Source organism: Myotis nattereri (assembly GCF_964212035.1).
Source record: "Myotis nattereri genome assembly, chromosome: 11".
In the NCBI taxonomy this organism is placed as follows: domain Eukaryota; kingdom Metazoa; phylum Chordata; class Mammalia; order Chiroptera; family Vespertilionidae; genus Myotis; species Myotis nattereri.
Genome location: NC_138086.1, coordinates 7549194 through 7621282, shown reverse-complemented (window position 1 = coordinate 7621282; position 72089 = coordinate 7549194). Strand labels below are relative to the sequence as shown.

General features: G+C 42.6%; 1 protein-coding gene across 6 annotated transcripts; it reads right to left on the bottom strand.

Moving 5' to 3' along the window:
* Positions 1-13586: 13586 nt before the first annotated feature.
* Positions 13587-71136, bottom strand: BLVRA (biliverdin reductase A). Of its 6 annotated transcripts, XM_081101717.1 has the most exons (9): positions 70701-70798; positions 65669-65734; positions 59523-59554; positions 49607-49728; positions 46819-46938; positions 40731-40828; positions 31819-31926; positions 17244-17415; positions 13587-13945 (listed from the first exon to the last, which is right to left on the bottom strand). In XM_081101717.1, exons 2-9 carry the CDS (start codon positions 65670-65672, stop codon positions 13696-13698), a joined length of 906 nt encoding a protein of 301 aa, XP_080957843.1. In that variant the 5' UTR covers positions 65673-65734; positions 70701-70798; the 3' UTR covers positions 13587-13695. The 6 variants fall into 6 exon arrangements, with proteins under 6 accessions (XP_080957843.1, XP_080957844.1, XP_080957846.1 ...); XM_081101718.1 differs by lacking the exon at positions 65669-65734 and having other exon boundaries at positions 70701-71136; XM_081101720.1 differs by lacking the exon at positions 31819-31926 and having other exon boundaries at positions 70701-70758.
* Between the last annotated feature and the right edge of the window lie 953 nt (positions 71137-72089).

Here is a 72089-nt window from a genome sequence, read left to right as displayed (position 1 = left end):
AGTGGGAGAGCTGCTGTGTAGGAGACACTCCTCTGGAGCACGACTTACTTCAGTGGGCCTTTGATGTTACTGAGTCTGCCTCTTGAGTGTGTGGCTTGTGGATGTGTAGAGTTGTAATCTGGTATGTTCTGAAGCTATCCACTGGTGCACTGGCTTTAGGGCCTCTAGCCACTGCCTGGGGCTACCCTGCAGGAGCTATTTGTATTGGGTTTGGAAGTGCCCAGATTAAGCAAGGCAGGCTGGTGCTATTGTTGGGTCTTGGACCTTATATTGATAGGATTGGGGCATGCTGTTACAAGCTGCAGGTTGTATGAGAGATTTTAGCAAAATCTGAAGCCTAAGCCAGGACAGGCCATTCATATGGAAAAACTGCTGCAAACAGCTTGGGTGGGGCTGCAAATTGGATGGGGCAGGGTCTCATGGAATCACCAGGACAGAGAAAACAGTGTGGGCCAGGCTGATAGACACTCAGATATGGCTGCCAGTCAGCCCTGCAGCAGAGGAGGTCCCAGCACAGGAATAATGACCCCTGCGAGCACCCCTGTCTAGGAGAAAGCTGCCCCCGATTTCCTGCTTCAATGCTAGACAATCCAATTCCTCTCCATACATCCCTGGGTTTCCCAGAGTCACAGCCAGGCACCCAGCACTGGAGCTCAGAGGAAGTGGGACCATGTAAGTTTGTGCGCTGGCCCTTTAAAAGGAATACCTGAATCTCTGGCAGCCTCTGTATCACTCAGCCACAGTCAGCTCTGGTTTTTACAGACAGTAGCTATGGGGACTTCTCTTCCCAGCTCTAGGACCCTGGGCTGGGGGTTTGGTGTGGGGCTAGGACCCCTTGTTCCTCATGAGTGGACTCTGCAGTGACAATTTCCTTTCAGATTAAGAAAAATGTCACACATGGGTGTCAGACCAGCCCATCCCACGCCTCAGCCCCTCCTACCAGTTTTGATGTGCTTTCTTTACTTCTCTAGTTTTAGGAGTTCCATTCAGCCAGCCTTCAGGCAGTTTTGAATGATGGTTGTTCTGTATTTAGTTGTAATTTTGATGTGGTTGTGGGAGACAGCAAGTCCCAGCATTTACCTACCCTGCCATCTTGGTTCTCTCATCTTCCAGTCCTATTTTGAATAAGAGTGGTGAAAGTGGACATCCTTGTCTTGTTCCTGATGTTAGAGGAAAATCTTTCAGTTTTTTCACCAGTGAGTATGATTTTAGTCAAGGGTTTGTCATATACAGCCTTTATTATGTTGAGGTGCTTCTATATCTATTATTATTTAGTGTTTTAATCATAAATATATGATTTTATTTTTTGTTTTGTTGATGTGGTATATTGCATTGATCGATTTGTGTATTTTGAACCTACCATTGTGCCCCTAGGACGAATTCTCTTGTTTGGGATGTGTTGGGTTTTTTTAAAGTATTTGATTTGCTAGTTGGTTTGTTTTTGTTGTTGTTGTTAATCCTTACTGGAGGATATTTTTTCCATTGCTTTCCAGAGAGCATGAAAGGGAGTGAGGGAGGGGAGGATAGAGAGAGAGAAAGAGAGAGATACATCAATTGGTTGCCTCCCTCATGTGCCCCAACCAGGGCTGGGAATTGAACCTGCAACCCTTCAGTGCACATGCTGACGCTCTAATCCAGTGGTTCTCAACCTGTGGGTCGCGACCCCTTTGGCAGTCGAACGACCCTTTCACAGGGGTTGCCTAAGACCATCTTGCATATCAGATATTTACATTATGATTCATAACAGTAGCAAAATTACAGTTATGAAGTAGCAACGAAAATAATTTTATGGTTGGGTCACAACATGAGGAACTGTTTTAAATGGCCAGAAGGTTGAGAACCACTGCTCTAATCACTTAGCTACATTGGGCAGGGCTATTTGCTAGTATTTTGTTTAAGATTTTACATCTGTATTCATCCAACATATATTTGTAGTTTTCTGTTTTTGTTAACTTTGCCAGGTTTTAGTGTCAGGGTTATGTTGGCCTCATAAAATGTGTTAGGAAGTATTGCCTCTTCTCAGTTTTTTGGAAGAGTTTGATAAGAATAGGTATCTTTGAATGTTTGTTAGAATTCACTAATGAAGCCATCTGGTCTTGGGCTTTTACTTTTTGAGAGGTTTCTGATGGTTTAAATTTTCTCACTGGCAATTGATCTATTAGATTTTCCAGTTCTTTGTATTCAGTCTAGGAAGATTATATATTTCTGGGGAATTATCCATTTCTTCTAGGTTATTGAATTTGGTGGCAGTTCATCTTTCATAGTATTCTATTATGATCTTTGTATTTTTTTGATATTTATGGTAACATCTTTTTCATTTATGATTTTGTCCATTTGCATCTTTGGTCTTTTTTCCTTAGTGAGTCTAACCAAGGTTTTGTCAATTTTGTTAATCTTTTTATAGGACCAGCTCTTTGTTGTATTCATTTTTTTGAATAGTCTTTTTATTTTCAATTCATTCAAGTCAGCTCTAATTTTTATTATTTCCTTTTTTCCCCCTGACTTTTGGCTGCTTTTTCCCCCTTCTCTTTCTAGTCTTTTAAGACGTAATGTTAAGTTGTTTACCCGAGATTTTTCTTTTTTCTTGAGGTAGGCTTGTAAGGCTGTAAACTTCCCTCTTATTACTGCTTTCACCTCCCCTGTGATCTGTTTGCCCTGGTTTCAGGGGATCAACCCTGAAATCCCAGTGCTGTCTTCTGCAGTCAGGGGCCACCAGCAATGCACTCCCAGATATATGGGAGTGGGGTGAGCTATGAGGACCTAGCCAGCTCCTTGGTTGCTTTGCCCTCCCAGGATGGGGGAGCAGTGGTCCTCTACATCATATCCCTTGTGCCTCCACCTGACCTTGGGATTAGTTGCAGAGTGCTCTCTTCACTCAGGAAAACTGTGTTTCTGTAGTACCAGTTCTCAGCTCTACAGATAATGTGCTGTGCAACCCGACATGGTGGGTGAAGGGACAATATCTAGGAGGTTAAGGGAAGGGAGCCAGGCTCCGTGGCTTTGTTTCTCTGAAATGTCGATTGCCAGACAACTGTGGTCGTACCTTTGTGCTTCATCCCTGCACAGGTCAGTGCGCTCAGCTACAGCTAGTAAAGCCCCCTCTCGCAGGAATGCTCACTGACTCTCTGCTCCTCCTGGCTGGAGGGAGGTGCCAACCACAACCTGATTTCTCCCCTCTGCCTCGGGGCTGAACCCTGCAGTGAGCTTCAGGCTGGGCCCCCGCAGTGAGCATTAGGGTGTAGGCTGTGTCTATGGCTCTTCTCCCCTCTCACCTCCTGGCTTTCTCCGCTTGCCCACCTCTAGGTGTTTCAGTATGTGGATCTCTTAGACATGTTTGTGCACTGAAGTGGGAGGTCCTTTGTTGAATTATAGCTGTTCAAATTGTTGAAACTTCAAGGGGAGAGACCAAGGGGATGGGGGGGGGGGGGAGGAAGAAGCAGGCCAAGGCCGCTAGTGATTAGAAGTTCTTTTTTGTTTAAGATTTGTTTTCCAATTAAGAGTTTTCTGTGCCTACTTTTCTCCTGGAAAGTTTTCATCTAAAGAAGGAGGTATCTTGGGAGAGGAGTTTTTAGGAGTAAAATATGCAGGTTTAGGGAGTTTTAGAAATAAAGAGGGCCCATGGGGGAGGACTGCAAAGCTGGGGGGCTGGGAGCTGCCAAAAGGCAAACATTCACACAGAGAGAAAAAAGATGCCACAGGATAAAGGGGAGAGGAAGATACCCATTTACAGAAGACAGGAGAAAGTCACAGGGAGTAGAAAAACAAAAGGGGGAAAAGAGGAAAACAGGTTTTCACAGGGAATAGAGAATTCTACCACAGGAGGGGGAGAAGAAGAGGGGGACCCCATGTGGGGTTTGAGCTTTGAAGCTGCTTTAGTGGCCAATCAGAGGGGATATTAGGACACAAAGAACTGAAGCTTTTATAAACATTAGGAAAGAGACACTTAGTGGGCTACCCCTTTGGAGCCCCCTTCCCAAGTGGGAGTCTGTGCTTGCTTCCCAATTTCCACCTTTGTCTATGGCTTTATTCTTCGAATCCACCTGGACAGGAACCTGGGAAATAACCTTTGCATCCTGCCCAGAGGAAAACCACATGTTTCAGTTTGATTTCTGCGTTTCATTATATTTTAAGAAACAGGGATTGTTTTGCTTTGCTTGCTCTATTTGAAATCCTAAAACCTAATATGATTATTTGAAAAACTAGAAGCCTGGTGCACGAAATTCGTGCACTGGGGGGGGGGGGGGGAGTGTCCCTCAGCCCAGCCTGCACCCTCTCCAATCTGTGACCCCTCACAATTCAGGACTGCTGGCACCCAACCACTCGCCTGCCTGCCTGTCTGATTGCCCCTAACCACTCCCCTGCCAGCCTGATCGATGCCTAACTGTTCCCCTGCTGGCCCAATCACCCCCCAACTGCCCTCCCCTGCTGGCCTGGTTGCCTCTAACTGCCCTCCCCTGTCGGACCAATCACCCCAACTGTCCTCCTATGCTGGCCTGAATCGCCCACAATTGCCCTCCCCTGCAGGCCATCTTGTGGCCATATGTGGGTGGCCATCTTGTGTGTTGGAGTGATGGTCAATTTGCATACTGGCCGTGACTAATTAGCATATCCCGTTGTGACTGTGAGGGAGTCATGACCAATTTGCATATTACCCTTTTATTAGTATAGATACTGAATTAGGAAGTGTTAAATCAGCCAAGGGTTCATTTAATTTTAATGACTTTTAGTCCTTGTACTAAATAGAATATATAAATGCTGTGAATCATCTTTAAAAACAAAAACAAAACAAAAAGACGTTCCTCTTTCTCTCCAATACCTAACTTTGGATTCCTTTCTTCCTTTCCATATAAAACAACTATTTCATCAATAACAATAGAAATGCTCTTTGCTCCTCCTGGCTGAAGGGAAGTGCCAGCCACACCTGATTTCTCCCCTATGCAGCCTGGGGTGTTGTCTATTGAATGTTTATTGTATTCTAGGCACCATGCTAAACACTTTTCATACATGATTTCCTTCAACCTCACAAACACCTTTTATTGTATGAACTAAAGGCCCGTTGCACGAAGAGATTCATGCAATAGTCCTTCCCTTCCCCTGGCTGCCAGCACCAGTTTTCCTTCGGCACCCAGGACCCAGGCCGGAGCCTTCAGTCTTCGCTCCGCCACTTCGCACCTACATATGCAAATTAACCACCATATTTGTTGGGTTAATTTGCATACTCTCCTGGTTGGCTGGTGAGTGTAGCGGAGGGACTGTCAATTTACATGTTTGTCTATTATTAGGTAAGACTAGAGCCCCAGTGCAGAAAAATTTGTGCACTCGGGAGGGAGGGGGTCCCTCAGCCCAGCCTGTGCCCTCTTGCAGTCTGGGACCATCGGTGGATGACCACCTGCTGGCTTAGGCCTGCTCCCTGGGGGATTGAGCCTAATCTGGCAGTCAGACATCCCTCTGGCAGCCTGGGAGCCCTCGGGGGATGTCCACTTGCCAGTGGGGAGCAGGCCTAAGCTGCAGTCAGACATCCTTAGTGCTGCTGAGGAAGCAGGAGAGGCTCCCACCACCACTGTGCTGGCAGCCATCAGCCTGGCTTGTGGCTGAGCAGAGCTCCCCCTGTGGGAGCGCACTGACCACCAGGGGGCAGCTCCTGTATTGAGCATCTGCCCCCTGGTGGTCAGCGTGTGTCATAGTGACCAGTCATTCCCAGTCGTTCTGCTGTTAGGGTCAATTTGCATATTACCCTTTTACTATATAGAATAGAGATCTGGTGCACGGGTGGGGGCTGGCTGGTTTGCCCTGAAGGGTGTCCCGGATCAGGGTGGGGATCCCACTGGGGTGCCTGGCCAGCCTGGGTGAGGGGCTGATGGTTGTTTTCAGGCTGCCCAAACCCCCTTCTGGGTGGGGGTCCCCACTGGGGTGCCTGGCCAGTCTTGGTGAGGGGCTGATGGCTGTTTTCAGACTGACCAAACCCCCTGGCGACTGAAGCTCCCAGCCTTTCCTTTTTTTGTTTTTTTGTTTTCATTCGCTCCAGCTCTGTGGCCATGGTGACTGGAAGCAGGTACCTGGGGTTTATTTACCTTCTATAATTGAAACTTTGTTACTTTTTTTTTAAAATGTATTTTATTGATTTTTTTACAGAGAGGAAGGGAGAGGGATAGAGAGTTAGAAACATCGATGAGAGAGAAACATCGATCAGCTGCCTCCCGCACACCCCCCACTGGGGATCGAGCCCGCAACCAAGGTACATGCCCCCGACCGGAATCGAACCTGGGACCCCTCAGTCCACAGGCCAACGCTCTATCCACTGAGCCAAACCAGTTAGGGCGAAACTTTGTTACTTTTGAGTGGAGCTCAGAACCGGTGGCAGGCTGGCTTCCTCCATCACTGGAGCAAGCAAGCTTCCTGCTCGCTCTAGCTCTGTGGCCACAGCCGGCTGAAAGCAGGTATCTGGGATTTATTTACCTTCTATTGAAACTTTGTTGCTTTGAGTGTAGCTCAGAGCAGGCCGCGGCAGGCTGGCTTCCTCCATCACTGGAGCAAGCAAGCCTCCTTCTTGCTCCAGCTCCGTGGCTGCCGGCCACCATCTTGGTTGAGGTAATTTGCATATACTAGCTCTGATTGACTGGTGGGTGTGGCTTAAGGCATAGCGAAAGTAAGGTCAATTTGCATGTTTGTCTATTATTAGGTAAGATAGAGGCCTGGTGCATGGGTGGGTGCGGCTGGTTTGCCCTGAAGGGTGTCCTGGATCAAGGTGGGGTCCCGCTGGGATGCCTGGCCAGCCTAGGTGAGGGGCTGAGACCGTTCTCAGACTGGCCACACCCCCTTCAGGGAGGGGAGTCCTGCTGGGGTGCTTGGCCAGTCTGGGTGAGGGGCTGATGGCTGTTTGCAGGCTGGCCAAGACCCTCAGTGGGGACCCTCACCCCATGAGGGGGTGGCCATCCTGGGTGAGGGGCTGATGGCTGTTTGCAGGCTGGCCAGGGACGGCCCCCAGACACTCAAGCTCCCTGTGGAGGCTGGCTGGAAGCACATATCTGGGATTTATTTATCTTCTATAATTGAAACTTTGTTGCCTTGAGCGGAGGCCACAGCCAGCCAGGGCAGGCAGGAAGCTTGGCTTTCTCCATTGCTGGGGCAACCAAGCCTCCTTCTTGCTCAAGCTCCATGGCTGCTGGCCGCCATCTTGGTTGGGTTAATTTGCATATAGTTGCTCTGATTGGCTGGTGGGCGTGGCTTGGGTGTAGCAGAGGTGCAAGCAATTTGCATGTTTCTCTTTTATTAGATTAGATGAGGAGACTGGGGCAATCAACTTCAGTAACTTGACAATAAAACACAGCTATGGCTAAAAGGTTCTCAAACTCAGCTTTGAGCCAGATTTTATGTTGTGGGAACCCCAACATGCCAGAAAGGGGAAGGTTTTACTCTTGGGTATAAAAACCTACATGCCCTTTAGAGAGCTGCTTTGAGTATTTTGTCAAGGGGGTAAATACCTCTCTAGAAGCTCATAAGCATAGGGGAGGGGGCAATTATTCAATATAAAGACCTTCAATTATTAACTGCACTAATATCAGCCCCACTTTTGAACCCCTCCCTTAATTTCCCAGCAGTGTCTGGAGTTGTGCAGAACTAGTCACACGCTTCCCCAGAAGCATTTTCTGTGACACTGTGAGGGTGCAGCTTGCTCCCCTCCACCTCCTTAGTTTATACTTTTCTATTTTGTCTCCTGGATGTAAACTGAAAGGGATGAGTTCTTCACAAGTAAGCAGAGACTGCAGCTGCTATACCTGGGGCAGATGCCTGCCTGAGTGTTGGATTAGAAGTGGACTTGCCATAGACCCGGACATTTTGCAAGAAAGGAAAAATCAATTAAGCTTTTGAAAATATTGTGAGATGAGTCTACAAGGGCATTAAGTGCCTGGCCCAACAGTTCTTTTGCCCCTTTCCTTGAAATTTGACAAAGAAAGTAGCGATCAATGTAAGAGGGCCTAGTAAGCAAGGATAATTTATACAGCTTAGGACATCACGCTTAATTGCCAGTTGGAACTAAATTAAGATTCAAACTAAAAATGAAACCGAGCTCTTATTCCAGTTAAAACATTTAAAAAATAAAAACAAAAGTGAACTTGCCCAGAAAGATGAGGCATGGGAGGTTAGGGTTTGGGCTAAATGAAGGTGAACTCCATCTAATTAAGGCTGCAGACCAGCAACAGTTCACTTCCACTTGGGGGGGATTCTGAAAGGTAAGTCCCTCCCCTAACCACCACAGAATGAAAGGCATGCACTCTGAACAGACACAAAATTATGCTTTACTCTCCACTGTTCTTTTATGTACAATACAGAATACATTTTTTTAAAATCATAAGACACGAAGAGGGAAGGAATTGGCTCCATTACCAAAGTTGGTAGTCAATAGAGACTTCTAAATGACAAAGAACATTTAAAAAGAACATTGTGTTGAGATATTTATAGGAAAGGATGGATAATGGGCAAAGGAAAAGAAATTTCAGAACCAAATAGATATTCAAGGACTAAAACATCAGAAATAGAAAGTCAGGGTCATCACCATAGCCACTGCTACGGCCAAGGAGGCCGAATGGAGATGTTAGCGCTGACCTGCTGCCCTTAGCCAGCCTCCCAGTAGCCCAGGGCCCTCCCACCCACATCCAGATATACCACAGTTTTTTTTTTATCCACTCATCTGCTGATGGGCACTTAGGCTGTTTCCAAATCTAAGCTATTCTACATTGCACTGCTGTGAACATAGGGGTGCATATAGTCTTTCTGACAGGTGTTTTTAATTTCTTAGGATATATTCCTAACAGTTGGATCAGTGGGTCAAATGGGAGTTCCAAATTTAATTTTTTGAGGAAACTCCATACAGTTTGCCACAGAGGCTGTAGCAGTCTGCATTCCCACCAGCAGTGCACTAGGGTTTCCTTTTCTCCACATCCTCGCCAGCACTTGTTGATTTATTGATGATAGCCATTCTGACAGGTGTGAGGTGATACCTTATTGTTGCTTCTATTGGCATCTTTCAGGTGATTAGTGTCTTTGAGAATTTTTTCATATACCTTTTAGCCTTCTATATGTCCACTTTGGAGAAGTGCTTATTTAGATCCTTTGCCCATTTTTAAATTGGATTGTTTGTCTTCCTTTTGTTAATTTGCATAAGTTCCCTGTAAATTGTGGAGCTTAACCCCTTATCAGATGTATCATAGGCAAATATGTTCTCCCATGCCGTGAGTTCTCTTATTTTGTTGATGGTTTCTTTTGCTGTGCAGAAACTTTTTATTTTGACGTAGTCCAATTTGTTTATTTTCTCCTTAGTTTCCTTTGCCCTACGAGATGTATCATCAGTAAACATATTGCTATGACAGATGTCTGAGATTTTTCTGCCTTTTTTTTTCTAAGATTTTTATGGTGTCATGTCTTATATTTAAGTCTTTTATCCATTTTGAGTTTATTTTTGTATATGGTGTAAGTTTGTAGTCTAGTTTCTGTTTTTTCTTTTTCTTTTTGCGTGTATCTGTTCAGTTTTCCCAATACCACTTATTGAAGAGACTGTCTTGACTCCATTGTATCCTCTTGCCTCCTTTTTCAAATATTGAGAATAATGGCTTGGGTTGATTACTGGGTACTTTGTTTTGTCCCATTAGTCTATATGCCCATTCTTGTGCCAGTACCAGCCTGTCTTGAGTATAGCAGCTTTGTAGTAAAACTTGATATCTGGTTTTATAATCCCTTCAACTTTGTTCTTCTTTCTCAAGATTGCTGTTGCTATTCGGGGTCTTTTTTTATTCCATATAAATGTTTGGAATATTTGTCCTAGGTCTGTGAAATATGCCATAGGTATTTTAATAGGGATTGCATTAAAACTGTAGATTGCTTTGGATAATATGGACATTTTAATGATTTTGATTCTACCAATCCATGAATATGGTATATTCTCCCACTTGTTTATGTCTTCCTCTATCTCTTTTTTCGATGTCCTGTAGTTTTTGGAATACAGGTCTTTACCTCCTTGGTTAAATTTATTCCTAAGTATCTTAATTTTTTGTTGCGATGGTAAATAGGGTGGTTTGTTTAGTTTCTCTTTCTGAGAGTTCACTACTGGCGTATAAGAATGGTATGGGTTTGGGGTATTACACTGGTGATACCTATTGATTTGATCGTCTCCCATGGGACTGGGGTCTGCGCTGTGCAGGGCAGCTCCATGAGCACCCATGCACTGTGGCGCTTTGCCGGCTTCCTCTGAGTCCAGGTGGAGCTGGGCTTGTGTGTATGCATGAGGCACGCACTGCTGATTTGTTGACTGCTGCTGGAGCCTGGTCTGGGCTGGGGAGCCTTGTGAGTGCCTGTGCTGTAGTGCATGCTCGTTCTGCTTTTTCACCAGCCGGGGCAGCACCGTGGGTGTGTGCAGCAGCGGCCTGGTGCACCCATGCCTCTGTACCCTGTTGGACACTGTGGATTAAGCCCTGTGTGGGGTGGACATATGCATCTGCTATGACATTCTTGTTACTGATGGAGCTCTTCTCAGGAGGGGTGGCTGGGGATGCACTGTGGTGCCCTTGCAGGTTGGCCAGAGCCCCTGAATAGAGAGATCCAACTCATGTTATCCAAATGCGGGGAGGATGCAAAGAATGGTGCTCACCAGGTTTCTGCACTTAGTGGTTTCCCGCAGATTCTGGAGAGCTCCAGTGGTTACTCAACCTTCTCTATGCTCTTTTGTGTGTGTGCACAAACTCTTCACTTATCTCTCAGTAATAATTGCTCAAATATAGATGTCCATTTGGTGTGCTCATGGGAGGGGACAAACTCTGCCTCCTCTTATGCCACCATCCTGATCCTGCCTGTGAGATGAGGTTTTTTCTTTTTAAAGCTGATTGGGAAATGTAGCTGGCGTCTACAAGTGAATGGGTTTGCTAATCTTCCCTGTCTTAGAGTAACTTAATTTTTCCTCAAAGCTTTAGGCCACCTCACCACGGAGGAAGAGCCTACCACATGGACAAGCAGAGAGTTCAAGTGTGTAAAAATGGTCGCTGAACTTGTGCATTTAGTCTCTTTGTCAGCTTTACCAGTTAGTTACTTCTGCCAGGGAGAAGTGGGCGAGGGGAAGAGAGGAGTTCAAGGCACTACTTTAAGTCACTTTCCTCCTAGAGGACACTCCAGCATTTATAATCATTGGTACAGCTGGATAAAGGTGTTCTGTTTGTTTTTCAAGTTGGATAGAAAGGCTACTTGGTTCTGAAATATCAGACCTCAAACCCCCACTTACTCACCAGTCTTCCAAGGAAGTCAGGAGAGTCTCATGGCAGGAGAAAGTGAAGGCCACAATCTCGTGGCACTTTGGGCCAATGATTGAGAGACACTTGTGGTGTCTTCTGTGACACCCTGGGGGAGGCGCTGTAAGTAGGGGGTGGGAGTGGCCTGTGGAGGAAGAAGCATTTGGGAAACGCTGCAGTGGGTATAGCCAGCATGGCTCCCGCAGGCCCCAAAGCAGTTGCACACAGAGGAGTGAGCAAGGCTGCCGGCCCACCGTCTCTCTAGGTTGTTCTTTCACCTCCCCTTCTTTGTCCCTCTGCAGTTCTTTAAAATTAGTAAAATTAATGGATGATTTTATTGTGTATCTTTTGACCAAACACAAACTAAGCCTGAGATAAGTAATTATCAGTATCAATTAGTAATCACATAGCCCAGTGGGTCGGCAAACTGCGGCTCGTGAGCCACATGCGGCTCTTTGGCCCCTTGAGTGTGGCTCTTCCTAAGCCTTAGGAGTCCCCTAATTAAGTTAGTAACAGTGTACCTACCTATATAGTTTAAGTTTAAAAAATTGGCTCTCAAAAGAAATTTCAATCGTTGTACTGTTGATATTTGGCTCTGTTGACTAATGAGTTTGCCGACCACTGACAGAGCCCATGACAAAAAAAAAAAAAAATCTCTCCTTGACCCGGGCTCCTCTAAACATTCTTCTCAGTTAAGCCTTTACCTTGGAACTTCCATGTCTGTTTCCATCACCTAATTTTAGTCAGTTTAGTAAAAATCCCCACCCTTAATATATGATTAAATTCTTCACCCCCACACCAGGTATCTGATCTGGTTGACATCATATCAAGATGGTTTAGCCAGAATTCTCCCCTTACCCCTGATGTTTCCTCTTATTAATTTCACTTCTACTGACCCCTGCCCTGCTCCTTGGGTATCAATCCCCACTAGTCTGTTATATTTGGAACTGAGTCCAGCTGTATACTGAGGTCTCTTTTCCTCTATTGCAATAGTCCGGAATAAAATCTGGTTATACATCTCTACTGTCCAGTTCTAGTTTTCTTTGAATACCCCCACTTCCAATATCAAGTAGGGTTAATAATATTAAAACAGCAATTATCAAACCCAAATGGGAGAATCTTTTGCACTACATTTTAATCATAAAATATTTAATATTTACCTCAGACTAGATGCTGCACAGCATACAAAAATAAATACAATATAATATTCCCTGACCTTAAGGGACATTTGATGTATATAAGAAACTAAGAAAATAAATTGACTAATATTTATTACAAATTATTTTCCATAAGGCTTGAAAAATATTTAAATTATTTGCTTTATTTACCTTGATGTACTATGGTGATGGAATAATATAAACAGGTAAAAAAAAAAAATAGAGTTTGCCTCCATCAATGACCTCAAGGACTTTGAACTGATTAATGGCAAGTGAGGAGGAGGCAAAAAACAAGGTGGAGGATTTACAGAAGCAAGAAAGCTAACCCAGCTTTGAAGGAAATGCAATAGGACCTCCAATGAAACAAAAAAGCAGCTTCCTGGGACTTGATTGGTCCTAAAGTTCAGCAGAGTCTGACTCAATATCAGGGACAAGTCCAGACAGGGCAAAGGCTGAAAGCACAAGCATATCTGTTGGCTCTCAACTGACCATGCCACTCCCCTATGAAATGGCACCTTTCAGAGCACCTGCACTGCCTGGTAAGTAACATGCCAGCGCCTTCCCCTGGCTGAAGGGGCCTCCCTCCTCCAGTAAGTGTTCCCATGGCACTCACCAGGCTGCTTCCATTCCCTTACGTGAGCTCCCTGCAGGAAGGCCCTGCTCTCAGCTTTACACAGCTGACTTATTCATGGTCAGTGCCTCCCTGAGCTCCTTTCCAGATGGCCAGGGATATATCTTTTTTTATTGAACCTACTACATTACAATGACCGGTTTATGTAACTGGTTCCTTTATGACACTGTGAGTTATTGGGGGCAGTGGCCACCTCTCATTCATTTTAAGAAACCCCATACTTAGCATAGCCGACTAGTGAACGTTTGTGAGAGAAAATAAAATGCCCGAAAGCAGGGACTAAGGCTCATGGGACTATTTTGTAGTGGTGGAGTGCCTGAGGGGGGTTGAAAGCAAGACTTTCCAATAGACTAACGGAAACAAGCCCGGTAATCCCCTTCTAATAGGGTGGTTGGAGAAAGTAAATGAAATCAGGCATACAAAGCACTGGATCAGCGTAAGCAAGCCGAGTTCTTCCCTCACCCCACCACATGTGCCTCTACTCTCAATACCACGCCCAATTCAACCAGTGACAATAAGCGAAACCTGTTTCCCCAAGACATGTTTAATTGCAAGAACAGAGGTAAAATCAACTCTCGATAAACATCAAACTATGGTTGCACGTCGCAAAAGCCCACTGCTTTCTTTCTCTCTTTTAGCCACAGCATTTCTTGATTTCTTCCGCGAGCCACAAGCAGTGCAGGATGCGTTTCTTTTCAGCAGCCAGTTCCACTTCAGAAATCTGGCCCAAGAGTTTCTGGACAAATATAGTCTGATCTTTCAGAAAAATATTCCTATTATCTCCTACATTTGGCACATTCTCCAGGGACCCAGATTTGAAATGGAAGCTTAAATGCCGGTTTCGTTTTAGACCAGGCCCTTTCTCCTCGATCCATGTCAGCGGGCTGCAAAAACAAAAGAACCGTGATGTTAGAGAGTACACATGGGCACCAGGGATTGCCTGCTGCCTCCCGGGAACAGGTCCTCGTTTTGTAGCCACCTTCCTGCAGCTGCTGCTCCCCGAGGTGGCTAACGTGGCAACCCAACCTCCACCAGCCCCCCAAAGGTCATGGGTGATCATTTCCAACTTTAGTGCCAGACAGTCCTTTAATTTTGCCACAGACAGGGGAATTCATGCAATGCTTTTTGTGAACACCACTTCGTTATTCAGGAGTTTTTACTCTGAGTTTTTACTCTGAGTCTTATGGGTCCCTCTAGGGGAGACAGATAGGAACTACAGGCAATCCACGAACCACCTGAGATTTTGTGAAAATTCTTCCCATGCGTATGTTCATTTTTATGGGAAAGGATTCCTTCATTACATTCTCAAAGAAGACTATGACACCAGCACATGCCAGACAAAAACATGAGTGAATTCTAGCAATTGTACAACAGGGTTTCAAGTAACGATCCCTGTCTTGCTAGTCCTTCTGTTGTGGCCTTTGAAGATCATGCCTCCCCTTCTCCCCATCTCCTGCTGTGGCTCAGCTCCAAGCCACTCTGCTGTTTGGAGATAGCTGCAACTTAACAATTTGTACCTGGAAACAACCGACAGAGGCTTCTCATGTGCAGTGACAAGGCCTGGAAAAATAGCTACTTACAAAATCTGGCCTGCAGACTAAGAAAAGATCTGGGGGGGAAAGAGAAAAGTGGCTCGCAGATCCCAACGCATTCTTCCCAGGCAGAGTCAGAAGCAAGAGCTGCGCGCACAGGATAAAAGGCTTTCCTCACACAGCACACTACCCACAGGTCTGTAAACCAAGCAGGGACCCATCTGCTTAAAGAACTGTAGTTCAGCAAGTTGCCTGTTCTGGAAGCCATTAACATGATCCATGTGTGAATCAACACCAACCCATAAATGTGATGTTCACATTCACGTCAGGCAAAGACTCTTAGTAAACAGTAATTAAATTAAATTAGTAAACTTGTAAGGTGTTCAAATCTATCAACTAAATTTTTTTTGGTTATGACTCAAATGAAAAAAAATACATGATTATTATAATCTCTATTATAATTGGTATAAATTCTTCTAAAAAGTTAACTTTAGCCTTAGCCGGTTTGGCTCAGTGGATAGAGCATCAGCCTGTGTCCCAGGTTCGATTCTGTTCAAGGGCACATGCCTGGGTTGCGGGCTCGATACCCAGTAGGGGGCGTGCAGGAGGCAGCCGATCAATGATTCTCTCTCATCAATGATGTTTCTCTCTCTTCTTCTCTGAAATCAATAAAAATATATTTTAAAAAGTTTATTTCATAGCTAGATTTTTAGGATTTTGTTTTGTGTTTGCTTTATTGAGGCAGAGATGACAAGTGACATGATATTAGTGTCAGACTGTGGCTAGCTTTAAAACTCATGATACAGCCTTTACAAACATTCCAGAATGTGATGATAAAGATGAATATCAAGGCTCCTTATCAATTGCTTTAACACCAAAAACCACTTGAGATACTCCAAATATTCTAATCTACCTAAGACAATTTCTCAGACCCCTCCATGTAACACACAGCCTTAGAATTTGAGGGGATACAAAATGTCAGGATGTTTCCTCCACATCAACTTCCTAACGGTAAAAATAAATAACGAGTACACATCTTTACCTACGTTGTGGTGGTGATGGTGGTGAAATTAAAAATGCCATTTGTGAGGTGGAGAATATTATATGAATGAGAAAATTATGGTATTTGCCATCTGCCCAACCTTCACCCAATGCTTTGCAATGAGAGTCAGCTCTGGTTTCCTGTCTGATTCCCACTCCACGACTGAGCACAGCACCTCCTCCTCTAAGAAGCACGATCTGACCTCTCCAGGTGCCCGTTCCCTGCACTCCTGCAGCACCCTGAGCCACCTTTAGCTCTGCACACAGGGGACAGCACCTGCCAGTGGACACGGCTGCAATTCCACGTGACCAGCATCAGAGCCCGGGACACCTCTGCATGTTTCACCGTCATCTGTTACCTCTGCCTTTTCCTAGCAAAGAGGAGACTCCTCAAAATGGACATCAGGTTTCACTCAGGAAATAAAATAATTTTCTTTTTTTAAATAACCCAATGGTCTGTTTATTTTACTACCAAGAGATCCATCTACCTGGAAATACACATAGGAACTCTAAAACCTGAGCTGTTTTAAATATTTTACAGAGCTGAAATACTTTTAAAGGAAATTTATAAATGTGTTTTTGTTGAAAAAGACTTGGTATGAGAAATAATCAGAATATTTGGGGAACAGTATGATAGTATGATGTGATGATAAACAGAACCTTAAATTTTGATCACACTGAGAGACGAATTTTGGACATGTGATAAGCAAGCAAGGTAACATATTAATGGCAGGATCTAGGTGGTATTTTGTAAGGGTGTTCACTGCAAAATTCTTTCAACCTCACCATATGTCTTAAACTTTTATAATAAAAGTAGAGGCCCAGTGCACGAAAATTCATGCACTGGGGTGGAGGGTCCCTCAGCCCGGCCTTCTCCCTCTCATAGTCTGGGAGTCCTTAGGGGATGTCCTACTGCAGAGGCGACCGGGCTGGCCGATCAGGGAATGGCACTGCCCCCATCACTCCGCTGCTGCCATCCAGCCTCCCTCTGTAGGAGGTGAACGGATGGGCGATTAGGGGACGGCGCCACCCCCATCACCCTGCCACTGCTGCCACCTGGCCTCCCTCTGTGGGAGGCAACTGGACAGGCTGATTAGGGGACAGTGCCAGCCCCCCCATCACCCCTCCACCATTGCTGGTCCCCCAACCCCATCGCCGTTCCCTCCCTCTGCCCACTGGCATGAACCTTGGCTGGCCTGGCACCACCTGCTTGCCGGCCCCACCCCCCACCAACTGGCTGTTCCGCAGTTCAGTCAATTTGCATATTGCACTTTTATTATATAGAATTTTGGGAAATATTCAGGCCACAGAAGCTACTAGGTCTGATATTGCTCACTTGTATGGCTCAGGCAACCTGCTCAAATTCTGTAAGTCTGTTTACTTACTAGCCAAGGGTATCATGTTTGTCTTATTTACCTTTCAAGGCTTCCGTGAGGATGAAATAGAGCAATATACGTGAAATCTCAGTAACTGTCCTGTTAGCAAAAGCAGGCAGCCCTTCTGGAGTTGGGGCTGAGGGTGTAGGCCCACCAGCTTCCCTAGATTCACCCTGAGGAACACGGGTGAATGTCCTTAAGTTTCCTTCTCTTCACGGTTTCCCACAACCTACCGTTTGTTCTCCGTCTCCAAGCACACAGTCATTTTCAGATACTGATCTTCCTTTCGCTCTTCCAAAGTGGCAGACACGAGAGAAAGTTCCCCGAAGAGAGAGACGAGCCAGGTCAGGCGAGAAATGCCGCTGAATGCAGGGAAACCAAACCGCTCTTCTTCCAATGGGCCAGCTGTGGGAATTACAAACACGGTGGTTAGCGGGAAGCAAAGGACTGACAGCTGGAGCGCAGGGGTGGGGCATACATGGGTATGGTAGGGAGTAACCCATGTGGCTGGTGATCAGGACAGCACAGCCTCGTCTCACCACATGGGGTGCAAGATGACGAATCACACTGATGAAAACTCAAGTGCTTGAATGTAAACCCTTTCATAAAAGTGTCTCAATTTTTTCTTGTTTATTAGATTTGGTTTTGTTAGTATAATAAAACATTTTGTTGGAAACAGCAGTCCATCTAGTCCATGGGCTAATAAAAATGTTTCAGATTTCTAATATGTATGTGCACATATATACAGACATATATACCAATACATAAGTATCCTCATCAGTTAGTGAGTTGAAGAGGTAAGTAAGAAATCAACATATTCAGCTCAAGTCTTATGTTCCTATATATACAATCTAACTATCTGTGTACATGGCAAGAAGGTAAAAGTTTCATGATAACTGTGAAGAATACTATAATATCCAGAAACTATGTCAACATCAAGAAAATTGACATAGTGGTAAGTGTTTTCTTAATCTACTTTCCTGAACAAAATTATATTCAAGAGTATCTGTGTGATAAATCTATTCAAGATACAGCTCCACTTTTCCTCAGCCTAAATTTTAAACATAACCTAGATTTAAAAGACTTCATATCCATTACATTGCTCTATAAACCAAATTCTTATAATTTTGATACCAAAGATAAATTAAAAATGAAAGCAAACAGACTTCCCTTCACTATGGTGGAGTAGGTCATTGCTATACTCGTCTGCTCCCATTGCTGCATCAAAATTACAACAAAATTATAGAAGACCCATCATGGAGAACCACCTGAGGAGTAGCTGAACAGGACTCCTAGAACTAAGGGTATAAAGAAGAAGCCACCAGAGACTTGTGGGAGAGGCAGAGACCTGGTCTGGACAGGCCCCACATCCACGTTGTGGACTTAAGAAATGGGAGGGCTCTCTCAGCTGTGGAGAAGCCCTGAGGAGCAAGCAGTCCCAGCCCCACACCAGGCTCCCCAGCCTAAGGCTTCAGCGCCCGGAAACAAAGCCCCCACAACTTCTAACGGTGGGGATGGCAGTGAGTGAGATGAAGGGCTGTTGGAGACCTATGCACAGACTCACTTACTTAAACGCAATTTGTTCTGATCTCCAGCACTGGGGCAGCAGCATGAAAAGTGCCAGGGACAGACGGGGGCGGGGGGCTGGATTTACTAACTTTAGGGAGAGGGCTGGAGGAGCAGGAGTTAGGACGGCTCAATACAAGGACAGAAGTGCTGGTGGACACCATTGTTCCTTTGTTGAGTCCTCCCCACACCCAGCCTGAAGCTCAATGGGCACAATATCTAAGCTATCCACGAAACTACTTAACACCAATCACCCTTCCCTGTGATTCCCTGAATCCTGACCGACCAAAATCATGCTCCTGCCCCAACCTCTTTCCCAAACAGACTGGCCACCTCAGGTCGCAGTGTGCATGTTCCTGAAATATCTCTAAAGTTCAAAAATACCAAACAAGTCGCATCTGGCCCCAGCAGGCCCATTACCACTTGCTAAGCTGCCTTAAGCAAGAAACTAGTGGAAGCTGGATCAGTTCTCTACTTAGCATCTCCCAGGTGCCTCCAAGCCAAGCACAGGTGGCAACCTTCTGCAGATCACTTTGTACCTCTGACCAGGTAGCCCTGGGCAGGACACAGGCAGTGGCTGACCTTGGTCCGAACCAGAGCCTCCCCCCGCCCCCCCCGCAAAGGCCCCATAAGCACTACACCTGGTGGCCAGGTTCAGAACAAAAGAGAGGCCTCAAACAGATTGTCAAACTGCAGCGGGAAGGCCGGGGAGGGTTGGGGGGCAGGAGGTAGGGGGGTAAGAGATCAACTAAAGGACTTGTATGCATGCATATAAGCATAACCAGTGGACTTAAGACATTGGGGGATAGGGGAGGCTAGGGGGCTGTCTAGGGCGGGGGGATAAAATGGACACATATGTAATACCCTTTGTAATACTTTAAGCAATAAATTAAAAAAAAAAAAGTCTCATTCCGAAAGGGATCAGTCTCGAATGAAAAAAAAAAAGAAAAAAAAAAAGAAATACATTTTTATCAGTCAAAAATCTACAGAGGTTAGTTTCAGCCTTACTTCCTCATGGAACATGCTAAGAAATTACCTCAATTAAAAGCTTCCAAGCATTTCTTAGAAAGTGAGCTAATGTAGCTTAAAATATGATCAAAAGGCACCACTAGTAGCCATCCCTTATTTGTGACTTTTTCATTCCAAACTGGAAAAAAATACAACTTTCAACTGTATTTTTGTTCCTTAACTATTTCTGTAATACTGACGAGGAAATAAACTCCTCCCCCTTTATTTGAACACGAGTGGAGTCCTAGGCAGCAGTTTCTTCACCAAACAATCTGCACCTATGGGGCGGGGGTAAATGACATGCCCTGTCTGTCCCTGTTTACCTGTCTTTGCTAAATCTGATTTTGCTTTAATTAAAAATAAAGTTTCGCCCTAGCCAGTTTGGCTCAGTGGAAAGAGCGTCGGCCTGCAGACTCAAGGGTCCCGGGTTCAATTCCGGCCAAGGGCATGTACCTTGGTTGTGGGCACATCCTCAGTAGGGGGTGTGCAGGAGGCAGCTGATCGATGTATCTCTCTCATCCATGTTTCTAACTCTCTATCCCTCTCCCTTCCTCTCTGTAAAAAATCAATAAAAATATATTTAAAAATAAAAAAATAAAATAAAATAAAAAAGAGAGGACCACCCAACCAGCCCCACAAATGCCAAACCCTAAAGGCAGGTTCAGCAGGAGCAGAGCCCCGCTAAAGCAAATTCCACTCCACGGGCCAGCCCCTGCACAACAGCTCATCTGCTGTAACCACAGACATTCCTCAACACCTGTCAGCGTCAGGGTCAACCCTTCCCACTGACATCACAACAGCAATAAAGACTCAACTACTACCAAGGGCACACAACCCACACAAAGGAAAGACCTAGAGAACCCAACCAGGTGACAGGGAGACTGTACCACTGGGCCCCGCAGGACACGTACCACATAAGGCCATTCTTCTAAGAGCAGGAAATGTAACAGATCAACCTAATACAGAGAGGCAGCATAAGTAAGGAGAGAAAGAACTCTGATCCAAATGGAAAAAAACTCCAGAAAAAGAACTTAATGAAATGGAGACAAGCAATCTAACATGTGCCGAGTTCAAAACACCGGTTATAAGGATGCTCAGTAAACTTAGGGGAAAAGAGATGACCCCACTGAGAACTTCAACAGAGAATAAACATAAAAATGAAAATAGAAAATACAAAAACGAGCCAATGGGTAATGAAGAACACAATAACTGAAATGAAGAACACGAATCAACAGTAGACCAAATGAAGCAGAAGTTCAAATCAGCTTAGAAAGACAAAGAAAAAACATCCAATCTGAATAGCAAAAAGAAAAAAGAATCAAATAAATAAGGATAGATTAAGAAACTTCCAGGACAACATCAAGCATACCAACATTTGTATGACAGAGGTACTAGAAAGAGAAGAAAGACATCAAAACCTATTTGAAAAAATAACAATGGGAAATTTTTCTAATCTGGTGAAGGAAATACACATACAATTTCAGGGAGCACAGAGTGCCCCAAACATAAAATCCTAAACAACTCAGACCAACACAAATCATAATTAAAATGCCAAAAGTTAAAGATAAAAAAGAATCTTAAAAGCAGCAGAGCAAAGCAGTTATGTACAAGGAAGCTCCAATAAAATGTCAGCTTATTTCTCAACAAAAAATTTATAGACCAGAAAGGATTGGCACAAAATAACCAAAGTAAAAACAACAACAACAAAAACCTACAATTAAGGCTATTCTACCAAGCAAGACTATAATTTAGATTTGAAGGTGAGATAAAGAGCTACCCAGACAAGAAAATTATTTTTAAAAGTTCACTGCCACATAACTAGTATTACAAAATATGTTAAAGAGACATATTTAAAAAGGAATAAAATGTCAAAAGAATTTCAAGAGGAAGGAACACTTCCAAGCTCTTTTTAGAAGGCCAGCATTACCCTAATTCCAACACCAGATAAAGATACTACAAAGGAAGAAAATTATAGGCCAATATCCCTAATGAACAAAGATGCTAAAATCCTCAAGAAAATAATAGTAAATCAAACCTAGCAATACATTTAAAAGATCATACATCATGACCTAGTGGTATTTATTCCATAGATGCAAAGATGATGCAATATTACCAAATCAATAAATGTGATATGTCACATAAACAAAATGAAGGATAAATATCACATGATCTTATCAATAGATGCAGAGAAATCATTCAACAAAATCCAACAACTATTTATGAATAAAAAAAAATCTCAGCAAAGTGGGGATGGAGGGATCATACATCAACATAATGAAGGCCATATATGACAAACCTACAGCCAACATCATACTCAACTGGAAAAAACTAAAAGCTTCTGTTAAGATTGTGAACAAGACAGGAATGTCTACTATCACCACTTTTATTCAGAATAGTATTGGAAGACCTAGTCACAGCATTCCAACAAGAAGAAAAAAACAAAGGCATTTAAATTGGAAAAGAGAAAGTAAAAGGGTAATTATTTGCAGATGATATGATATTGTACATAGAAAACCATAAAGACTCCACCAAAAAACTATTAGATCTAAAAAATGTTTTTGGCAAAGTAGCAGAGTACAAAATTAATATCCAGAAATCAATGACATTTTTATACACCAATAATGAACTCTCAAAAAGAGATACTAAAAAAAAAAAATCTCTTTTACTGTTATAGCAAAGAATAATAAGATACCTAGGAATAAACTTAACCAAGGAGGTATAAGACCTGCCCTTGGAAAACCATAGGATATTGAAGAAAGTAAGAGAGGGTGATACAAACAAATAGTAGCATATACTATGTTCATGGATTGGAAGAATTAACATAGTTAAAATGGCCATACTACCCAAAGCAATGTATAGATTCAACACAATTCCTATTAAAATACCAATGGCATATTTCACAGATCTAGAACAAACTCTCCAAAAATTTATATGGGACCAAAAAAACCCAAACAAACAAAAAACAAACAAATAAATTAAAAAAACCTGAATAGCCTCAGTAATCTTGAAAAAGAAGAACAAAGTTGTAGGGATCACAATACTGGATATCAAACTATTCTACAAAGCCATTATAATCAAAACAGCTTGGTACTGGCACAGAACAAGCATGCTGATCAATGGAACAGATCAGAGACCCTCAGAAATCAAACCATGCCATCATAGTCAGTTAATATTTAACAAAGGAGGCCGGAGCATACAATGGAGTAAAGACAGTAAAATGGTGATAGGAAAATTGGATAGGTACAAGCAAAAAAATTAAATTAGACCACCAACTTACACCACACACAAGAAATACATAAAAAATCTCGAAGAAAACATAGGCAGTAAACCCCAGACATCTCTTGTACCAATATGCCTGCTGATACATCTCCTAGGGCAAGAGAAACAAAAGGAAAAATAAAGAAATGAGACTACATGAAATAAAAAGCTTCTGCACAACAAAAGAAACCATCAACAAAATGAAAAGAGAGCCCACTGCATGGAAGAACATATTCACAAATGATACATCAGATAAGGGGCTCATTTCCAAAATATATGAAGAACTCATACAACTTAACACCAGGAAGATAAACAAAACAATTAAAAAATGGGCAAAGGACCGGAATAGACATTTCTCCGAAGAGGATATACAGATGACCAATAGACATGAAAAAATGCTCAAAGTCACTCATCATCAGAGAGATACAAATTAAAACCACAATGAGGTATTACCGCACACCTGTCAGAACGGCTACTATCAATAAATCAACAACCAACATGTGCTGACAAGGACTGGAGAAAAGGAAACCCTGGTGCACTGCTGGTGGCCATGCAGTCTGGTGTAGCCACTATGGAAAACAGTAGGAATTTTCCTCTAAAATAAAAAATGGAACTTTCTTTTGATCCAGTGATCCCACTTCTGGGACTATATCCTAAGAATCCCAAAACATCAATCAGAAAGAATATATGCACCACAGTGTTCATAGTAGTGTTATTTACAATAGTCAAGGTCTGGAAATAGCTCTTCTGTAGATGAGTGGATAAAAAGGCCGTGGTACATTTACCCCATGGAACAGTACACGGCCGTAAAAAGAAGGAACTGTTATTCTTTGTGTCAGCATGCATGGACCTTGAGATTATTATGCTAGAGGAAATCAGCCAATCAGAGAAAAAGAAATACCATATAGCCCTAACCGGTTTGGCTCAGTGGATAGAGTGTCGGCCTGCGGACTGGAGGGTCCCGGGTTCGATTCCGGTCGAGGGCATGTACTTTGGTTGCGGGCACATCCCCAGCGGGGGATGTGCAGGAGGCAGCTGATCGATGTTTCTCTCTCATCGATATTTCTAACTCTCCGTCCCTCTCCCTTCCTCTCTGTAAAACATCAATAAAATATGTTTAAAAAAAAAAAAAAAAAGAAATACCATATAGTCTCTTATATGTGAAATCTAATTAACAAAATATATCCAGAGGCATGTGTACATAGAACAGACTGACAGATCTGACATGGGAGGGGGTGGACTCAATAAAAGAAGCTGAAGAGATCAGCCGAAGAACATATGTGTATAGCCCATGGACACAGACAACAGTTCGGTGAAGGCAAGGGGGGTGAGGACTGGGTGAGGTGGGCAATAGGTGGTTAAATTAGGAACATCTGTAATAATTTCAGTAATCCCATATAATAAAGAGGTAATATGCAAATTGACCATCACTCCAACACACAAGATGGCTGCCCCCATGTGATCAAAGATGACTGCCACAAGATGACCAGCAGGGGAGGGCAGTTGTGGGTGATCAGGCCTGTAGAGGAGGGCAGTTACGGGGGACTAGACCTGCAGAGGAGGGCAGTTGGGAGGAACCAGGCCTGCAGGGGAGGGCAGTTGGGGGGGACCAGGCCTGCAGCAGAGGGTAGTTGGAGGGAAACTCAGGCCTGCAGGGGAGGGCAGTTGGGGGGGACCAGGCCTGCAGCGGAGGGTAGTTGGAGGGAAACTCAGGCCTGCAGGGGAGGGCAGTTGGGGGGGACCAGCCTGCAGGGGAGGGCAGTTGGGGGGGACAAGGCCTGCAGGGGAGGGCAGTTGGGGGTACCAGGCCTGCAAGGGAGGGCAGTTAGGGGGGGACCAGACCTGCAGAGGGCAGTTGGGAGGGACCAGGCCCGCAGGGGAAAGCAGTTGGGGGGGTGACCATCCTTTGCTAATTCCCCCCAAAAAAGTACATAAGTTCTGAAATTCATAAAGTGTTTAAGAACACTTGTTGTAGCCCTAACGGGTTTGGCTCAGTGAATAGAGCATAGGTCTGCAGACTGAAGAGTCCTGGGTTTTATCCTGGTCAAGGGAACATACCTAGGTTGCAGGCTTGATCCCCGGCCCTGCCCGGAGCAACCAATCAATGTGTTTCTCTCACATCGATGTTTCTATTTGCCACACCCCCTACCTTCCACTCTCTCTAAACATCAATGGAAAAATATCCTCGGGTGAGGATTAACAACAACAAAAAACAACACTAGTTATAAAGATTCTTCTAAGAATGCTACCTGCAAACCATTTGAGAACAGTCTTAAAGTCAAGAATGTAAGTGACCCTCATTCCATAATGAATATAGTGAAGTAATTATGATCTCTTAAAAAACATATATTCCTAAGAATACTAGAAATATAAATTTAAAATTTTATATGATAAAATTTAGATTAGTTATGTCAGCGAATATTATGTAAAGAACAATTTAATGAAGACCTTTCTAAGAACGATACTTGTAAACCGTACTCACTGGGACCACACCTTCCCCGTAAAGGCATGTTCCTGTTGTTAGCAGCCCCAGCCCCAGTGAATGTAAGTAATCTGATTCTTTAATGCGTGTCGAAGTACATAACTACTCATAACCAGAACATTTCTAAGAATGCTACTTACAAACTGTGTTGTGACAAGTAGCTTATTACTGAATAGAGTTATTCTCTCCGTAATGCCTCCAACAGTGTTTATGTACGCTTGTAATAAGGGTACCAGAAGTAAAGAAAGTGAGCAAGGGAGAGAACCTATTTGAAGAATTAATGACAGAAAACTACCCTTGCTTGGTGAAGGAAAATAGAGCAATAAGTATTACTACACCAGTGGTGGTTTTTTTTCCTGTTCTCATGGACTATTTTTTTCCATCCCTTCACTTTCAACCTGAGTGTATCTTTTGTTCTGGGGTGGGTCTCTTGTACACAGCATATATATGGGTCATGTATTCTTATCCTTTCTGTCACACTATGTCTCGTGATTAGAGCATTTCATCCATTTACATTTACAGTTATTATTGATAGGGACTTATTTATTGCCATTTTTTAAAAGGCTATGTTTCCTCTTTCTCTATGTCTTAAAACCATCCCTTTAGCACTTCTTGCATTGCTGGTTTGCTGGTAATGAATTCTTTTAGTCTTCTTTTGCTGGGGAGCTCTTCCTTTGACCTGCTGGACAGAGCAGTCTTGGTCACAGGTTCTTGCTTTTCATTACTTTGTGTGCTTCATGCCAAATCCTTCTGGCCTGACGTGTTTCTGTGGCGAGATCAGCCGACAGCTTTATGGGAACTGACTGTTTCTCTCTTGCTGCATTTAAGATTCTCTCTTTGTGTTCGATCTTGGCCATTTTAATTATGATGTGTCTTGGTGTGGGTCTCTTTGTGTTTATCTTGGGGACTCTCTGTTCTTCCTGAACTTGTGTGACGTTTTCCTTCACCAGGCAAGGGTAGTTTTCTGTCATTAATTCCTCAAAGAGGTTCTCTCCCTTGCTCGCTGTCTTTACTTCTGGTAACACTATGATGTGGATATTGTTTCATTTCATGTTGTTCCAGAGTTCCTTTGAACTCTTCTTCTGTTTTTTAATTACTTTGTATTTTTCCTGTTCTGACTGAGTGATTTTTTTCTGTTTCGTCGTTTATATCTGACAAAATTGAGTACAAAGCAAAGGCCATAAAAGAAACAAAGAAGGTCACTGCATAATAATAAAAGGGTCACTGAGCAGGGCAGCCTGAAACCGCTTGGTAAGAGATGGAAACGGTTCAGGGTGGCTGGAGTGAGGGAGCTTCAAGTCAGGGCTAATAATGTCCGCCTCCCTTGCTAGGGGATTTAATAAATAACATTCATACTGTGTTAAACATAATGTTCACATAGGTGCTCAATCAATACTTCCATTGTTCCTCTCTTGATTTGTTTGATTATGTCAACTTTTAGCTCTGAAATTCCATGATTCTTACCATACTGCATGGGTTCTATTGTGTATTGGTTTATACACTGTCTAGCACATTGTGCATGTTAAATAAATAGTCTCTACGACGGTTGGCAGAAGTCTGACTAAAAGAGGGTAAGTGGTTGAAACAAACAAAATAATAATAATAACAAAAGGATCAATCTAACAAGAGGATATAACTCTTATTAACATATATGCACCCAATATAGAAGCACCTAAGTTTAAAACAATTTTTGGTAGGTTAAAAAATTTTTTTTAAATATATTTTTATTAATTTCAGAGAGGAAGGTAGAGGGAGAGAGAGATAGAAACATCAATGATGAGAATCATTGATAAGCTGCCTCTTGCATGACCCCTACTGGGAATCGAGCCCACAACCTGGGCATGTGCCCTTGATCAGAATCAAACCTGGGATCCTTCAGTTCACAGGCCAACACTCCATCCATTAAGCCAAACTGGCTAGGGCTTTTGGTGGACTTTAAAGAAGAAATCAACTGCAATACAATCATAGTAGGAGACTTTAAACCCTACTGTCATCAATGGATAGATCTTCCAGAGAAAATGTCAACAAGGAAACAGTGACCTTAAATGATACAGTAGATCAGGATTTAATTGATTTAATTAAAACATTTCATCCCAAATCAGCAGAATATTCTCAAGTGCACATGGAACATTCTCAAAGACAGACCACATGTTAGGACACAAAAGAAGTCTCAATAAATTTAAGAAGATTGTAATTATATCAAGCATCTTCTCTGACCACAATGGCATTGAAATAGAATTCAACCATGATAAAAAAAAAAAAAAAAAAAAAAACCTCAAAAATATTGAAATACATGTAGGTTAAATAGCATGTTCTTAAATAATAAATTGAGTATCAATAAGATCAAGGAAGAAATAAAAAATTACCTGGACACAAATAAAAATGAGCACACAACCACCCAAATACCTATGGGACACAGCGAAAGCAGTCCTAGAGGGAAGTTCATAGAATTACAGGCCTACCTCAGAAAGTAAGCAAAATCTCTAGTAAACAATCTAATCCTACACCTAAAAGAATTGCGGGGAAAAACCTCAGAACAGTCCAGAGTAAGTAGAAGGAAGAAAGTAATAAAGGTCAGAGAAGAAATAAATGACATAGAAACTAAAAAACAATATAAAAGATCAATGAAACCAAGAGCTGGTTATTTGAAAGGATATAAAAGAATAATGAATCTTTAACCTGATTCATCAAGAAACAAAGAGATCAGAGATAAATAAAAATGAAGAGGTAACCACAGACATCACAGAAACCCAAATGATTGTAAAAAAAATATTATGAATAAAAATATGTCAAGAAAATAGACAAGCTGGGCAAAATGGACAAATTCCTAGAAACACACAATCTTCCAAAATTGTATCATGAAGAAACCAAACATCTGAATAGACTAATAAGAACTACTGGAATCTAAGGACTAATCAATAAACCTCTGGGAGACCAAAGCCCTGGACCAAATGCTCCAAGGGCGAATTTTACCAAACATTCAAAGAAGAACTAACAGCAATCCTCCTCAAACTATTCCAAAAATTCAAGATGAGGGGAGACTTCCAAGGTTGTTTTATGAGTCCAACATTATCCTAATACCAAAACCAGATAAAGACACTACAGAATAAAAAAATTATCTTACCTAATAATAGACAAACATGGTAATTGACCATACCTTTGCTACACCTCCCATTGGCTAATCAGCATGATATGCATATTAACCACTAACAAAGATGGCGGGATGGAGTGAAGCCTCATGGCCCCAGGGCCAGTGGAGCAGCGAAAGCCGGCGGAACAGGGAAGGCTCACGGCCCCGCGGCCAGTGGAGCAGCGAAAGCCAGCAGAGCAGCGAAAGCCAGCAGAGGAGCAGCGAAGCCTCACAGCTCTGGGGCAGCTCCGGCTGGAGCCCGGCCAGAGTGAAGGCCTGGGTGCCAGGTGCCGGAGGAAAACGGGTGCCAGCAGCCAGGGAAAAGGAACGCCTGTTGCACGAATCTCTTCATGCAACAGGCCTCTCAGTAGGCCAATATCCCTGATGAACATTGATACAAAAACCCTCAAAAATTATTAGCAAATCAGATCCAGCAATACATTAAAAAATAATACAACATTATCAAGTGAGATTTATTCTGGGGATTCAAGGTTGGTACTATATCCACAAATCAATAAAAGCGATACATCACATAAACAAAATGAAATATAAAAATCACATGATCATGTCATTAGATACAGAAAAGCATTCAATAAAATCTAGCCCCCATCTATATATATAAAAGCCTAAGTGACCACTCAACCATTTGACCAGTAGCTATGATGCACACTGACCACCAGGGGGCAGATGCTCAATGCACAGGTATGGAAGCATGGAACAGACTGATGAATCTCAGAGTAAAGGGGGGAGGGGGAAGGGCGGGAAGAGATTAACCCAAACTAGAGGCCTGGTGCATGGATTCATGATCCAGTGGGATCCCTCAGCCTGGCCTGCGGGGATTGGGCTGAAACCAGAAGTCCGACAACCCCCAAGAGGTCCCAGATTGCGAGAGGGCACAGGCCAGGCCGAGGGGCCTCACCGGTGCACAAACCCGTGCACCAGGCCTCTGGTATATGATAAAAATTCTCAGCAAAGTGGGAATAGAGGGATCATATCTCATCATAATAAAGGTCATATATGAAAAACCTACAGCCAATATCAAACTCAATGAGCAAAAATTAAAAGTATTTCCCTTAAGATCAGAAACAAGACAGGGATGTCTGCCTTCTTCATACTTATTCGACATAGTACTGGAAGTCCTAGCCATAGCAAATAGACAAGAAGAAATAAAAGACATCCAAGTAGGAAAGGAGCAAGTAAAACTGTTATTTGCAGAAAACATGATTTTGTATATATAAAATCCTAAAGACTCCACCTAAAACTTCTAGAACTAATAAATAAATTCGACAAAGTTGCAGGATACAAAAGTAACATCCATAAATCAATGGAATTTTTATATACCAATAATGAACTATCAGAAAGAGAAACTAAGAAAACAACTCTATTTACAACTACAACAATAAAAATAAGGTACCTAGGAATAAATTTAACTCAGGAAAAGATAAACATATGGGAGCACAACAAGCTAAAAAGCTGCATAGCAAAAGAAACCATTGACACAATGAAAAGGGAACCCACTGTATGTGAGAATATATTTATGAAGGATACATCCAATAAGGGGGTAATTTCCAAAATATATAAAGAACGTATACAATTCAACATCAGGAAGACAAACAATCCAATTAAAAAATGGGCAAAGGACCTGAATAGACACTTCTCCAAAGAGGACATGCACATGGCCAATAGACATGTGAAAAAAAAATGCTCAAAGTCAGTAATCATCAGAGAGATGCAAATTAAAACTACAATGAGGTACCCCCTCACACCTGTCAGAATGGCTACTATCAATAAATTAAGAAACAAATACTGGCGAGGATGTGGAGAAAAGGGAACCCTTGTGCACTGCTGGTGGGAATGCAGACTGGAGTAGTCACTGTGGTAAACAGTATGGAGTTTCCTCAAAAATTAAAAATGGAATTGTCTGTTGACCCAGTGATCCCACTTCTGGGAATATAGGCTAAGAATCCTAAAACACCAATCAGAATTTTTGCATCCCCATGTTTATAACAGCATTGTTTACAATAGTCAAGATCTAGAAACAGCCTAAGTGCCCATCAGTAGATGAGTGGATAAAAAAGCTATGGCACATTTACACAATGAGGCTATATAAAAGAAGGAACTGTTATTCTTTGGGACAGCATGGGTGGATCTGGAGATTATTATGCTAAGCCAAATAAGCCAGCCAAAGGAAGACAAATGCTATAAGATCTCTCTAGTATGTGGAATCTAAGCAACAAAATTAACCAAGGAACAAAATGGAATCAGAAGCATGGACACACAGAACATACTGGCTGACGTCTGAGGGGGTGTGGGTGGGAGTGACTGTCTAAAGAAGATAAAGGAATTAACTAAAGAAAACATTATATATATATATCCCATGAACCCAGACAATAGTTTGATGAAGCACAAGGGAGAGGGAGGCGGGGTGTAGAGGTGGGCAAAGGGGGTGGGGAGGGGGACACCTGCAATAATATCTACATTAAATATTTTTAATAGAAACAAACAAAAAAAGATAAATTTAAAAATCACTACCTACTCAATCAATCATTAGACTCCACATATACTAGTAAGTGAGATCATATTGGATTTGGATTTGTCTGACTGGTTTGTTTGATTCAGCATAATAATCACCAGGTCCACCCATACATTTTTGCCAATTGAGAAATGGGGGAAAAGAGCAATGCCAGGCCACATCAGGGTTTTATTTCTTTCATGAAAGCTCTCAGGGAAGGTGGCCAGACAAGGAACCCAGGTAAGGGTGTGGAAAGACAAGGTGTCCACCCAAAGGTGACTACAAGAGGAGGCGGCTCCAGGAGGCTCATTTCCTGTTACTAATGGAGGTGCTCGAAGAACTACCAAGACAGAGTAAACAGCCAAATATATAGTACTGTAGATCCAAATTTTGGCCACAGTCAATGTCCCTGTAACTTGTGGGAGGAAAGGGGGGACAGCATATTCTATTTGCTCCACAAAGAGACATTCTCCTCTCCAAGAACCTTTCCCTCCATCCTTTTATAAAAGAGAGGTTTCACTTTCAACTTCCTGTGAAAAAATAATCTGCAGTTTGTTAAGATTTCATGAGGCAAAACTCTGCTTAGTAGACGGGGACAGTGGCATAACAATGCTTACGATTTTTAATACACTTTTTACCCAAGCACAACAAGCAATTCAGTCTCATTTGAGAACAAAAAGAAAAATTAGATAATTTTATTGTTTGTAGGTGCATAATAAATTAAACTGGCCTCAGTCAGAGAGTCTTTAGTAGAAATAAATCCAAGCTTACCCTCTATAGAGCTAGGAAATAACCATCTGGCATTCTGGCCCCACCAATTACACGTGACCTGTGATCCCACCTAAAACTGACCTGTGAAGAGAAGAGATCCTTTCAGCAGGTCTTTCCCCACCACTTCTTTTTTCAGGAACGCAAACTCCTCCATCAAGAGCTCAATATGTTCCTCATGCAAGACTTTCCCTGTGACGACAAAAATGGAACAGAAAGGCAATCGTCATCAATTGCATAGAGCTATGCATCCCAGGGCATGAATCTGTGTTTCCCCAGCACAGAAGAACATATGGACCTCAAAACCAATTTGGGAACACTACACCTTTACACACCCCGCTGTAGGTAGTGCCAATTCTAGAATTACAACAGGAATAACAATCTAAGAAAGCAAGATTATATCCACCTGCCTCAAAGGCAAGATGAGATCAGGAAAATATCAGGATGGTGTAGCATAAAATTCTAAGATACAAAAAGAAGAAAAGGGGTTGTCGAGATTAAAGGAAAGAAGCTAGAACTAGACTTCATTTCAAAGAATTGAAAAAACAGATGACTTTTTAAATTATCTGGGTTAGAGGGAAAATAAAACCTTAATATTTATATTTTTTTCATTCTAAAAGAAAACCATTTAAAAATTTTTGCTCTAATGGCTTTTTCATATCTAAGCCAGGAATTTCATAACAACCCAAACTATCTTGTAATTAAGTGCAAAGTGTGGTTATGATCTACACTTTCATTGAAACAAAGAGAGAAATCTGGGCCACTGGAAGATACTCACCAACCTTTGCTTAACCCAGACTCACAGAAAACACTGCAGAACTTACTGGGCTTGTTTTGCACCTCACTGGGCGGGAAGTCTTCAGAGTCTTCAGAGAGTGAGGTGTGTGGGAGAGTGAGATTTCTCTCACCCACTCCTAACCCATAAATAATGTCAGAGCTTCTTACAGTGAACAGCCCTTCTCTCCTGTGGGGATTCCATCATGTGCATGCGCATGAGGGTAGGCTGGGCATCTGGGAAGTTTAACCATGTTTCAGAGCATGCTGTATTCTCTCCAGCACTATTTCTATATTTCCATTTCTGCATTTCCATGTCCATGGTCATTAAGAAAATTTTATCTTCAACTGCATCTTTGGATGTTTTTCTATCATTCAATTAATGCTCTATTGTGATAAATGTGGCAACCACAGTATACACATGTACACACGAATGTGCGTGCGCACACACACACATCCATATACATATTTTCTTTAGGTCAGTTCACTGAAAGGACTTAGAAGCAAAGATAACTGAAAAGAAAAAGCAATGAGCACACCTCACATATAAATATTGGCATCAAAATATCAATTACTTCACTGTTGGGAATGAAAATTAATGCAGCCTGTGAAAAACAGTACGGAGGTTCCTCAGACAAGTAAAGATAGAGCTACCATATGATCCAGCTTCTGGTTATTTATCTGAAGGCAACAAAAACACAAACGTCAAAAGATATGTGCACCCCTATGTTCAATGCAGCATCATTTACAATAGCCAAGACAGGGGAAGGATCTAAGCGTCCACTGACGGATGAATGGAAAAAGAAAATGTGATACACACGTACTCAGTGGAATATTATTTAGCCATAAGAAGAAAATCTTGCCATCTGAGACCATATTGACCTTGAGGGCATTATACTAAGTAAAATTAGTCAGACAGGGAAAGACAAATATCATATGATTTCACTTATATGTGGAATCTAAAATAAAAAAAACAAAAACACTCATCGATACAGAGAAGAGATTGGTGGTTGCCAGAGAGAGGAGGTGAGAAGTAGGCACAGAGGTAAAAAAGATGGTCAAAAAATACAAACTTCCAGTTACAAGATAAATAAGTTTGGGAATGTAATGTACAGCATGGTGACTATAATTAGTACTTACCTGTGTATTTGAAAGTTGCTAAGAAAATAAATCTTAGGAGTTCTGGTACAAAAAAATGATGATGTGTAGTAATAAATCTTAACTAGACTTGTGGTGATCACTGCACAATATATATAAATAATAATTATGTTGTATACCTGAAACTAATATGTTATGTGTCAATCATATCTCAATTTTTAAAGATTTTAATTACAAAATACCATTTACCACTAAATGAACTAGGGCTCTTTGAAGAAATGTCTAGTTGCAGGACTGAGGTAGAAAAAGTTTACCATGAACATAAACCATTTCAAACAATGACATAAATATAACAACATGCGACAAGAGGTAGCATGAAGAGGTCCCCATTGACCAAATATGAAAACATTTGAATATCAAAATAAACAATGAAAATGGAGTATAAAAGGAAGCCATACTGATATAAAGACATAAGCAGAAAGTGTGATAAATAATGAATATTATCAGGTTGCAAACTACCTCCCCACAAAATAATCATTAATTATAAATGGGAAAAAATTAACTTTCATTGAAGTGGCCTAGCAGACACCACCTTAATCAAATGGTATCATCAATAATGTACAAATTAAAATTGAATGGCACCTGATAGGATGCAATGCAAAGGACATAAGATCACCTCTATAATATTTCTATAAAAGATGCATATCCCAAAAATAATTATGAAAAAATATCAGGCAAACCCAAATTTAGGAACATTATACAAAATAACTGGCTAGTAATCTTTCCAAATACCAAGGAGAGACTGAGGAACTGTCCAGAGCAGAGGTTAAAAGTGACATGACAGGGCACAAGAAGAGATAAACCAATGAACTTATATACTTACTAGAGGCCTGGTGCACAAATTCACGCATGGGTGGGGTCTGGCTGGCCCGCCCTGATGGGGGCCCATAGGGCTGGACTGGCTGGGGAGGAGGGGGCTGCAGGCAGTTGGCCAGCTGGCCCTGCCCCCAATCAGGGTGTTGGGGGCCGATCGAGGGTGGGGCCGGCCGGGAGAGGGGGCAATTAGGGCCTGGATCAGGCTGGTTGGCTGATGCAGTGGGCGTCATAGCCACCAGTCATTCTGTTCATTCTGGTCATTCTGCCAGTCTGGTTGCTGGGCTTTTATATATATAGACTAGGGGCCCGGTGCATGAAATTTGTGCACTGGGTGTGTGTGTGTGGGGGGGGGGGAGTGTCCCTCAGCCCAGCCTGCCGCCTCTCACATACTGGGAGCCCTCAGGCATTGACCCCCATCACCCTCCAATCGCAGGATCGGCCCCTTGCCCAGGCCTGACGCCTCCGCCAGCGGTGTCAGGCTTGGACAGGGGACCCCCATCTCCCTCTGATCGCTTGCTCCACCCCCCGCCCAAGCCTGACGCCTCTGACCCAGGCTTCAGGCCTGGGCAAGGGGACCATCATATCTCCCCAATCCCCGGCTCCGCCCCCCGCCCAGGCCTGATGCTTCAGCCAGAGGAGTTGACCCTCATCACCCTCCGATCATCAATCACCAGATCGGCCCCTTGACCAGGCCTGAGGCCTCCGGCAGAGGTGTCAGGCCTGGGCAGGGGACCCCCAGCTCCCCGCGGTTACAGTCTCCGCCCCTGCCCAGGCTTAATGCCTCTGGCCTGGGCATCCGGCCCGGACAGCGGGGACCCGCAGCTGCAGCGGCCCCGCGATCGTGGGCTCCATTTTAGGCCCAGGCAAGGGACCCCTAGCTCCCGGGACTGCCAGCTTCGACCGTGCCCAGCTCCCATCGCTGGCTCCACCCCTACTTCCTGCTATCACTGGCCAGGGCGGCAAAGGCGCCTGATTCTCCAGTCATGGCTGGGGGGCAGGGCAAAGGCGGCCCCAGGGCCGCCTTTGCCCTGCCCCCCAGCTCTTAGCTCCCCCCTGGGTTTCAGATCACTGTCAGTGGCAGGGGGCTTCTTCCTGCTTTCCCTTTCGCCTCCCTGCATTGTGCCTGCATATGCAAATTAGCCACCATCTTGTTGGCAGTTAACTGCCAATCTTAGTTGGCAGTTAACTCCCAACCTTAGTTGGCAGTTAATTTGCATATAGCCCTGATTAGCCAATGAAAAGGGTATCGTCGTACGCCAATTACCATTTTTCTCTTTTATTAGTGTAGATATGCATAGCACATGGACACGTGCAATAGGGCAGTGAAGACATAGCGGTGTGGGTAGGGGCTGGAAGATGGAAGTAGAGGGGGAAGGGAAGATATCTGTAATACTATCTATATATATAGAAGCCTAAGCGACCCAATGACCAGTTGACCGGTCCCTATGACATGCACTAACCACCAGAGGGCAGATGCTCAACACAGGAGCTGCCCCGTGGTGGTCAGTGCACTCCCACAGCTGGAGCACCACTCAGCTGAACAACAGGCACCAGACTCCGGGCTCACAGCTGGCAAGTGCAGCTGCAGTGGTGCAAGCCTCTCTCACCTCCGTGGCAGTGCTACCAAGCAACGGCAGCGGCAGGTGCAGTGGGTCTGGGATGAGTGGGAGCGGTGTGGCGCCCGACCCGGGCTCAGGCTCCTCCCTGGCTGCCTGCCACTTCACGCACTACTATATCCTTTGGGGGATGTCGGGCTTCTGGTTTCGATCCCCAGGTGGGGATCAGGCCGAAACCAGTAGTCCGACATCCCCCAAGGGGTCCCGGATTGCAAAAGGGCACAGGCCAGCCTGAGGGACCCCACTAGTGCACGAGTCCGAATCCATGCACCGGACCTCTAGTGAACAACAAAAAGTTTATTTCAAAAAACAAAAGGTAACTTCTTAGAGGAAAATAAGAGGGCATTTGGCAATTAATGGACTTGAATTCCCAGATTGTTTGTTTCCTCAAACATATTACAGCAGTTTTTTGACATAAGTAGTACGGGTGTTTTGTCTATTATAGGTGTAATAAATGAGTATTTTTAAATTTGACAGAAAAAGAAGAAATAAAAATACCCATGACTCTAATTATCAGAAAGAACCACTACTAAAATATTGGTACATTTCCTTCCTGTCATTCTGCTCTGGGTTCTATTTTCATGGTTGTAATTCTCTGGTAAAAACAAAAATTATATTTAATTTTAATATTAAAGTCTAAACATAAATTCATGTCTGTAGAAAACTGAGCAAATGTTGGAACAAAATACCCCTTCCCTCAATTTCTACCAGTTAATCACAGTTACCATTTTCTTTCATATGTTTTTTTTTTCTTGCATATATGGGACTATGATGTTTAAGAAATATAGGAACAGTCCTGGCCAGTGTTGCTAAGTGGTTAGAGCATTGTCCTGCACACTAAAGGGTCACGGGTTTGATTCCTGGTCAAGGGCATGTACATGGGTTTCAGATTTGATCCCTGGTCCCAGTCATGGTTCATGGGAGAGGCAACAAATCTATGTGTCTCTCTACATTGATGTTTCTCTCTCTTTCTCCCTTCCACTTCCTCTACAAAACAATGGAAAAAAAAAATAGATTTGGGTGAGGATACAAAAAAAGAAATAAGGGCCCTAACTGGTTTGGCTCAGTAGATAGAGCGTCAGCCTGCGGACTCAAGGGTCCCAGGTTCGATTCCAGTCAAGGGCATGTACCTAGGTTGCAGGCACATCCCCAGTGGGGAGTGTGCAGGAGGCAGCTGATCGATGTTTCTCTCTCATCGATGTTTCTGACTCTCTATCCCTCTCCCTTCCTCTCTGTAAAAAAGAAATAAGGAAACTTGCTTGGAAGTAATCTGAAGAGAAGTCTGGTAATTAGTCATTGATGTCCTGTGGAGACAAAGGACTAATAGGAAAGGAGCCCCAGGGAACCTTCTGGGGTAATAAAATGTGCTATATCTTGACTGGAGTAATAATTACATTGGTTTATACTTTGTCAAAATTCTTTTAACTCTGCACCTAAAATCTCAGCTTTTTATCATATGAAAATGACATCTCAATTTACAAAATACCTAGATTTAAGTCATTCATTAAGTTATTTAGATGAATCTCAGAATTATTGCTCAGTTTCTTCAAGGCCTTTGTTTTGTTCTATTCAGAGCTGCTGTTGTAGAAGAAACAGACATATTTCTTAGCAATTCTTGCATCAAAGGGTTCTAGCTCTGTAACTAGTTTCACTATTGATGCAAGTGCTAGAGAATGTTTATCCTGGTTATTATTTAAACTAGAGGCCCGGTGTACAGGTTCATGCACCGGTGGGGTCCCTCAGTCTGGCCTGTGCCCTCTCACAATCCGGACCCCTCAGGGGATGTTGGAGAGCCAGTTTTGGCCCAATCCCCACAGGCCAGGCGAGGGACCTCACCGGTGCATGAATCTGTGCACTGGGCCTCCAGTATGTATATAAGATCTTTGGTTAATCTCTTCCCTCCCTCTCCGCTTCTCTCTGAGATTCATCAGTCTGTTCCGTGTTTCTATGCCTGTGGTTTCCACTACTGTATTGAGCATCTACCCCCTGGTGGTCAGTGTGTGTCATAGCTACTGGCCAGTCAGCCGGTCACTTATGCTTTTATATATGTAGATGTGTCAAACCTCACAAGCTATCCCTTATGACTGGTGAAGTGAGAGATGGGGCTTGAGAGACACTAATCCTAGAAGAATTCTGAGAAGCAGAAGAGCAGGCCATGAGCTGCCCTGGGCCACCAATAGATTCATTTTACATACATCCATAAAACAAGGTTTGCCATTCCATGTGTGATATATAAAGCACAAAAAGTACTAGGGTACTAGTAGGTCTAGGACTAGCTGGACTAGTAGGCCCAGCTTTTGTTTGTCTGGGAAAGTCTTAGTTCTGCTTTCATTTCTGAAGGACAGTTCTGCTCAATATTGTATTCTTGTTTGGCAGATTTTTTTTTCTTTCAATACTTTGAATACATCTGACCTTCATCGTTCTTGCTGAGAATTCTGCTAATAATCTTAAAGGAGCTTTCTTGTATTATAATGAGTCACTTTTCTCTTGCTTTTTTTTTCAAGAGTCTGACCTTATCTGTGACTTTTGAAGCTGTGATTGTCTTGGTGTGAGTCTCGAGGTTTATTCTAGTTAGAGTTCATTAAGTTTCTGAAAATTGTATATCATTTCATTTGTCAAATTTTTGGAAGTTTTCAACCATTATTTCTTTAAATAAGCTCTCTGCCCTTTTCTCTCTTTTCCCTTTGTGGCATATATTGATCTGCTTGATGGTATCCCATAATTCCTTAAGATTTCTTCACTGTTATTCATTGTTTTTTCTCTTTGTCCTTATGAGTCAAATTTCAAATGATCCATCCAAGTTTGGTCTTTTCTTCATCTGGTTCATCAAGGTTGTTGTTAAACCCTTCTTGTTGGCTCTTCAGCTCCAGAATTTGTTTGGTACTTCTTATAGTTTACATCTCTTTGTTGATATATTTTAATTTTGCTCATGTATGGTTTTCCTGATTCTTGTTTATTTGTGGTTTCTCTTAGCTGACTGTGTATCCTTTACAGAGTTATTTTTAATTCTTTTTCAGATAATTCATAGGTCTGCATTTCTTAGGGTTAGTTTCAGAAAATGTTTCATTGGGCTATTTTCCACTTTTTTTGTTTTCCTTGTGATTATTTGTTGAGTTTTGCATATTGGACAAAACAGGCACATTTCCCAGTCTTTACAGACTAGTTTTGTAAAAGAGACTTTCACCACTCAGCCAGGCAAAAAAATTCTGGGGAGGAGGGATTACCAAAATTTTCCTGGGAATGTACCATCTCTGGGATTATGTGTATAATTTCAAAATTAAAGAGGTTTGTCCCTGTTCTCAAGAACCTGTAATCTCTTGCCTCCCCTCCCCCTCCCAACCCCCCCCCCCCCCCCACCCGGCCCTGGCTCTACCATGGCTGTCTGCAGAAATGCACTCTTGCTGGTGCTCTCCTTGTTTTTACTAGTAACAGTCCCCAAACTGGCATTCAAAGTATAAATGTCTTTGAGAAAATTGGACAGATATGTACAACAAAATTAAACTAGACAAACTTCTTACACCATACACAAAAATAAACTCAAAATGGATTAAAGACTTAAATGTTAGACTTGAAACCATAAAACTGCTAGAAGAAAACATAGGCAGTATAATCTTAGACATTTCTCATAGCAATCTATACTAATAAAAGGATAATATGCTAATTAGACCAGCTAGACCAGATGTCTTCCGGACGTCATTCCAGACGTTCTTCCTGACAAAGCCAGGGCCCGGCCTGGGGGAAGCCACCTGCTGTCCGGGTGCCTGCGGCTGGCCAGAGGGAGGGAGGCCCGGGTCGTAGGTACATGCTATTAACATGACTTATCACTATATCATGACCACCTGGCTTAGGCAGTTTCTGTCTATTTTCTCCCATGTAAAGTTACTCTTTTTTTCTCCTTTTTATCTTGTGCTCTTTGGAAGAAACTCACTACATGCACTACATTATCTTCTTGAAAACACTTAGCCTGTTATCTTGCAGAGTATTCCACATTCTTGTTTGTTTGATTTTATTATTTGGTGTCACTTTTACCCCTATGTTTCCTGCAAACTGAAAATTTAATTTAAATATTAATTATATGGTGGATGCTATGTACATCACACCAGATGGCTCACAGTGTCAGAATGATCCACATTAGCGTCATTTGGTTAGGATGGTAACACCAGAGCTCTTCATTGCAAAGGGACAATTTCATTTTTTGTAATTAGCAAGAAGCCTAGCATATCATATTATAAATAGTATTCCTCTTAAGAAAAAATAACAACTACAAAATGTGAATATAAAATAATTCATTACTCTGATCTGGGCATTTTTCCATTAGCAATATAAATGTCACATGAATAAAACTAAAATCATATCATGATACTACCACAGGTGGAAACTAATAGAGTAAAAAAAAAGCTGACAAGTCTCAAAAAAACTTTGTAAATTCCCACCCACCCCTCCGCCCTGATGGCCCTCCACATATCCCTTTAATGTGCCTACAGTAGTGAGGTGGGGAGTGTTGGGAGCCTTTGTATCAGTAATATATCTGATATGGGGATAAACTATAAAGGAATAAAGATACCACAGAGTTCTTAGTGACGGCAACTCAGAAACAGGGACTGTGCTCTAGACAGACAGCACATACATCACCTTTCTGTTCAGCTAGCTCCCACAGGTCCTGAGCTGCTGTCCACGACAGCGCCATAGGGTATTCCACAAGGACATGCTTGCCAGCATGAAGGAACTGCCTTTGGAAACAAGAGATATAGAGAGAATACACTTCAAATAAGCTGCACTGAAATGCATTGCATGAAAGAGTACAAAATGTTATAAACGCACAAAAATCTAGGTGTGGAAATGTGCCATACAGGTGAATCAAAACCAGAAGATAACGGTGATGAAATGTACTTCACATTATTTCCTACTACACTGTAAGAGAATGATTTTCTGATAATTTAAAATTTTTCTTATTCAACCACTCACATAGTCAACCAGTTTCTATTTACCAGTTATTTTGGAGAAGAAATAAAGACACATTGACAGCTAACTTGCCAGTTACCACATGATAGCTATAAATGAAAACTATAAAACCCACAGCAGCTAGCTCTGTCTGAGGCAGTCTAAAAAGATTTCACTAACGACAACTGAACGGACTCTTGAATTATATTTGAGTAATATTTTTCAGGTGCAATGGAATGAGCATATTTCACTTTATGCAGAATATGCAGGGGCTTGGGCATTTTCTGGGGCTCTGTTCATTTGAATTATGATAAGAACTTCAGCATGAGCTATAGGGAGTAAAGGGAAATGAGGTAATACTAGTAGCTGGGAGCCTGACTGTGAAGGATTTAGAATGCTGTGCTCAGAAATTTGGACATTGTTCCCTAGATATTCTAGGGTATAGACATTTACAGTTTATCCTTGAACAAAGCAGCAATCTCCCACACAGTTGAAAATCTGCATGTAACTTTGACTCCCCCAAAACTTAAGTACTATTAGCCTACATTTGACTGGAAGCTGCATCAACAATATAAATAGTTTATTACCACATATTTTATATAGGGTGTCCCAAAATTCATGCAAGATTTGCAATTGAATTGAATTGCAAATCGTGTGTGAATTTTGGGACACCCTATATGTTATATGTATTCTTACAATGCAATAGCTAGAGAGAAAAAAATGTTGAATGACATCAGAAGAATGGCAACATGAGAGATGACCCTTTGAAGTTTAAACTATTCAAACAGCTATAATTTAACAAAAGATTCCCTGTTCAATGCACAAATGTACCTGAGAGGTCATGCATTGAAATATTTAAACGTGGGCAAGTGAGAGCAAACCAGGGAGGAAAAGATGCTGAGCCGAGCCACAGACACAGCCTTGTAGCTGGGAGCTCACACTGGGGCTCAGCCCAGAAAGGGGAGAAATCGGGTTGTGGCTGACACTCCTTTCAGCTGGGGTTGGGGCGGGGGGGAAGCAAAGAAATTTGGTGGGCATTGCTGCAGAAGTGGGCAGTATGAGCTGTGGCTAAGCCCAGATATCTGATCAGGTACACGGCACAGAAATGCAGCCATGGTTGCCTGGCTGTCAGCATTCCAGACAGAGAAAAAAACCCACAGAGCATGGAGACAACCAAGATGGCGGCATAGGTAAACACCTGAACTTGCTGCCGCGCACAACCACATTAAAACTACAACTAAAAGACAAAACCAATATCATCCAGAACCACAGGAAGGCTGGCTGAGCGGAAATTCTACAACTAGAAGGAAAGAGAAAAGCGCATTAAGTCTGGCAGGAGGTGCAGAGGTGTGAAAGTGTGGAGGTACGGAGGCGCACGCGAAAGGGGCTGGCAGCTGGCTATGTTGTCTTTTTCAATCAGGAGGGAGATACAAGCTCCCGACTGCTCTGAAATCCAGTTCCAGGTGAGAATTTGGGGACCCAGACTCATACAGAGAGAAATGTACTCTCTGGCATTGGGCCGGAACGTGAGGGCGGCTTTCTCACAAAGGTGCTTGCAGTGTTCATTGTTCCTCCATGGGGACGCACAACACAGACCCCAGGACCTACCGGGGCAGGGCTGACGGGCAACCAGCTATTTGCTTCACCCTAGTGATTCCCTGAGACACCCTCTTCCCCCCTACCCCCGCCGCACCCAATTTACAATCCCACCAAAGCTGTGCACAGAGGCTTTTGCATACGAATGGCCTGGCCTTTCTCTGCCTAAAAACCTGTCAAACTGTAGCTGTGTCAGAGAACCCCAGAGCTTTCAAAATAAGGCCTAAGGCTCCTCAGCAGCCTACATTGCTTCACAGCTGTGCTTCATTGGGGCACCTCCAAACCCCAAACAAAGAGGATGAATCTGCAGATCTCTGAGGGTGGCCTCAGGCAGTGGTTCACTTTGCACCTACTTGGAGATCCAAGAGCCAATATACCCAGTGGTCAGAGTGAGACCATCCAGATTACAACTCTTCACATTCATAAGAGACACACTCAGGGAGCTGACTCAGTGAGCGCCAAAGCCCCACTGAAGCAAGTCCTGCCCCATAGGGTGTCTCCAGCACAGAAGTTCTCCCATTGTAGACATAACTGGTCCTCACAGCCAACTGGCCTGGAGGTCAATTTCTCCCAGTGATACCAACAGTAATCAAGGCTTAACTACAATAAGACTGTGCACACAGTCCACAAAGGGGTGCACCAAGAGCATCCACCTCAGGTGACTGGGGAGGCTGAGCCACTGGGCCTTATAGGACACCTAACACACAAAGCCACTCTATCAACACAGGGAAGCAGCCAAAATGCAGAGACAAAGAAACAGGTCACAAATGAGAGAAATGGAGGAAAGCAAACTACTGGATATAGAGTTCAAAACCGTGGTTATAAGGTTACTCAAGAATCTTCTATAAACCTCTGAGAAATATAGTGAGACTCTCAAGTATATGAAAAAAAATAAATTAGAAATTAAGCATAAACAGACTGAAATAAAGAATAATATACAGAGACCCAACAGCAGACTAGGGGATCCCAAGAATCAAATCAAAGGTTTGAAATACGAAGAGGCAAAAAACACCCAACTGGAAAAACAAAAGGAAAAAAGAATACAAACATATGAAGATAGTGCAAGGAGCCTCTGGGACAACTTCAAGTGTACCAACATCCGAATTATGGGGGTGCCAGAAGAAGAGAGAGAGCAAGATATTGAAAACCTATTTGAAGAAATAATGACAGAAAACTTCCCCTACCTGGTGAAAGAAATAGACTTACAAGTCCAGGAAGCGCAGAGAACCCCAAACAAAAGGAATCCAAAGAGGACCACACCAAGACACATCATAATTAAAATGCCAAGGGCAAAAGACAAAGAGAGAATCTTAAAAGCAGCAAGAGAAAAACAGCCAGTTACCTACAAGGGAGTACCCATACGACTGTCAGCTGATTTCTCAACAGAAACTTTGCAGGCCAGAAGGGAGTGGCAAGAAATATTCAAAGTGATGAATAGCAAGAACCTACAACCAAGATTACTTTATCCAGCAAAGCTATCATTTAGAATTGAAGGTCAGATAAAGAGCTTTACAGATAAGAAAAAGTTAAAGGAGTTCATCACCGCCAAACCAGTATTATATGAAATGCTGAAGAGTAATCTTTAAGAAGAAGAAGAAGAAGAAAAAGGTAAAGATAAAAATTATGAACAACACAGTGACAACAAATACATATCTATCAACAAGTGAGTGTAAAAATCAAGTGAATAAAAAATCTGACGAATCAGGGGCATAGAAAGGGAGTGAACTGACAATTCTTGGGGGGAAAGGGGTGTGGGGGGGTGCAGGAAGAGACTGGACAAAAATCGTACACCTATGGACAAGGACAGTGATCACCCCTAAGTGCTCTCCCCGGCTGGCCTGATCGACCCTAACTGCCTCTGCCTCAGTCTCCGCCACCGTGGCTTTGTCTGGAAGGACGTCCGGAAGACATCTGGTCTATCCAGTCTAATTAGCTTATTACCCTTCTATTAGTATAGATATAGTATGTACTACAGTTAATTTTATACTGTTATGATTTAGTACTTGATTTTTACATTTGTTTACATTTCTCTCAACTATGAATGGTACCATTTACAATTGTGCTTGTGTGATTAAGTTTGGACAAACTTTTGCTTTTTATAATAGACTTCGTACAAGGGGCACAAAATTCATGCAAGGGGCTTGCCTCTCGCATCCCCGGCTGCCTCGGCCAGCCCTCGCAGCCCCTTGCAGCCTCAGCCGGCCCTCATCTGGAACGTTGTCTGGACAGTTGTTCTGCTGTTCGGTCTAATTAGCATATTAACTCTTTATTATATAGGACTTGTAAATATTTTATGGTAGTAAATGATAAAATAAACTATTATCTATATGTATTTTATGCATTCATGACATACCTAACTTTTTATTAAAGTTTTTGATATTTTCTAGGCTACACAGTTTGTCTACAAATTTTTTCAAATTATCTCAAATCTCCAAAAAAAATTTAAATGTATTTATTTAAAAATATCTACATGTCAGTGGACCTGTGCGATTTAAACCTGTGTTGTTCAAAGGTCAACTGTATAAGCATATAGTTATATGATCACTTTTTTTTTTTAAAAAAGAAAACACCACTCTGGTACCAAAACGGTTAAGGAAAACCAAAGAAAGGTTTTCCTAAATACACTCTGTCCACACAACAATCAGCATAATAAAGAGGGAGCACCTTGCTCTTGGGAACAGCAGATGCAGTTTAACGTTAAGGACCTAGAAGGGAAGCTGAGATTCAGGGAAACAGCTGGCTAGGTCCTCCCTGGCCTCCACCTTCCAGGCTCAATCCCACCGAATGCTTGCAGGGCTCTAGGCTTTTCACTCAAAGGCGGGGCAGGGGGACACCTCGATTCTCTTGTTTTATAAACAGTCATCTCCCCTCTCTGATGCCACCACTACTTCCTTTCTTATCTCATGGTAGAACCACTTCATATTAAAGGAGCTCTCAGAGATATTTCAGATGTTGAAAGTGCAAAGGATAAAATTTTTTAAGCTTTTCCAAACTTAGAATAAACGATGGCAATTCACCAAGGCGCAGAAAAGATGCTGGCTTTATATCCTGAGTTATATGATGAGAAAAAGGCAAACAGTGTTCAAACTACTCTCAATACATTTTTTTACAAAGAAATAAAACACTTTCATTCTTAATATTTCTAATGTTTTAAATCATAGTGTACTAAAGAAGTATTAACTTTACTATATTTTTCACTTCCTTACACATTTATAACTAATAGGAAAGTTTTTAAAGTTTTGATCATCTTTTTATTGTTGACATTATTACACACTAGAGGCCCAATGCATGAAATCCGTGCACGGGGAAGGGGGGATATGGGGGAGAGGGTTGTTCCTCAGCCCGGCCTGCACACTCCCCAATCTGAGACCCCTTGGGGGATGTCCGACTGCTGGTTTAGACCTGATCCCTGTGTCAGACATTGCTCTCACAATCCGGGACTGCTGACTCTTAACCGCTCACCTGCTGCCCGCCTGATTGCCCCTAACTGCTTCTACCTGCCAGCCTGATCGCCCCCTAACTGCTCCCCTGCTGACCTGATTGACACCTAACTGCTCCCCTGACAGCCTGATTGCCCCCAACTGCCCGCTCCTGATGGCCCAATCGTCCCCAACTACCCTCCCCCGCTGGCCTGGTCACCCCTAACTGCCCTCCCCTGTCGGCCTGGTCACACTCAACTGCCCTCCCCTGTAGGCCTGGTTGCCCCCAAACTGCCCTACCCTTCTGGCCCAATCGCCCCCAAACTGCCCTACCCTTCTGGCCTGTTTGCCCCCAACTGCCCTCCCCTGCCAGCCTGGTCGCACCCAACTGCCCTCCCATGCAGGCTGGTCGCCCCCAAATACCCTCCCCTGCTGGCCTGGTCATACCCAAGTGCCCTCCCCTGCTGGCCTGATCACCCACAACTGCCCTCCCCTGCCAGCCATCTTGTGTTGGCCATCTTATGATGATGTCGCCCTTGCATGACACCACCTAGGTTTTTATTATATAGTATATCCTCCATTCTCCCCTCTTTGCTCTCCTCCACACAACTCATCCCCCCAGACGACAATTTTTAAAGGTGGTAGATCCATTGTAATTTTCCCCATTGACTATTAAGACCCCTTTGTGAGACTTCAGCTTGCGCAGTCATTTTTGCAGTCCTGAACTACTGTGCAAGGCCAGGGCTGCCTGCACTGAAACCCACCTGATATAGTCCTCATGGCTGGTGTTTTCACTGCAGATATAAGCAACGTCAACCTCTTGGCTAGAAAGAGCATCTTCCAAAGAAATCTGCGGGACTTCATCAATGCACTTGAGCTCACGCCTGTTTGAAAATAACAGAAATGGAACTTAAAAGTAGACAGACATCGACCTAGAATAAACGAGCATCATCTTTCTCCCTCCTCCCAGAAATGTTTTGATGATCTTCTTTAGGAAGAGAAAAAATTAACTTCCTCCCCCCACTTCAGGACATTTTCCGTGATGGAGTGAAAACAGCTTCAGGTTTGAAGTCAGGGGACTGGGCAATGAGTGCTGATACTACTGCTAACAACCAGTGTGAGGTGGAAGTCTCTGAATCACTTAATATATAAAATAAAAATAATTGATCTTTTTCCTCAAGAAGAATAATCCCTATGGTCACTGCCAGCTCCAAGTACCTGGCCAAACACTATGGCTACCAAACCTAACTCAAATCCCATCTATTAACACCTTAGAGGTGCAAATTGCTGTGTGACTTCAAGCTCCTTCACAACCATCAGTGGCCTTGTGATGGTCAATGGAAGGCAGGTATCACTGCCTCCTTTACAGGTGAGCTGACAAAGCCCAGAGGGGCAGTAGTTGCCACTAATGAGTAGCAGAAGCAGGACAGGAACCCTAAGCCTTTTGACTCTTACAGGGTAAGAAGAAACTCCTTATTTAGATGATCTGAGGATCCTGGCATTCTGCACGCTACCCTTGTGCAGAGGCTGGAGCAACAGAGCAGTCCTCTGATGAAGGATGTAACAGAGGAGATGGGGTGGCCAGCAGAGGGCTCCCATCCATCGCAGAGCTCCACTTAAGCTGCAGCAGGCAGAGGGCATTTGGGCCAGTTTGGCTGCCAAAAGAGATTATGGTAGGTTTCTTCCTATGGGGGCTACCCAATCTACACTGCTCCATTTGACCAATACTTATTGTTTGCCTACTGTGTGCTAGGCACCATGGGGAGGATCATAAAGAATAAACTAAAAGTCCTCAGCGTCTATTGAGCTCACAGTCTCGTAGAGAGAGGCAGTCACATACACATCAATAACAACACAGGTCTAACATGAGAACTGTGGTGCTGGAGTACATGTGGGAGACTCAAGGAGGGCAGGAAACATCAAGTTTAGGGTTTCACAGAAGGCCTCCTGGGGAGAAGGTAGGACTTAGCAGATAGACCGTGAGGAACAGGGTAGGTGAGCAGGGGAAAAGTGTGACAATGGCAAGGGTGCAGTAAAGCAGTGGGTATGAGCTGCCCATCTTCCCACACAACCTGGGGACTTTAGGAAGTCCCACTGCATCAGCCATGGCAGCTGATTGGCAGAGGGCTGAGGCTTAAGCAAAAAGGAAAAGCTTCACTACATCATGCTCAATGAGAGCTTCAAACCGGGGCACAGCAGGCGTTATAGTGTGGCTAATGGTACTTTGGATCTCCCATTTGTATGCAGCTCCCTTAGAATCTTACTGGGAGGGGAGGATGGACCATCGGCAGATTCCCAGCACTTCTGAGTCACCCTAGTGGCCCAAAGTCCACTTTAAATATTTAAAGGAATAGCCAAATTTTGAGACAGGCAAACTGGAAGAAAGTAGGCCCCATAAATTAAAATATTAAAAGAATCTGCATGGCCCTAGCTGGTTTGGCTCAGGGGATACAGCATCGGCCTGCGGACTGAAGGGTCCCGGGTTCGATTCCAGTCAAGGGCACATGCCCAGGTTGCAGACTCGATCCCCAGTAGGGAGTGTGCAGGAGGCAACCAATCAATGATTGTCTCTCACCATTGATGTTTCTCTCTCTCTCTCCCCCTTTCCCTTCCTCTCTAAAATCAATAAAAATATATATTTAAATAAACAAATTAAATAAATAAATAAAAGAATCTGCATGGACTATCAAATAGTTAATTATGCTTTCTAAATGTATTTGTTTGATTTCTCTAAAGCACTAGAAAGTAGAGACATGCCTACCTTACTCACCAGCACATTTCCTCAGCCAACACAATGCCTGCAGCTAGTGCACAATTAATATTGATAAATGATGTTACATAGCATTAGTTTGGTGAGCAGTATGTGTGTGAGAAAGCAGTGAGGGGTGGAGAAAAGAGCTAAATGGGGCAATAAATAATACAAATGGTGATAAGTTTGATTTTGGTTGGTTACACGACAGAAATGAAGCCCCCCAAAAGTGGGGCTCAAAATTACCAAAGGAAAAAGAACACATGGTATTTAAAGACGGGCCGTGGAACCAAATAGACCTACATTCAAATCCAGTTCTTAGACTTTCCAGCTGTGCGACCTCAGGCAAATGACTCAACCTTTCAAAAAGTGGCTCAGTTTCTTAAAAGTGGAGTTGATAATGGTAATGGTATCTATGTCAAATGGTCGGTAAGGCTCAGAAAGCTCAGGGCTACCGCATGGATAAGTGATGTAGTGATTAACTGCTGCACACCTGAAGCCTTCTTTCAGGCCAGCCCTCCCTGTGTTCCCTGTGCCCGCTGTGTAACTACAGGCCCTGTGCTCATCTTCCCTCCTTTGCCTCTGTAGTCCCTTCTAGGCTGGTGCACTGCTCATCCCAGCATGCTTCAGTTCCCAGACCTATCCGAACTTGAGATCTTGTGGGACTAACCCTGAGCAAAGTTTTCTGGAAAACTCTGGAGCTGATTCTCTCTCCTGGGTCACGAGAATCTCCGTATCCCAAGGCCCTCTCCATCCCACTGGGCTCCCCATGAATTACAAGGTGAAAAGCAAGTGTGAGCCACCTGGACACGAAGCCGATCAGGTTCAGGAACGCTGAGGAAGCATGGGCGCTCCGCAGGTCTCTCATCCGCACAGAGCCGGCTCTGCCAACGCCCACCACCACCACGCCAAACTTCCTCTCAGGCTAAAACACAAGACACCAAGGTGGGGTTTAAAACAGTCGAGAGTTCAACACAATTCCTATTAAAATACCAATGGCATATTTCACAGGTCTAGGTCAAATATTCAAAAAATGTATATGGAACCAAAAAAGACCCCAAAGAGCTGCAGCAATCTTGAGAAAGAACAATGTTGGAGATATCAAAAGACCTGAAATAAAACTATACTACAGAACATTGTAATCAAAACAGCCTGATATTGGTATAAGAACAAGTATGTAGGTCAGTGGAACAGAACAGAGAGCCCAGAAATATGCCCATGCCGCTTTGGACAACTAATATTTGATACAGAAGCCAAGCGCATAAAACGAAGTAAGACAGTCTCTTCAATAAATAATATTGGGAAACTTGAACAGGTGCATGCAAGAAAATGAAAATATACCACTAAATTATGCCATATACAAGAATAAACTCGAAATGGATAAAAGTCAGGAAACCATAAAAATCCTAGAAGAAATCAGAGGTAGTAAAGTCTCAGACATCTCTCATAGCAATATTTTTGCCAATATATCTCCTAGGGCAATGGAAATGAAGAAAAATTAAACAAATGGTACTGGGGGTTGGGGGTGGGGGTTGGGTAGAAGTGAGCAAAGGGGGGCAAAAATGGGGGACATGTGTAATAGTGTCAACAACAAATAAATTTTAAAAAATCAAAAGCTTCTGCACAGCAAAAGAAACCCTCAATAAAATGAAAAGGGAACCCACTGTATGGGAGAGCACATTTGATAAGGGGTTAATTTTTAAAACATATAAGGAACTCATACAACTTAACACCAAGAAGACAAATAATCCAACTGAAAAATGGGCAGGGTTCAAAATGGCAGTGGAGTAGGTAGACCTTGCTTGCTCCCAGAAGAGAACTGGAAATCACAACTAAATTAGGGAACAATCACCCTGAATTACCCACTAAAGACAACCTGAATGCCAACAACTGGCAGAAGAAGCCACCTCAAGACTGTTAGGAAGGGCTAGATGTGTAAGAAACTGGCCCCATCTCACGGGAGACAGGCCAAGGTTAGGGAAGGGATAGCTCAACTGCAGGAGGTTAACCTGTGAGGCCCGAAGCCTAGATCCCAGACCACACTCCCAGCCTGCATCACCAGCCTCGTGGGGAACAGTTCCCAAGTAGCATCTACCTGTGAAGGGCTGAGGGGTTCCTCTCCGCCAAGGAGAGGGGGGCCTGCTGGAGACAAAGCGACCCTTTTAAAGGGCCAATGAGCAAACCTGTTGCCAGCCACTCCCCCTGGGCTCCAGCAGAGAGAGGGTGCTGTGGACTGAAATCACCTGAGGAGAGACTGGGAAGAGACCTGGCAGAGTGGCTGCAAGGATCCCTGTGCGGGGCCATCTCCCCACCACAGCAGCCATTTTTCCTGCAAGGAGCAATCACCCCCCAGCACCATCAGCATGGGGAAAAGCATTACCCCACCCTCAAGAATCTGGCTCACCCACCCTCTGGAATCCTGTATCTTCTTAAAAATTGTTGACAGTATTACAGATGTCCCTCATGTTGCCCCTTTTTTCTCCCTCCACACTACCCTCGCCCCACTCCAGGCCTTCCCCCACTATTGTCTGTGTCCATGGGTTATGCATATATATTCTTTGGCTAATTTTTTCCCATCCCCTCCACTCCCTTCCCCCGCCCCATCTCTGTTCCATGCTTCCATGTTCATCAGTTTATTTTGTTCATTCGATTTCACATATAAGTGAGACCATGTGGTATTTGTCGTTCTCTAACTGGCTTACTTCACTTAGTATAATAATCTCCAGGTCCCTCCAGGCTGTCACAAAGTTTAAGAACTCCTATTTTACAGCCCGATAGTATTCCATTGTGTGAATGTACTACGGGTTTTTTTTTATCTACCCATCTGCAGATGGGCATTTAGGCTGTTTCCATATCTTAGCTACTGTAAATAATACTGCTATAAACATAGGGGTACATATATTCTTTTTGATTGCTGTTTCTGGATTCTGAGATTATAGTCCCACAATGGGATCACTGGCAGTTTCATTTTTAATTTTTTGACAAAATCCCATACTGTTTTCCACAGTGGCTGCACAGTCGGCATTCCCACCACAAGTGTACTAAGGTTAACTTTTCTCCACGTCCTCACCAACACTTGTTTATTTATCGATTGATGGTAGCCATTCTAGCCAAGTGTGAGGTGATACCTCATTGTCCACTCTTACCACTGTTATTCAACGTAGTACTGGAAGTCTTAGCCAGTGCAATCAGACAAAAGAGATAAATAAAAGGCATCCAAATTAGGAATGAAGAAATAAAATTGTCAGTTTTTGCAGATGACTTGATTTTTTATATAGAAAATACTAAAAACTCTACCGCAAAACTATTAGAAACAATAAACAGTAGAGTTGCAGAATACAAAACCAATGTATAAAATTCCATTTCATTCCTATATACTAACAATGACATTTCAGAAAAAGAAATGGAAAAAACAATTCCTTTTGCAATTGCAACAAAAAGAATAAAATACCTACAAATAAACTTAACAAAGGATGTGAAGGACTTATACACTGAAAACTACAAACTATTATTAAAAGAGATTGAAAAAGACACAAATAAATGTAAAGACATTCTGTGTTCCTAATTGGAAGAATCAACAAAGTTAATATGGCATATTACCTGTTAGACATAAGTAGAGTAAGGATGATGGCCGCGGTACAGAAACTCACCAGGGCAGAAAGCCCCAGATGCTAACCAGGGTCAATACCGGGAAAACAAGAACCTCGCCCCCACGGTAGCGTATCCTCCCCTCGCATATCACTGGTCATGTGGTTTGGACCCCTTATCTTTCATATCACTGATCAGGCGGTTTAGACCCCCTGACATTCTCCTCCCTAAAGATAGGGCTCAGTTGCATTTCAGCTCCAGGCCTAGAAAAGCAGCAAAACCAGACAAGTGATATGGTGGCTGCCTCAGGACCAGCGACACTGACTAATGACCCTCTGCCCTGGCACCAACCACTCAGAGGAGAAGATGACACCTGGAAAGCTGGTGAATATTCTATTAAGACCCTCCCCTGAAATCTCCCCTAAGGTTTCCACCTGCAAGAAAGAGATAACTAAGCTTTCAGGACAAAAGACCCAGAGCCTGCTCTCCCGCCAAGGTCATTTCCTTCCCCTTCTCCTCCCCCCACAGGCACATATCCCCTAACCTCTAAGAGACCCCATGAGGCTTGCAACCAGGGAGCAATGGGCAGCTGTAGCTTGTCCCGGGCTAAGCCCCTGAACCTGTCTCCAAGGCCCCCTTTCTCTGGCTTCTCATTGAGCCAAAGCAGCCCAGCCCAGGCTCTCCTGCTGCTTCTCCGATGCCCTTCCTTGTTTCACTGCCCTAAGAATATTTTTGCTGCCATCATGGACCCAATACCCTTTGGCTCAGTACTGTGTAACCCTGCCCTTTGGATATCTCCATCCCCCATTCCCTTTTATTTAAATAAATTTAAATTTTCTTTAATTACTGTCTGAGATGGCTATTTAGCCTTGCCTGCATACCACTGACTTTAACCTTTCATTACCCAATGCAATATACAAAGTTAATACAATCTTCATCAAAACCTAATGGCATTTTTAAAAGAAGTAGATAAAAAATTTATCAGATTTGTATAGAACTACAGAAGACACCAAATAGACAAAGCAATCCTGAGAAAAGAGAGCAAAGCTGAAGGTATCAAACTCCTTGACTTCAAATTATGCTACAAAATGACAATAATCAAAACAGCATAGTATTGGCAGAAGAACAGACACACAGAACAATGGAACAGAATTGAGAGCCTAGGAAGAAACTAACATACATATGGACAAATAACTTTCGACAAAGGAGCCAAAAAAAAAAAAAAATACATTGGAAAAGAAAAAGGCTGTTCACTATGTGGTGCTGGAAAAATTGGAAAGCAAATGCAAAGAATGAAACTAGACTACTGTTTGTCCCCATTTACAAAATTAACTCAAAATGGATCAAAGACTTAAATTTAAGACCTGAAAAAATAAATTCCATAGAAGAAAACATAGGTACTAATCGTATGGACCTTGGTCTTAGAGCGGATTTTATGAATTTGACTCCAAAAGAAAGTAAAGCAAAAATAAATGAATGGGACTATATTAAACTAACAAACTTCTGCACAGCAAATGAAGCTGCCAACAAAACAAAAAGGCAACCAACCGAATGGAAGAAGATAGTTGCAAACAACAGCTTCATCAAGGGGTTAGTATCCAAAAAATATAAAGAACTGATACAACTCAGCTCCAGAAAACAACAACAAACAATCCAATTGAAAAATGGGCAGAAAACCTAAATAGATACTTCTCCAAAGAGAATATACCACTAGCCAATAGGCATATGAAAAGATGTTCAACACCACTAGTCATCAGAGAAATTTAAATCAAAACCAAAATGAGATACCATCTCATACCTGTCCGAAGGGCTATTATCAATATATCAACAAGCAACAAGTGTTGATGGTGATATGGAGAAAAGAAAACCCTATTGCACTGTTGGTGTGAATGCAGATTGGTGCAACCACTATGGAAAACCGTATAGCAATACCTCAGAAAATTCAAAATGGAATTGCCTTATGACATGGTAATTCCACTTCCGGGTATATAACCAAAGAAACCCAAAACACTAATTCAAAAGAATATACGCACCCCCATTTTCATCAAAGCATTATTTGCAATAGCCATGATATGAAAACAACCCATGTGCCCATCAGTAGATGAGTGAATAAAAAAGTTGTGGTATATATACATGATGGAATCCTGCTAGGCTATAAAAAAAGAATGAAATCTTATTTGCAACAGCATGAATAGACCTAGAGGGTATTTTGCTAAGTGAAACAAGTCAGAGAAAGACAAATTTTATATGATTGCACTTACATGTGCAATTCAAATCCTATATAATAAAAGCCTAATATGCTAAGTGTCTGGTCATCCAGTGATCCATTCAACCAATCAAAGTGTAATATGCTAATGATATGCTAAGACAGCTCAACTGCTTGCTATGATGTTCACTGACCACCAGGGGGCAGACAGTCTACCAGTTGACCAGTCGCTATGATGTGCACTGACCACCAGGGGGAGGATGCTCCAACTGGTAGGTTAGCTTGCTGCTGGGGTCTGGCCAATTATGACTGAGAGAGATGGGCCAGACACACCCTGGAGCCCTCATATGGCCCCTCCCCAGCTGATCAACCTCCCACATCCCTCCCCGGCCTTGATCAAGCACCAGTGGGGTCCCTCAGGCTGGCCTGCACCCTCTTGCAATTCAGTACCCCTCGGGGGATGTCGGAGAGCTAGTTTTGGCCTGATCCCATAGGCCAGGCAGAGGGACCCCAGTGGTGCATGAATTTATGCACCAGGCCTCTAGTATTGTAATAATTATGTATGGTGCCAGGTGGGTACTAGAAATATTGGGGGGACACATGAGTATACAATTGTCTAAACACTATGCTATATACTTGAAGCTAATACAAAATAATGTTGAATATAAACTGACTGTGATTGAAAAAGAAGGCAGTGCTAAATGACCACGTTGAAGCCTACAATCCAGGGCTTTGATTTGCACCGGCATCTTCACCTATACCTCCCACCCTCACTGTCAAGCCTATCACTCATAAAATGACCCATTTCTTCAAGTTTTAGACAGTTTCCCATTATTGTTAACTTTGGCGTTATTATAAGGAGACTGCTGCTGATCTCCTTCTTTCCTAATAGGAAATCATCCAATTTGCTGTACGTAAACCAGTACTACATCTTCTGTTACCATAATGAGCTGACTAGAGAAGAAAAAACATGGTCAATGCTAAAGAGAACTGCAGCTCCTGGGAGTGTACATCCAGTCTAGCAAGTCTCAACTGACATCTTCATTTAGCACTGGACCTCCCTGTGCATTCATTTGAACACTGACATTCGTGTGTTAATTTTCTTGAGCTACTAGGTTTGGGGCTGGTGGGCATTATTCTCCAGGGACATGTGCCAGCTTCAGAAACTGTGAAGCAATAGGGTGGGCTGGGCTGGCATTTGTTGTTGCCTGTGGCTTGAAATTGCACATAATAGAGCATAATAAGAATTAGCCACCACAGCATCTGCATTGGTTGAAAGCTGGCTACACTAGGAATCTAGCTAGAAGAGCTTGCCCAAGAAACTAGTTGTCTATATTTCTTTGCATTGAATGTGGGAACTGATTAGCCTACAGGGCATGGTTTTTATGTAGAAGGCTATGTTGCCTCAATCCTTCTGAGGGAGAACTGACAGTTCTAGACTATGTTTCCTGACTAGATGATGGAGTGGTTGATTTTGAATAATTTGAGCTAGAATTGCTGCTGGATGCCAATGTTGAATGACTTTCTCTATTGGTGCTGTGTATGAGGGAAATGGGAATTCACTGAGTACAAAAATGATAAACCATTTGATGCTCATCCTGTTTTCTGACAATGTCTTTCAGCTATAAATTATGGGGAAGGAGTCTTCCCAGTACACCAATCTATGATCCATTGCCAAATTTATTATCTCACATTCTCTGTTGGGTAAGGAATCTGAACATGGCTTAACTGGGTCCTCTGCTCAGATTTCACAAGGCTGACCAAGTTATGTTCTTATCCACAGCTCAAGGATCTCTGCTAAGCTTGTGTGGTTGCCAGCAGAATTCAGATGACCTTATGATTGTAGGAGAGGCCCTCAGCTCCTGGAAGCCACCTGCAGTTCCCTGACAAAGGTCTCTGTGCACAGGCATTTCACATCATAGCAACCTGCATTTTCAATCTAGCACAATTTCTCTCTGAAGAAAGGTTTTTAACTATAGGCTCAACTTATTTAATAGGCATAGTTGGAATATACTATATGCACACAGGTTGCTCATTTCTTTTTTGTTGTTGTTAATTCTCACCCAAGGATATTTTCTCCATTGATTTTTAAAGAGTGTAATGGAGGGAAGAGGGGGGAGAAAGAAAACGAGAGACAGAAATAGAGATAGATAGAGAGAGGGAGGGAGGGAGAGAGAGAGAGAGAGAGAGAGAGAGAGAGAGAGAGAGAGAGAGAGACGTTGATGTGAGACACACTGACTGGCTGCCTCTTGTATGCACCCCAATAGGGGCCAGGGATTGAACCTGAAACCCAGGTATGTGCCCTTGACCAGGAATTGAACACTCAACCCTTTGGTGAGTGGGCCAATGCTCTAAACACTGAGCAACACTAGCCAGGACAGGTTGCTCATTTCCTTTATTTTTTTAAGCCTTTATTGTTGAGAATATTACAGATATCACCCATTTTGTACCCCATTGCCCCCTTCCATGTGGTCCCCCATCCCCACCCCCACCCCAGGTTTTCATCACCCTATTGTTTGTGACCATGGGTAATCTCTTTCAGGCCACCCTTCCCCCTTCCCTCTGAGATTGACAGTCAGTTCCATGTTTCCATGCCTCTGATTCTATTTTATCCACCAGTTTATTTTGTTTATTAGATTCCTTGTTCATTTATTTTTATTTTTAGATTCAATTGTGGATATATATGCATTTATTGCCATTTTATTGCCCCTACTTTTTCTATTTTATTCCTCCTCCTCTCCTCCTTAGCTTCCTCCTCCATTTTCTTCAAGAATACCCTTCAACATTTCATGTCATTACTGGTTTGGTGGTGGTGAATTCCTTTAGCTTTTCCTTATCTGTGAAGCTCTTTATCTGACCTTCAATCTAAATGAGAGCTTTACTGGCTAGAGTAATTTTGGTTGTAGGTCCTTGCTAGTCATCACTTTGAATATTTTGTGCCACTCCCTTCTGGCCTGCAAAGTGTCTGTTGCGAAATCAGCTAACAGTCATACTGGAGCTCCCTTGGTAGGTAACTAACAGCTTTTCTCTTGCTGCTTGTAAGATTCTTTCTTTGTCTTTAACCCTTTTAATTATGATGTGTCTTGGTGCAGGCCTTTTGGGTTCCTCTTGTTTGGGACTCTCTGTGCTTCCTGGACTTGTAAATCTATTTCTTTCACCAGGTAGAGGAAGTTTTCTGTCATTATTTCTTCAAATAGGTTTTCAATGTCTTGCTCTCTCTCTTCTCCTTCTGGCCCCCCCATAATGTGAATGTTGGTATGCTTGAAGTTGTCCTAGAGCAGCGGTTCTCAACCTGTGGGTCGTGACCCCTTTGGGGATCGAATGACCCTTTCACAGGGGTCGCCTAAGACCATCAGAAAACACATATATAATTACATATTGTTTTTGTGATTAATCACTATCCTTTAATTATGTTCAATTTGTAACAATGAAAATGCATCTTGCATGTCAGATATTTACATTACGATTCATAACAGTAGCAAAATTACAGTTATGAAGTAGCAAATGAAAATAATTTTATGGTTGGGGGTCACCACAACATGAGGAACTGTATTAAAGGGTCGCGGCATTAGGAAGGTTGAGAACCACTGTCCTAGAGGCTCCTTACACTATCTTCATATTTTTAGATTCTTTTTTCCTTTTTCTCTTCTTGTGGATAGCGGCTCCCAGTTGGCTAAGTGATATGGGCTGCCTGAGGTGCAGCAAGTAAACAAAACTTGATCACCTGCATGTAATTGAGTAGATTCAAAACCCACAAGAATGTTGTAAAGATCGTGATCATGCCCTTACTTTGCCTCGTAGAATCTGGCTATAAAATAAAGACTCGGCTTGCAGGCTGTGGCACTGTCCATCAGAGAGGGCAACATCTCACCCAGACCCAGCCTTATTCTCTTGTCTGTCTTTTCTTAATCTTTCACTGCCCCCTCTCAGGCTCACCGAACCTGGCTGTATTGGTGCGGCACACTTCTGATTGAGTGTTTTTGCATCCTCATACTCTAAATCGTTGATTTAGAATCCTCTACTATTGAATCCCTGTAAATTATTTTTATTTTAGTTAGTGTATGCTTAATTTCTGTGGTCGTTTTTCATGTCTTTGACATTATCACTGAGATCCTTGAAAGTCTCACTAAGTACCTTGAGGTTCTCATGAAGATCCTTGAGTAACTGTATAACCATGGTTTTGAACTCTGTACCCAGTAGTTAGCTTGCTTCCATTTCTTTCATTTGTGACATGTTTCTTTGCCTCCTCATTTTGGCTGCTTCCCTGTGATTATTGCTATGTATTAAGTAGAGCTACTATGTCTTCTGGAACTGGCAGAATGGCCTTGTGTAGTAGGTGTCTGCATGATGGTTGTTCTGTATTTATTGTTTTTTGAGATTATCTCTCTAGGCAGCTCAGAAAAAATATCAAAAGTGAGGAAAAGGACACTAATACAGAATTAACAAATATTGAAAGGATAATACGAGACTATTATGAATACCTTCATAGCTAGAAATTCAACAATTTGGATGAATTAGTCATATTCCTTAAAAGACTCAAAGTGCCCAGTTGATTGAAGTGCCATTCCCTACACCAAAAGGTGGCGGGTTCGATATCCAGGCACATACCCAGGTTGTGAATTCAATCCTTGGTCGGGATACATGTAGGAGGCAACAGGTTGATGTTCCTCCCTCACATCACTGTTTCTCTCTCTTGCTCTCTCTCCTTTCCTCTCTCTAAAAATCAATTTTTAAAAAATAGAATGCAGATGGGCCTAATTCTTCCCATATCACCCAGAGCCATGTTGGAGGGGGAATGTTTTTGAGTTTGTGGTGATGTTTGATGTTTCTGAAAGCTCTGTAGGGAAAGAAGACACTCTGTGAAGGAAAAATGAGGAACACTGCAAGAAAAGCATTCTTTAAACTGGAACTTTTAAAGAACTCACCTCTGCATTCATCTTGGTCTCTTCTTCAGTGGCTGTGAAGACAAAAAAAAAATAGAGGTTCAGGACCCTGGAGGCACCTGCCCCAAACTCCACGCAGATGCTCCACTTGGCCAGTCCCACTTCCTTCTCTACTATTTCCTGTCCTGTTGACCACATGCTCCCCAAATGCCTTTACTACCTTCTGCCCTCCAGCAAGGATACCTAGACCAGTGTATGATTCTGAGGCTGGTGGTGGCTGACTTTCCTGGGACATCATGCCAGTGATGTTTCTATAAAGAAGACCATTTCCAATCCCCAAAGACCATTCCCTACACTGGGAAATAGCTGTGAATATCATACTTCTGTGTACTTGAAAGAATGATGCACTTCCAAAAGCTGGGACTCAGAGAGGATAGCTTTGTATATAACCATCTTTTATGGGGACAAGCAAGACAGTAAGAAATACATACATTTCCCCCCCTCCTAACTGAGTTTCCAGAGGACTTATAGTTATTATATTAGAAGAACAGTTCAACAGGCGACTGTGGGAAACTGTTTATTGCCTTCACTATCTGATAAGCATAGACAGAGAACTCCCCGAAACCCCCTGAAGGCTGGGTGCCTTTGAAGCCCTAGCAAAGCTTGGAGCTAGGCGCCACCTCTGTTTGTCCAGACAGTGGTAGCTGAAACTACTCCCCCATTTATTATTATATAAATCCTTGCTGATGGGCTAGTCTGCTTGTTACTAGGGGGTCACCTGCCTAAGGGCTATGCTATGGGTGCATCCCAGATCAATAAAAGCTTGGTGAGGCCTGAGCATGGAGGAAGTCCCTCTCCTTGAGTTGGACTTGCCCGCCTGGACCTCCAATATTGCAAAATTATCTCGTGTCTTTTTCTCTCATTTGTTGTGCGGCTCCTCTTTCAGGTACCGAACCCTACTCCACGCGGGTCGTGGAAGGAAACACTCGACAGGCGACTCTGAACCCTTAGCATTAAGAAGGCGGAAACAGGGAGCAAACAGGTGTGCAGGGAATGAGAAAAGAAAAGGGGAAGATAAGAGGAAACAGGAGAAAGAAGGAAAAGAAATAAGAAACTAGTAAGGAATAACAGTGGTTTCAAACTTTAATGTACTCCTGAAAACTGCTTGTTGAAAATGGGTATTTCTAGGATTTACCCCCAAGAGATCCTGATTCACTATGAACAAAATAAACTGATGAACAAAATAGATCCAGAGACTTAAAAGCATAGAAGAGACCGATGAATCTCAGAAGGTGGGTGGGGAGAGATTAACCAAAGAACTTATATGCATAATTCATGGACACAGACAATAGTGTGGTGAAGGCTTGGGTGGGGGCAGAGGGTAGAGATGGGTGTGGAATGGAGGGGGTCAATGGGGAAAAAGTGGGACATCTGTAATACTTTCAACAGTAAAGATAAATTTTTAAAAAGATAAAGTAAGTCTATAGGAGAGGGGAGGCTAAGAATCTGAATTTCCAACAGGCATCCAAGAGATCAGGTACAGATGGTCAGAGAGCCACACTTGGAAAAATACTAGAGAGTAAAGCAGAGGTCCCTAAGAATTAACTTTCCCCTTCATTTTTCAGAACTGTTAAAAATGCCACTTTATTTTAACTAAGACTTGGGCAGGCAATGGCAGGATGAGTGAGGTAACCAGAGTTGACAAAAGTGGACTAAAGATGCCTCTTCAGCTCTTTCATCTGAAGGAGAAGTCCAAGATGATAATGAAAATGACTGCTCAGAGCTCATGGGAGAGGGCAGAGGCCTTCCATGACATCTGGGAAGGGAAGGCTGTGGCAACCCCTGTGGACCCAGCTCTGCATTTGATCTTATTTTCTTTTAAAATATAAAAAGGCTTAAGCATGGTGATTATTATTATGAACTAGTGGCCCAGTGCATGAAATTCATGCACTGGGCGGGGGAAGGAGGGGGTGGGCCTCAGCCCGGCCAGCACCCTCTCCAATCCGGGATCCCTTTTGCAATCCAGCATTTGGACAGCCCTCTCGCAATCCGGGACCACTGGCTCCTAACCGCTCACCTGCCTACCAGCCTGATCGCCTTCACTGCTCTCCCCTGCCAGCCTGATCCCCCTAACTGCTCTCCTCTGCTGGCCTGATCACCCCTAACCGCCTCTGCCTTGGCCCCGCCACCATGGCTTTGTCCGGAAGGATGTCCAGTCTAATTAGCATATTAGCCTTTTATTAGTATATATAATAATGGTGAAATAACACCCATTTAAAATACCTTGACTACTGGCTATCCTAATATCAGCTGAGATGATCATCTGGGCTGTGTGTTTAAAATAACATGTTTTGCCCAGCCGGCGTGGCTCAGTGGTTGAGTGTCGACCTATGAACCAGGCGGTCTCAGTTCCATTCCCAGTCAGGACACATGTCTGGGTCGCAGGCTCCATCCCCAATGTGGGGTGTGCAGGAGGCAGCTGATGAATGATTCTCTCTTGTCATTGATGTTTATATCTCTCCCTCTCCCTTTCTCTCTGAAATCAATAAATATATATATTTTTAAAATAACATGTTTTCAGGAATTTCCCTCCCTTTTCTTTTCCCATTTCTCCTTCCTACTTAAAAGTGGGTTAAAACCTGGCCCACACATAGCTCTTTCCGTTTGAAATATGGAAGCTTTTGCTGTCTCCTGGAAATCTGAAAAAGGGACCTTGCTGAAAGACAAACCCTAAAAAATAGAGTGATAAAGTGAATTATCTTTCGTCTCAAATCTCTGGGAGTCAGTACGGGTGTGATGATTTATAGTCTCCCTTGGAGCTTAAATGAGAGTGGGCAAGTCAGACAGCAAAATGCACAAATAGCCCTAACCAGTTTGGCTCAGTGGATAGAGCGTTGGCCCGCAGACTTGAGGGTTCGGGGTTTGATTATGGTTAAGGACATGTACCTTTGTTGCGGGCTCGATCCCCAGTAGGATCGATGTTTCTCTCTCATCAATGTTTCTAACTCTCTATCCTGTTCCCTTCCTCTCTGTAAAATCAATAAAAAAATAAAAATAAAAACTGTTCTGCCTTAATTTAAACAAACAAACAAACGAAATGCACAAATATGAGGAAGGTGGTAACAGTGGTGAGCCTACTTGTGTCAGCTACTTTATATACATTAACCCTAATCCTTGAGACCTTGACAAAAAAACTAGCATTAATTCCTTAACTCCATTTTACAGATGAGGTACCTGAAGTTCAGGGTGGCTAAAAACACTTGTCCTTACAGTCAAGTCATTGTGACATTCACTGTAATTTCCAGACTTTCTAATTCTAGAAACAAACCCCAGACGGCCACAGAGACCTTTACAAATCCTTACTGTCACCCAAAGAGCTTTTATAATAACTAGGAGCCCTGGTGTGTTTGGTTCTGCTTCAGTCAAAGACTAGGCAAATGACCATGGACAAACAGGTTCCTCATTTGTAGGCTGAGCAGTTGGACTACACCTTAACCCTTTGAGGTCCAATTTTATTTTTGGAACTCAAACAGTCTGGTCCAAATTAATTGACGTGATTGAATGTTGAACCGGTTTGCGATGTCAACCTCAGCCTCGACGTTGGACCTGCTCCTAGCACCTGGTCTGTTGAGTCAGCCTCGACATTGGACCGAAAAGGGTTAAAGGTCTATTTCATCTATTATGTGTTCTTGAATTCCCAGAATAGGAAATTCAGGTGACTCTTAAATAGGTTGAACAATGCTCAACCTTAGTCATGATAACTGAATGCAAATTATTATTTCACCAAGATGCTCTATCAGACTGAAAGATACCAAAATGTGTGCCACAGTGTGCTGGTCAAAGTGGGGGGAGAGATACACTCTCTGACATTATTGGGGGCCCAGAGGTGGGTACCATCTCTACTGAGGGCAGTTTAGCAACATCTATTAAAAGTCCTAATACACACAACCTCTGACCTAACAATTCTACTGCTGCCTGCCTATTTCTGTCTCTATCACCAAAAAACCAACAAAACAAAACAAAAACACATTAAGAAGGAAACCATTAAATTTCTTTGTGTCCTTTGTCTTTGCAGAAAGATTACTACTGCTTGCCTTCTTTTTCTAATGAGAACTTTCAGGAAAGCTTTCCAATGAAATATAGTCTACAAAACATTACTTATGAACTTTACTGCTTTCCAACAGAATCTGGGAAAAGCCAAACAAAAGAAAACAAAAAACAATTTGGAGAGATAAACATGTATGAAAAAGAATCTACCTAGAAATTCTAATGTATTAGCTATCAGTGGTCTACTACCTGGAAGCACATTCAACGCAGTATCCTGCCCAAATCTTTTCCATGCTCTTTCTCCTTCTATTATATTTCAACTCCCCTTATAATAAGATGGCACTGTCAAGGGAGGCAGCAAGCCCAAGCCAGATGAGGTCTTGCTCTACCGTTCTATATGCTACCTGCCCATCCCACCTCTCTCCCTATCTTCCCACTGTTCTGTCAAGTCCAGTTAACGTTTGAAAAGAACCCTGGGAGAGTCTTATTTTACATTTTAAAATATTCTGAAAGATCTGAGACCCAAACTTACAACAAGAAAATTTAGGTTTGTTTGTTTATTTCAATGGTTTAATGTTTAAGTGGTCAAAAAGTTCTCTCATTAACTTGTTCAGTATTCTTATCTATTTTTGCTTGCTCATACTTCTAGATTAATTTTGGAACATCTTTGTCATGTTATCCCAAAATTAATCCACTGGGACTGTGCCTATGATAGCATAATATTTATAAATTAAATTAGGATTCATTAATAATTATTCCTATCTAGAAATATATGGTATGCCTCCCTAGGAGCAACCTGTTCTTAAAAAAGGAAGAAGGAGAAGGAGGAGGAGGAGGAGGAGGAGGAGGAGGAGGAGGAGGGGGGGGGGGAAGGGGTAGGGGAAGGGGAAGGGGAAGGGAAAGGGGAAGGGAAAAGGGAAGGGAAAGGGAAAGAGGAAGGGAAAGGGGAAGGGGAAGGGAAAGGGAAAGGGGAAGAAGGAGGAGGAGGAGGAGGAGGAGGAGGAGGAGGAGGAGGAGGAGGAGAAGAGTCATCTTGAGTAATTTCCTGAATTACTACACCATGACAAATGGCAGGTCAATCTGCAGTGGTTTACCCGAAAGTTAAAAAAAAAAGTCACCACTGGATGCCAGAAGGATAGTGGCATATGAGGTCCCCATGGGCTCGCTCCTTGAGGTTTCAACAAATTGAACAGCTATAATTCAACAAAGAATTCCCTGCTCAATACACAACATGTCACATTGAAACATCTGAAGGGATTAAGTAAAAAAAAAAAAATCACAAACACAGACAACAGTTTGGTGATTACCAGAAGGAAAGGGGTAATAAGATGGTAAAGAGGTGATGATAAATGGGGACAGAAGGAGACCTGCCTTTGGGTGGTGAACATAAAGTACAGTTGACATATTATAGAACTGTACACTGAAACTCATATCATTTTATTAACTAATGTCACCCCAATAAATTCAATAAAAAATTTTAAAAATAAACATCTGCAGGTGGGCAAGTGGAAGCAAACTAGGGAGATGGGAAGGGAGAAGAGCTGAGATGATACTAGGGAGGCAGCCTGGAGCTCCCAGCACGGAGCTCACTGCAGGACACACTCAGAGAGGAGAGGAATCAGGTTGCCACTGGCTCTCCCTTCAGCTGGGAGTTGATACAGTGAGTATTTTTGTGGGAGTGGCCAGTACTTTGTGCAGCTGAACCCAGTAACCTAGGCAGGGACAAAGCACAGAGATGCGGCCACAGTTATCTGTCATTCCAGACAGAAAACAAAGCGAAAGAACCTCCCCTCACACTCCCAGAGCCGCCTCCACTCATCTCCCCAGAGACAGAAGCAGACCCTAGAAGAAGCCGTATCAGTGAGTCAGGTTGCAAAGCACATTATCTACAAACCTGAGAACTGGTACAGGAGAAACATTTTTCCCTGAGTGACAGGCTAATCCCAATATTGGATGGAAATACAAGGGAGAGGCCACTGATGAATGCCAGTCACCATTACTGGGAAAACAAAACAACAAAGGCGCTGTACAGCCATCAGTTCACCCAGCCCCCACCCATCCAGCTGCACTGCTACCAGCATCTGGCTGCAGGGATAGCACTGGGGTTTCATGGATTTGGAACATTATCACCCACTACTTACCCATGCAGGGTTGGTCCCCTGAGACCAAGGCTACCCGAATACAGAGGAGATGCCCACCTTGCCAGGCTGCGAGACAGAGACACAATGTTACCTACACGGGAACTCCCAGTACAATGTCAGCTGATTTCTCAACAGCAACACTTCAGGCCAGAAGGGAGTGGCATGGAGTATACAAAGTAATGAAAACCAGGGGAGTGAACCCAAAACTACTCTATCCACCAAGGCTATCATTAAAAAAAATCTAAGGTGAAACAAACATCTTCGCAGGCAATAAAAGGCTAAAAGAATTTACCACCACCAAACCAGCCCTGCAAGAAATGCTACAGGGACTGGTGTAAGAAGAAGAAATAGAGAGGAAGAGAAGAACACAGGTATAAAGATATAAAGAGTAAGAAAGGCAACAAATAAGTATCTATCAATAACAACCTTAAATGTAAATGGCTTAAATCTTCCAATCAAAAGGAAAGGCATAGAATAGATGAATGGATAAGGAAACATGACCCATAAATATGCAGTCCACAAGAAACTCACCTCAAAACCAAAGACTCATACAGAATGAAAATGAAGGGATGGAAAAAAATTTTCCAGGCAAATAGTAATGAAAAAAACAAACAACAAACCACTGGGGTATCAATACTCATATCTGACAAAATAGGTTTCAAAGTAAAGGCCACAAGAGACAACAAAGGCCACTTCAAAATACTAAAGGGACCAATACAACAAGAGGATATAGTAACTCTGGTAAACATATATCAAAATATATTTTAAATCTCCTGGAGGATTTTAAAGGAGAGATGGACAGCAATAAAGTCATAGTAGGAGACTTCAACACCCCACTGACATCATTGGATAAAGATCTAAATCAACAGAGAAACAGTAATCCTAAATGACATACTAGATCAGATGGAATTAATTGACACTTACAGAACATATCACCCTAAGGCAATAGGGTGTACACATTCTTCTCAAGTGTACATGGGACATTTTCAAAGACAGCCCAGCCAGTATGGCTCAGTGATTAAGCATGACCTATGAACCAGGAGGTCATCGTTCTATTCCCGGTCAGGGCATATGCCCAAGTTGCGGGCTTGATCCCCAGTGTGGGGTGTGCAGGAGGCAGCCGATCAATGATTCTCTCTCATCATTGATATTTCTGTCTCTCTCCCTCTCCCTTCCCCTCTGAAATCAATAAAAATATATATTTTTTAAAAAGACCACATGTTAGACACAAACTAAGTCTCTACAAGTTCAAGAATATTGAAATCATATTAAGCATCTTCTCAGATCACAGTGGCACAAAACTAGAAATCAACTACAATAAAAAACACCCAAAACATTCAAACACATGGAGGCTAAATAGCATGTTATTAAATAATGAGTGGGTTACCAAAGAGATCAAGAAAGAAATGAAAAAATTTTTGGAAACAAATGAAAATCAACGCACAATAACCCTAAATCTATGGGACACAATGAAAGCAGTCCTGAGAGAGTAGTTCATAGCATTACAGGCCTACCTCAAAAAATAAAAAATACTTCTAATAAATTATCTAACCCTGCAACTTAAAGAATTAGAAATAAAACAAGAAAAGCCCAGAGTAAGGAAAAGGACGGAAATAAAGATCAGAGTGGAAATAAATGACATAGAGACTAAAAAAAACAAAAAACAAAAACATACAAAAGGTCAATAAAACCAAGAACTAATTCTTTGAAAAGATAAACAAGATGGATGAACATATAGCCAGACTCATCAAGACACAAAGAAAGAGGACCCAAATACACAAAATCAGAAAAGAAAGAGGGGAAGGAATAGCTGACCCCACAGAAATACAAAGGATTGTAAAAAACAACAACAACAACAAAACACTATGAACAACTATATTCCAACAAGCTGGACAACCTGGGCAAAATGAACAAATTCCTAAAAAAATACAACCTTCCAAAACTCAGTCAGGAAGAATCAGAAAACCTGAATAGGCCAATAACTACAAATGAAATTGAAGCGTTAAAAAAACACTCTGAGGATAAAAGCCCTGATCCAGACGGCTTCACAAGGGAGTTTCACCAAACATTCAAAGAACTAACACCTATCCTCCTCAAACTATTCCAAAAAATCCAAGAGGAAGGAACACTTCCAAGCTCTTTTGTCAAGGCTAACATTAGCCTAATTCCAAAACCAGATAAAGACGTTACAAAGAAAGAGAATTACATGGCAATATCCCTGATGAACACAGATGCTAAAATCATCAACAAAATATTAGCAAATCGGACCCAGCAATACATTAAAAAGATCATACACCATGACCAAGTGGGATTTATTCCAGGGATGCAAGGCTAGTACAATCTTTGAAAATCAATGAATGTGATATATCACACTAACAAATTGGAAGACTAAAATCACATGATCATGTCAATTGATGCAGAAAAAGCATTTGACAAAATCCAATAGTCTTTTTTGAAAAAACTCTAAGTGGGAACAGAGCGATCATACATCAACATAATAAAAGCTTTATATGACAAACCTACAGCCATCATGACACTCAATGAGAAAAAACTAAAACCCTTTTCCCTAAGAACAAGAACAAGACAAGGATGTCTGCTTTCACCATTCTTATTCAAGATAGTACTGGAAAACCTAGCCATGGTGATCAGACAAGAAGAAAAAATAAAAGGCATACAAATTGAAAAGGAGGGCATAAAACTGTCATTATTCACAGATGACATAACAGACCACCAATAAACTACTAGATTTAATAAATGAATTGGCAATATAGCAGGATATAAAATCAATACCCAAAAATCAATGGCATTTTTATATGCCAATAATAAACTCTCAGCAAAATAAACTAAAAAAAAATCCCACTTATCATTGCAACAAAAAATTAAGATACTTAGGAATAAATTTAATCAAGGAGGTAAAAGACCTGTACTCAGAAAACTACAGGACATTGAAAAAAAGAGATAGAAGAAGACATAAACAAGTGGAAGAATATACCATGTTCATGGATTGGTAGAATTAATATCATTAAAATATCCATTCTACCCAAAGCAATCTATAGATTCAATGCAATCCCTATTAAAATACCAATGGCATATTTCACAGATCTAGAACAAACTCTCCAAAAATTTATACGGAACCAAAAAAACAAACAAACAACAACAAACAAACAAACAACAACAAAAAAACAACTGCAAATAGCTGCAGCAATCCTGAGAAAGAAGAACAAAGTTGGAGAGATCACTTTACCAGATATTAAGCTATATTACAAAGCCACTGTCCTCAAAACAGCCTGGTACTGGCACAAGAACAGGAATATAGATCAATTGAACAGAACAGAGAACCCAAAAATTGGGTTATTATTCTCAATTAATATTTGACACTGGAGGGAAGAGCATACAATGGAGTCAAGACAGTCTCTTAAATAAATGTGCTGAGAAAATTGGACAGGTACATGCAAAAAAAAGAAAAAAGAAAAGAAAGAATCTAGACCACCTACTTACACCATACACAAGAATAAATTAAAAAATGGATGAAAGACCTAAATGTAAGTCGTGAAACCATAAAAATCCTAGAAAAAAACATAGGCAGAAAAATCTCAGCCGTCTCTTCTCATAGCAATATATTTGCAGATGCTCCCATGGCAAAGGAAACTAAGGAGAAAATAGACAAATGGGCTACACCAAAATGAAAAGCTTCTGCACATCAAAAGTAACCATCAACAAAGTGAAAAGAGAGCCCACTGCATGGGAGAACATCTTTGCCAATGATACATCTGATAAGGTGTTAACTTCCTAAATATATAAGGAACTCATATAACTTAACAAAAGGAAGACAAACAATACCATAAAAAATGGGCAAGGGACCTAAATAGACACTTCTCCCGAAGTGTATATACAAAATGCCAAAATACTAACAGGGGTGGGCAACCTTTTTGTGAGTGCGTGCCAAAACCAGCAAAATCTCTGACTCAAAACTATTCTGCATGCCAACCCTAATTTTTTGAGAACATGTTACACCTACTTGATATCTCTTCAGGTGTACGTATGTGAAGAACCTTGAAGAAATAATAAAATTCATTCAAGCGACAAAAACAGTATATGATGATGAAAAATACATTTATTTTTTAATGTATACATGTACACTGATAGTCCGACAGAAAACTTTATGACTCTGTTCGATATTATCAGTGGAACTTTTGCTGCTGCATCACTGATGACAGAGATTTTACATCAGGTTTATATTTCGTGACCTTCAGAGATATGCACAAGCTACTACTTTCATCCACCAGGCTACTCCTATTATGAGACTTAACAAAATTCATCACTAAAAAAAAAAATAAAAAACAATTCATCACTGAAAACAAGGGTTCACAATTGTAAATGGAAGATTAAAAGAGAGGGTTTCCCGTCCCAGCAAAAGTTACTGGCGTGCCATATTTGGCACGCGTGCCAGGGGCTGCCCACCCCTGACCTAGGCTATACAAGGACACAGCAACTGAGTTATGTCTACATAAGAACAAACCATAAACATTTTGTAAATGAAATATAGATTTAATTTTTCAAATAGTTTGTCTTTTGTTTACTTTAGAAAGTGCTTCCCTGGGGGAGCAAGTCTTTTTTTTGTTTCTAATGTGGAAAGACCCATTTTTTTCTTAATATTTTTATTATTTCAGAGAGAAAGGGAGAGGGGGGGAGAGAGAAACATCAACGATGAGAGGGAATCATTGATGGGCTGCGTCCTGCACGCCCCCGACTGGGGATGGAGCCCACAACCCGGCATTTGCCTTTGGCTGGAACCGAACCCGGGACCCTTCAGTCCGCAGGCCCGCGCTCTCTCCACTGAGCCAAACCCGCTAGGAGCCGGGAGGACGCCTCGATCCCAGGCTGCCAGGCCCACGCGAGGGCTGCACCAGAGGCTCCAGGCCGAGGCCGCCCGCTCCTGGCAGCGCGGGTCTCCCGCTGGCATTGTTTCCAGGTGCTGCCCGGTGGGGTCCGTAAAGCCACAGAGACCCCCACGCCCCTGCAAGTGCCTTACCTGCTCCTGGGCGCAAAGCTCCCGCTTTTCCAGCAGCTCCCCGGCTCCGTCCGCCGCTGCCCCCGCGAACTGGCCGGAGCCGACTGGGATTGGCCGCCTGCGTGGAGGAGGTGGGGCCCGGCCCGCGGGAGGGAAAGCAGGGCACCGGGAGAGGGGGGGACCGCCCACGCCCAGCTCGGTGCAGAGACTTGCAGGGCTGAGGGCTGCGAGCTGCTCTGTGAGCACTGCTCCTAGCTGTGCCTGCCCTGTTCCCTGCGCCCTGCTTGGCAGCAGCGAGTGGCAGTGGCTGTTAAACAGCAAAGTTTTAACTCCCAAGGCTGAAAGGTTTTGTTTTTTTGTTTTTTTAAAGAAAGAGTTACGCCATTGCTAGCAAAACAAAAAAAGAAAAGAAAAAGGACCGGTCCTGCCCTGGCCGGTTTGTCACTGTGGTCAGTCTGTGGGCCTGAGGGCTAAAGGGTCACGGGATTCAGTTCCTGGTCAAGGGCATGTGCGCAGGAGGCAAGCAGCTGATCTCTCTCTCTCTCTCTCTCTCTCCTTTGTTTAGTTCATACCTAGAGATTTTATTCTTTTGGTTGCAATTGCAAATGATTTTTCTTTCATTTTGTTTTGTTTTTTGAAATGTTATTGTAAGTATATAGGAACATAATAGATTTTTATACATTGCCTTGGTGTCCTGCAAATTTACTGTATTTATTTCTAGTAATTTTTTGGTGAAGTTTTTACGGTTCTCTATATGAAACATCATGTCATCTTCAAAAAGTGATCATTTTACTTCTTCATTCTCAATCTGGATGCTTTTCATTTCGTTCTCTTCCCTAATGTCTCTGGCCATGACTTCCAATACTATGTTGAATAACAGTGGTGAGAGTGGGCATCCTTTCTTGTTCCTAACCTTAGAGGAAAAGCTTTCAGCTACTCAATATTCAGTACACAAGTTGCGGGTTTGCCATAGATAGCCCCTATTATGTTGAGGTAAGTTTATTTTTTCTTGGAGGTACTTGTATTCTATACCCATTCTATTAAGTGTTTTAATTATAAATGGATGTTGCATCTTTTTCAAATGCTTTTGTTGCACCTATTGATAAGATCATATGATTTTTATTTTTACTCTGTTAAGGTGGTGTATTACAATGACAGATTTGCATATGTGTTTTTTTCCTGTGAAGGTGAATTCGTTTTTAAAAATTATTATTTGTATTGTTGAAAGTATTACAGATGTCCCCTTTTTTCTCCTATAGACCCCTCCACCCTACCCCCATCTACTCCTCAGGCTTCTGCGGCTCCCGGCAGGCTTCCACCACACTATTGTCTGTCCATGGGTTATGCATATATGTGTGTAAGTTCTTTGGTTAAACTCTTCCCAGTTGCCCCCTTCCTTCTGAAATTAGT

Excerpts from the sequence above, each read along its gene's own strand:
- BLVRA (XM_081101717.1), bottom strand. Across the intron at positions 46,939-49,606 it reads CTGATCGGCTTCGTGTCCAG|GCGTGAGCTCAAGTGCATTG; the intron begins GTGGCTCACACT and ends ATTTTCAAACAG. Across the intron at positions 31,927-40,730 it reads GGAGCTAGCTGAACAGAAAG|GGAAAGTCTTGCATGAGGAA; the intron begins GTGATGTATGTG and ends TTGTCGTCACAG.